The sequence below is a fragment of the Malania oleifera genome, chromosome 1 (genome assembly GCF_029873635.1).
Source record: "Malania oleifera isolate guangnan ecotype guangnan chromosome 1, ASM2987363v1, whole genome shotgun sequence".
NCBI classification, from domain to species: domain Eukaryota; kingdom Viridiplantae; phylum Streptophyta; class Magnoliopsida; order Santalales; family Ximeniaceae; genus Malania; species Malania oleifera.
In genome coordinates this window covers 133,857,314-133,929,402 of record NC_080417.1, presented here as the reverse complement: position 1 = coordinate 133,929,402, position 72,089 = coordinate 133,857,314, and the positions used below count along the sequence as shown (strand labels likewise).

Here is a 72,089-nt window from a genome sequence, read left to right as displayed (position 1 = left end):
CCAGTGGACACGTCCATGTTACATATTTCATCATTTCCCAGAAAATACTCTTTGATATATCACTTTTCATTGTTTCTCCATAAAACAATTCTCTTAACATTATAGTTCAGTATAAAAACATCACTGGGTTTCTCTTATATTCTTTTCTACACAAAAATATTTCAATATATGTATATCTCATATTCTCATAATTCACCATGCAGTTTACACAACCCAGTTTCAAACATGTTCTCAGTATAACTTATATGCCATATAATTTCGTTTGTTATTCATATCATAATATATACAGTTAAAATATCATATCACTAGTTTCACATATTTATTCAACCCATAATTCTAAAATACTGCTATAATTTATTCCCCTTACCTAACTTACTAAGAGGTCCACTAACACCCTAAATCCTATGCTCCATGGAATTCGCAAGCTCAAAAGTTTGAAATTCACATTTCTGCAAATTAATCAACTTAGTTCCCAAAACAATTCTCATTTGGCACTTCCTAGGTTTTTAATACTTCAAATAGTCTATTAAACCCTAAAATACTTCACTTACCCTAATTTTGGGATGGTGCCCCGGAATCCCAAATCAATGATCTGCCTTGACTAAGTTAGAGAGAATCTCCCCATGAACCTCGTGGTGGGTCCTGATCATCAAAACGGGCTTTAACGAAACCGAAATCGAAGAGAGAGAGAGAGAGAGAGAGAAGGAGGACCAAAACCCTCATGAGAGAAAGAGAGAGAGAGAGAGAGAGAGAGAGAGAGAGAGAGAGAGAAAGATAAAATGAGAGAAATTACGCTGAAAATTATCGAAGTCTATTTATAGGCCAGCATTCATCGACGAGTTAAAGTGATTCGTCGACGAACCAATGAAGGCACTTCATCAACGAAGAAGTTGGTTCGTCAACGTACCTAAATTCTCTGAATTTTCCAAACTCTTGGTATCTTCTCATCGATGGGACACGTGTACTTTGTGGATGAGACCTAGAGGGACATTTGTCGACGAAGACCATTGATTCATCAACAAACCCCTGCTGATCCCCCTTTTTTCTTTTCCATCTTTTTCATTTCTTTCTTTTATTACTTTCATTAATTAAATATTTTGGGTCTCTACATTATAAGAGAGAGAGAGAGACACGTGAAGGTTGAGAGCGGAAACCCTAGGAGAGAGAAAGTATGAGTTGAAATGAAATATTATAACAAAAACCTAACTTATAAGCCCCTGCCCCGCAGAAAACCGTCAACGGTTTGGTCACTTACTAAACCAAATTCTCCTATGTACTGTACATATAAGCTGTCGGTAGTTGAAATTGTCAATGGTTTTCCTGAGCTCCCTGAAACTGTCGATGGTTTGGCCTTATGTCAAACCTTCTTCCCTCTTTTCTTTTCCTTTCACTTTTATTTTATTTTCTTTTTATTTTTCTTTTATTTTTATTTTCTTGGTTCGGGTTCCTACAATTAGTCTTTATAAAGGCTGTTTGTGTGATGAATAATATGTGTGGAGTATCTCCTATCAAAAGATTTTCTCTCATGTTATTTCTATCAGGGGTATCAGAGCCATAGGTCCCAAGTAGCATTGAGTGGTTCCAAAGAAAGAGAGAGAATTTGTAAAACAAGAGAGTTCCTAAGATAGAGTGATATAGAAGTAACTCTATTTTCTTTTTGCAGCAACAAAACTATGGCAATCGAAAATTTTGTCCAACCAGCCATTATTCACTTTGATGGTCACTATGACCATTGGAGCATGCTAATGGAAAATTTCATATGCTCTAAAGAGTATTGGCAGATGATTGTTTATGGGGTAGCAGAACTAGTAGCCGATACAATGTTAACGGATGCACTGAGGACATAGTTAGAATCGCTGAAACTGAAAGATTTGAAGGCGAAAAACTACCTTTTTCAGGCAATTGATTGTTCTATCTTAGAGACAATTCTTTACAAAGATACTTGCAAGCAGATTTGAGATTCTATGAAGATGAATTACCAAGGTTACGCAAAAGCAAAGAGGCAGCAACTTCAACCACTTCGTATGGAGTTCGAAACACTTTGAATGAAGTTAGGTGAATCAGTTTCAGATTATTCTCTCAGACAATGGGGATCATGAACAAGATGTGGATCCACGACGATAAGATAGAGGATATGACCATTTTAGAAAAGATTCTTAGATCCATGACACCAAAATTTAATTTTATTGTTTGTTCCATAGAAGAATCTTATGATGTCGATGAACTATTTCAGTAATAAAGCTTTCAAAAAATCTAGTTCTACACGATTGAAGCAAGCATATAGATGTGAAGTATCATTTCTTGAGAGATTTCACTAATGATGGAGTCATTACTCTAATTTACCACATAAGTGAAGACCAGATTGCTGATGTTCTTGCCAAACCCCTAAAATTGCTTGCACTTTAGAAGCTAAGAAAGTTGCTTTGGTGTTTGCACTTTGGATAATCTAATTTGAGGGAGGGCGGTTTGAAACTAATCTTTATTAAATAGAATGTTGAAACATCAGTTTAAGGGAATGATTGTTGAAAAATCAAGGTGTAAGGCCCCATACCGGCCATGTGGGGCCAAAGGTGTTATGAGACCAATCTGGTGTCTCTGATACCATTAACGCAGAAGAACTAATTAAACAACCTCAAACAAAATACCAGAGTTCTATAAACATATATACAAAATCATAAAGTGGCATAACCGAATTCTCCATATGACATGTCCAGGAAAGAAATTAAACATAACACATAACATATATATATTCCTTTAAGCTCTCGATCACCTGAAGGACCTGAAAAGAATAAGAATTTGATGGGGTGAGACACCTCTTAGTAAGGAAGAAAAAGCTATAAACAGTGTGTGGCAGAGAGTTTAATACATACCAAAAGAAATTATCTGATAATCAATAACATAGAAGCTGAGAAGTCACATTACCAACATTCACACTGTCATATGATATTATACACACAACCACATTTATTTTTACTGATAATTCCCAAGAATAAGGAAGATTACCCGCCCATACAAGTAACTTCCTTCTACTCTAGCGATAATATCAGGGCACTCACCTTACTCAGTAAGCCCTCGGGTTATGTATTTAGGTAAAGTCTCCTAGAATAGGGAAGATTACTCGCCCATACAGGAAGCTTCCCTCTGCTCTGGTACCACAGAATATTAACAGGGCACTCGCCTTTCTCAACAAGCCCTCGGGTGGAGAATTCTACTTTACCATAAATACTTATGTAATTATAGATACACGCATCCAATGCCATCATTTCAAAGAGATCTACGTATATACACATACCACAACCATTCCACACATGATACACACATAATTCATGCACACCCACAAAGGGTTCATAACCACATGAATGGTACAGTCCACACAGGACCTACATCCACACAGGATTATTCACACAGTCTTCATTCACACCCACGTAGAGTTCAAATCCACACAAAATACAACGTCCACATAGGACTGGTCCACACAGGACTAACATCACGTAGATTACATGGTCCACACAGGACTATCAACCACACATGTTACTACTTCACACACAGAATCCCGTTCATAGTAAATCGGTAAAACAAACTCCTCATTCCACTATCAATGTTTTACCCCCTAAATATAAATGCCCATATAATGACCTCCCCATACCACTGCCAATACTATATCGCAATTTACGTGAACCGCAATACGTATCAATAACAAAACCAACCACTCAAACACATCCATGCATTTACCACAGTATACACGATCAAACAGTATTCACAACCGATCAGTATTTTCAATCAAGCAGAATTTGCAGCCCAAACATTAACCACAGGCACACAATATGTCATAATCCCGTAGTACTCGTAACCATTTAATTATGAAAGTTATTTTCCATGCCACACGATTTTTCCCAAATACCATATTTTTAATTAAAATCATCCTTGATCCAAAAGTCTAACCATTCAAAAAATTATACCTAAATATATATAATTTTATACTAGAATTTAACCGGTTCAAAAATTAATTAAAAAGCTATAACATTTTCCCCTTACCTGGTTTCCTAAGTCACGCCCACGGAAACCCCGTACGTTGCCTGCGGTACTCACCCAAACCCTAATTTAAAAACCCGAGTTTATCAACCCAAATTTCAATAAAATGCTATTTTATCATTCCTTAGGCCTTATATAGTCCATATTATTAATGAAACTTGAAAATACCCTACTTACCCTGGTTTTGGAGTGGTGCCCAAGTACTCCAAATTGAAAATCTGTTCTGCCTATGTTGCAAAGAATCTTCCCAAGAATCTCATGGAAGTTTTCGATCATCAAATTAGGCTAAATTTGGGTTGAATTCAAAGAAAATAGGTAGGGAAAGCAAAATCCAAAGAGAGAAAATAAGAGAGGAGAGAGAATTTCGCAGAAAGAAGTGCCAAGGCCTATTTATAACCAGGCCCTCGTCGACGAGATAGGTGGATTCGCCGACAAGGCCAAGAAGAACATTCATCGCCGAGGTCAAAAATATTTGTCGACGAGGTGTTTAAAAACCCGAATTTTCCCTGTTCTCGGTAATTCATCGTCGATGAAACCCAGAAGATCACTCGTCGACGAGAAGATCAACGTCGTCGACGAGTCCCTGCTTGATACTTTTAAGAATTCTTTTCCATTTTTCTTTTATTTTTCCCTATTCCATTTATTATCTTCTTTATCATTTTTAATAGTTAAAATTTTTTGGGTTGTTACATTCTCCCTTCCTTAAAAGAATTTCGTCCTCAAAATTCATTAATCACAACATCATACAATTCAATTAATTATAACATATGCAACATCAAATCACTCAAAGTCAAACAAGATCATTACTTATGTAATCGTAAACATATTACCTGCACCTCTGGTATTGGCCCCCTCACCTATACCAAGCATATAAACCCGCAATGGGCCGCCGCCACCACAAGGCACCGAGTTGTTCCTCTGATTCTGATTTAGAGCAGGTGTGTTATTCGGAAGTTCTCAACATTCTTGGGCTATATGGCCATATTTTCCGCATCTATAGCACACAACACCTCTATCCCGACATTCTCTCAAATGCCTTTGATTGCATCTAGAATAGTGGGGGCGTGACGAATCTGTAACGACCTTCTTAAATATTCATATAATAAAACATAATTAATAACAAAGTCAACCTGAACCCGTAGGTATCGGGGACACTTGTCATACACAGCGAAAACCTAAGCAGTAGTAAATTTAAATCACATTTTTGTAACCATAAAATCCAAATACCAGAGTTAACTACATTCCTAAATATATGTGTTTATATGCAATCCCCAAAAATACAAAATATATTCATATCTAGAAACCCACCACACCAATCTATGGCTCCTAGATCAGAAACTTACCCTCCTAGCAGGGTAGAACTACACTATCTCAACGGCGGCCTCAATCCGCCGATCCTCTTGGGTTTCTTGAAAATTATTTAAGTTCGGGGGTGAGACACTTCTTAGTAAGGGAAAATAAACTAAATACAGTTGTGTGGCAACATGAACATTTAATGCAATTATACATATACAATACATTTCATCTATCTGTAAACATTCATCATAACATATTGAATAATCATATATTTTTGTATTTTCTAATAAATCATTCCGTTCATAAAATGTAGGGGTGTAAAAAAATTACCGAAATACCAAAAACTGGACCGAAACCGAACTAAAACCATAAACGGTTCGGTTTCGGTTGTGGTTTCCAAAAATAAAAATGTTCGGTTTCGGTTTAGATTTCGATTTTATGTTGAAACCGAACCGAAAAAAAACCAAAAAATCGATTTATATAAGATATATATTTATATATGACTAGTAAAAATATAGCATGCAATATAGCTTTATAGCCACTATAGAAAATAAAAATGTTCAATAAATTTTTAAGAACTTTATGAAAAATAAAGATTATTTTTGTTAAAAGTGTCCAACAGATTTTATTTTGTTAAAATTATGAGTCCTTATAAAAAATTAGAATGCTAAAAAAAATTTCAATAACTTTATGAAAAATAAAGGTTATTTTTTTGTAAAAAAAATTGGTTTAAAACCAAAAAATCGCAACCGAACCGCCACATTTTCGATTTTCAATTAAAGCATAATTTCAGTTTCGATTCAGAAATCCCAAAACCAAAAATTTCGGTTCAGTTTTCGGTTCTAGCCAAAACCGAACCGCCCCAAACCATGTACAGTCCTAATAAAATGTCTGTTATAGCTGATTATACTGAAAACATACCCAAAATGAATAGTTAGCTGATGTCATGTATTAACCCCCCATGATGGGTTATGCAGCCCGAAGGCGGGACCCGACAATGGCTGGCCGACCACTGCCGAGTCAAAAATGTCTGTAAGTACGATGAGCCCGCCACACCCTGGTCTGGACTATTAGGTGGACGCCTACAACTCTACACAAAAAGCCACATCGACTATCCATCTCCCACCCCCTCGTGGGGTGGTTAGTACAAATCTGAACACAGATATCTGATTTATATAGTTACGGTACCGTGTTCTTGAAACTGAACTAAACTAACATTCAGGTTTTGATAACATATAATACATGATAGTATAGCGTTCAACTTAAATGGATTGATAACATTTTCTATAATTTCATAAATACGGCCTTGCGCCGATCATTTCGTAAATACGACCTCGCACTGAACATTTCATAAAAACAGCCTCGCACCGAACATTTCATAAATACGGCCTTGCGCCGAACATTTCATAAATACCATTCTGAATAAATAAATCAATTATCATGTATTTTCAAAATCATAATGTACTGTATTATTTCATAATTCCTGAAAACATGTTTTACTCATAAAATTACTATAACATAATACTTGTCACGTAAAATAATGTTCATGCCACACAATGTTGAGTAAAATCATACATTTCATTCTAAAATTACATTTCCTGTATAACAACAGTATTTTCCCAAATATGTATTTTCTCAATAATATTCAAATATAACACATGCTTTCCTGAAAATTAATTTGCTGATAAATAATACTAATTTGCGTGGAAAAATAACTGCTTTAGTTTATTCCCTTACCTGACACTAGAAAGAAATCCCCCAAAAATTCTGATCCTGCACTTGCAGGGTTCCCCATTCAACTTCCTAAAAACAATAACTCTCAAAACTAAATTTTAGTATTTTTCCGTGAATATCATTTTCTATAACTACGATAAGACCAAATTTGGCATAAAAACCTTACCTTAACTCAGGGATGAATTTCAACTCGCTTCCACCAAGGATCCGCTCCAGTAGATTTGGAGAGAACTTCCCCAAGAGCGTCGTGGTAGCCTCAGATTGTCAATCAAGCGAACGACGGGGCTGAAATCGAAGAGAGAGCAGAGGGAAACTATAAGGAGAGAGAGAGAGGGAGGGAGTGCTTTTTCTAATTTTTCGGTGTAAAAACTAAGTTTTATGCTATTTATACTATGGGCTTTGTCGACGAGCCATGTCACCTCATCAACGAGGTCAAAAGAAAATTCGTTGACGAGCTCTCCCCTTCGTTGACAAAATTCAGAGTCGCCCAAAGCAACCTCTTGGTATTTTCTTGTTGACGAACGCTGCCTCCTTCTGTTCGATCTCCATTTTCTTCTATTTTCTTTATTATTTAAAATACCATTATTCCTTGGGTCTTTACATTCTCCCCTCCTTATGAAATTTCGTCCTCGAAATTTATTATTCATATAACTCATCATCCCTTAAAGGCAAAACGGTTTACTTATTTTATTACTTACCCTCACTTATGGCGGAGGAATACCGTGGTTAAATTTCAAGTCCTGGGAGATTACATAAATCAAAAGAAAATTTCCCCCAAAACTAAAATACCATTTACTAACTAAAGCATTATGTGTACTTGCAAAAGAAACATTACATATTTATTCACATTTCTTAATCACATATGGACTTCTTGGAATAATTGCGGGTATTTCTATCTAATCTGCTCCTCGAGCTCCCAAGAAACCTTTTCTACTGCATGATTCCTCCATAGAAATTTTACCAGAGGAATCTTCTTATTACGTAGTTCCTGTTCTCTTCTGTCCAAAATCGGCACAGGTCCCTCCTCATAGACTAGCGAATCACTGAGCTTTAGCTCACTATAGCTGATAATATGAAAGGATCTGGGACGTATTTCCTCAACATAGATACATGGAATACGTCGTGCATCCTGGATAATGTAGGTGGCAAAGCTAGCCTATAGGCGACCGGCCCCACTTTCTCTAAAATCTCAAATGGATCGATGAACCTAGGGCTAAGTTTACCCTTCCTTCTAAACCTCATAACTCCTTTTAACAAAGTTATCTTCAAAAATACATGATCACCCACATCGAACTCTAAATTCCTGTGGTGATTATCGGCATAACTCTTCTGTCAGCTCTGAGCTGCCCTGATTCTATCCCTGATGAGCCGAATCTTATCGTACGCCTGCTGCACAAGCTCTAGTCCCATAACTCGCTGCTCACCCATCTCATCCCAATATAATGGAGAACAACATTTTCTACCATATAGAGCCTCAAATGGTGTCATGCCGATGCTAGACTGGTAATTGTTATTATACGCAAACTTTACCGGTGGCACGAACTGAGTCCAACTACCCCCAAAATCTAAAACACATGCTCGGAGCATATCTTCTTGTATATGTATCGTCCTCTCAGTCTGCCCATCCAATTAAGAATGGAATGCCGTGCTAAGCGATAGATGAGACCCTAAAGCTTCTTGCAAGCTTTTCTAGAACCATGAAGTAAAACTTGGGTCTCGATCTGACACAATAGATACGGGCACTCCATGAGAACGAACTATCTCTTGAATGTAAATCTCCGCTAAACGGTTGAGGGAATAGCTAATCTTGATAGGGAGGAAATGGGTCGTCTTAGTCAACCGATTTACTATCACCCAAATCGCATTCTGGCCATGCGATGTCAACGACAGCCCTGAGACAAAATCTATAGATATATGATACCACTTCTACTCTGGGATAAATAGTGGCTGCAACTGACCCACGGACCTCTGGTGCTCAGCTTTTACCTGCTGGCACGTCAAACACTGGGCTACATACTCGACAATTTCCTTCTTTATACCACTCCACCATTAAAACTCTCGCAGATCCCTGTACATTTTCGTACTGCTGGGATGAGGTGTATACAAAGATTTATGAGCCTCCTCCAAAATAGTCTTCCTGATGTCAGCATCAGCAGGAACACATATTCTAGAACGGAACTGTAAAGCCCCGTCATCTGAAATGCAGAATTCCTCTCCCTAACTAGTCTACACTCTATCTATCACCTCTGCTAATTTTAGATCTTCATTATGAGTAGCTTTAATTCTTTCCTACAGAGTAGGCTATACCACTAGGCTGATGATATATACTGGAGGATTATTCTCAATCAATTCAATGCCGAGTCTCTCCAAATCCATCATGATCGGATGTTGGATTCCCATAGCCGTCAATGCTGATTCCATGGACTTTCTACTCACTGCATCAGTTACCACGTTTTATTTCCGTGGGTGATAACTGATGATACAATCAAAATCTTTAATTAACTCTATTCACCTTCTCTGTCTCATATTCAGTTCTTTCTGAGTGAATAAATGCTTTAAACTCTTATAGTCAGAGAAAATCTCACACTGCTCACCGTACAAGTAATGCCTCCAAATTTTCAATGCTTGTACCACTGCAGCCAATTCAAGATCATGAGTAGGGTAGTTCTTTTCATATTATTTCAATTGTCTAGACGCATATGCCACCACCCTGCCATGTTGCATCAATACACAACCAAGTCCTTTCAAGGACGCATCACTGTAGATAGTATAACCCTCACCCCATAACGGGATGATCAGTACTGGTGCTGTGACTAACCTCTGCTTTAATTCCTGAAAACTCTGCTCACAGCTATCGTCCCATTCAAATCTAGCATTTTCCCTAGTTAATCGTGTCAAAGGCCCTGATAAAGCTAAAAATCCCTTAACAAAATGACGGTAATATCCAACTAACCCTAAGAAACTCTTGATCTCCTGGATGTTCCTCGGTCTAGCCTAATTCACTACCGCATCAATCTTACTAGGATCCATAGAAATTCCATCTCCTGAGATAACATGTAGTGACCCTAAGAATAATAACATTTTAAGTATTAAAGAGGGAGAGAAAATAGAAATAGAAATAGAAGGAGGCCTTCACGTTCGTCGACGACATTACATTTTGGAGATAATATTAAATAATTATAAATTTAGGAAATTGCCTAGCTTCATCGACGAACACAGGGTCTCGTTAACGAAGGTCTTTAGAATTTCATCGACGAACACAGGGCTTCGTCAAAAAGAAAATATCGAGAGATGGTTTGGGTTGCTCTGAATTTCTTCAACGAACACAGAGTCTCATTGATAAATTTTGAGAAGGGCTCGTCGACGAACACAGGGAATCGTCGACGAACCTGGCCCTATAAATAGTGGAAACCCAGGATTTTATCACATTTCTCTCACCGCTCTCTTTCTCCTACGACTCTCTCTCCCTTCTCTCTTCATTTTCGGCCCCACCAGTCGCCAGATCGACGATCCGAAGTTACAACGACGCTCCTGGCGTAGTTCTCTGTAAGACTGCCGGAGCGAATCGTCAGGAAATCGAAATTGGATTTCATCCCAAATTCAGGGTAAGGTCTTTTAGCTAGTTTTTGGATTTCTGGCAGTTATAGGAAATGATATAGGCGAAAAAATACTAATGTTATGTTCTGGCATATGTTGGTTTCAGGGTGTTTTGTAGAAAGCCTTGTGGGTGTTAGGCTTGTATTCCTTAGGGGCTTTTCAAAGTTAAGGTAAGGGAAATATGCTATGCTAAGAAATTTCTAAATATTATACAGTTTATTTATTTACGAAAATTATGTATTTTAGTGTGGTGTGGCTTGTGATTATGTATATGGTACGGGGATATGTTTTATGAATTTAGTTTCCTGATTTTATGAATTTCAGTATTATGGTTATACTAACTTTAGTACCATGATTTTACGATATTTCAATACCATGATTTTATGAATCTCAGTACCATGATTATACGAATTCCAGTATTACGAATATGCAGTTCCATCTTATGATTATTTAGATTTCAGTACGTTATGCAGCATCATGGTTATTTCAGTATTTCAGAATCATGGTAAATCAGTTAGTTATGTATAGAAATATAATATATGATATCAGACCCTGTTGGACTTGCAGCTACAGAGCACGGTACCGTTACTACAGATACTATGTTACTTTACGAGTGCAACCACCTATTCAGATATACATGGTAAAGTCGACCACTTAGGCCCTTGAAGAGGTTAGGCTCCCCATCCAGATATGGGTTGAGGTGGGCAAGTCGACTGACGGAGTTTAGTGATTTATTCATGGTTGGTCAGCCAGGGTAAATCCACCCTATGGGCCGCACAATCTCGTCATGAGGGGCATGTCATGACATAGATAGCCACAGGGAACAGTTTCAGTTACTATTATTTACGTATTGATTTACAGAAACGGGGATCCTACTATATACACTAGAAGTATTTTGGATTATAACCATAATACTGATATGTTAAGCAATAGGGAAAAGGGGTGGTGTACTTTATTATTTGTGTTGTACTTTTGTACTTAGTTATTCATGTTTATATGAAACAAATTTCACGATATATATAGTAGCTCATTTGTCACACACTAGTAAGAGCATTTTTCTTCTTACTGAGCGTTGGCTCATCCCAGTGTTGAAATATTTTTCAGGTGATCCAGGTAGGTGAGCAGATCAGGCTCACAAATAGAGGGGCGTCTGTAGTGCCCTGTCAGAGAGTGAGTATCATTTTTAGGAGCATTTTTTGTATAGCCCTCACCATTTGAGGTTATTTTGGGAACAATGATATGTGTATATTTTGGGAAACACAGTAGTACTCTAGTATTGGTTGTGTATTATATATAATGGTTATGTTTGTATGATTTATGCTTCCTGCTGCTTAGATTAATACTATGGTATCAGAGTATGTTATTTGCCATTTAAAAAAAAAAAACCCATTTAATTAAGCAGGTCATTACATAACATGCCCCAAAAACACAACTTTCTCGAGTTAGAAATCACATTTACTGAATTTGGCATACAACTTCTTCTCCCTGCACATCTGCAAAACCTGCCTCAAATGTATCTCGTGCTCCTCATAGCTCCTTGAATAGACTAGTACATCATCAATAAAAATAACCACAAACTGATCTAAATATGGATGAAAATCCTATTCATCAAATCTATAAATATCGCAGGAGCATTCGTCTAACCAAATGGCATAACAAGGAACTCATAATACCCATACCTGGTCTTGAAAGCCGTTTTCGATACATCTTCTGCTCTTACCTTTACTTGATGGTAGCTTGACCTAAGGTTGATCTTAGAATATACCCGCGTACCTTGGAGTTGGTCAAACAAATCATCGATACGAGGTAGAGGATACTTGTTCTTGATGGTCACTTTATTAATCTCCCTGTAGTTTATGCACATCCTCAAAGACCTGTCCTTTTTCTTCACGAACAATATTGAAGCTCCCCACGAAGATACACTAGGTCGTATGAAGCCCTTATCAAGCAAATCCTGCAACTGATCGTTTAGTTCTGTCAACTCTGCTGGCGCCATTCGGTACGGTACTTTAGAGATCGGCGTTGTACCTGGAAGTAGATCAATGGGAAAATCTACCTCACGAATAGGTGGCAAACTTGGTAATTCATCTAGAAACACATCAGTAAACTCCTTTACTACTGGCGTATTGGTGAACTTCACTTCATTCCCTATTGTTTCCTTCACAAAGGCCATGAATCCCTGACAACCACTCAAGATCAGTCTCCTCGCCTGAACAGCTAAAACCTTCTAAGGTAGAGATTGCACTTGTGACTCTGTAAATTTGAATTTTGGTCTTCCTGGTGGTCCAAAAATTACTTCTCTCGCATGGCAGTCTATACTGACAAAATTAGCAGCTAGCCAATCTATGCCGAAAATAATATCAAACCCATGCATGTCCAACACTACCAAATCAGCAGATAGAATCCTCTCTTGAATATCAACTGGATAACCACGGAGTACCCTACTACATCTCACCGCTGACCCGGTCGGTGTAGCTACTAATAATGCAACATCTAATGTCTGTGTTTCAGCCCCACACAATTTAACACATCCCACAGATACAAACGAGTGTTTGGCTCTTGAATCAAATAGTGCAATAACTTTAAATGAAAACATATTAACGTACCTGTCACCACGTCGCCGGCTGTCTCGGCATCACCCGACGTCAGAGCAGAAACCCTGGTTAGAGCCACATTCCTCTACTGGCCTCCACGTGGCACCTAGTAGCCTCCTTGAGCAGGTCTAGGAGCAGGAGCAGCACCAATCTGAGCCTGACAATCCCTCATCATATGTCCTGGCTCCCCACACCTTTAGCAAACACCTTGCCCGGCACGACACTCCCCCAGGTGTCTCTTCTCGCCAGACGGGCAAGCTAGAGATGGTTACGCACCCAAAAAATCGAGATTCTCGGTCTCCTGCCTCCGATCTCTGTGGTAGCCACCTCTCTTCCACGAACCATGACCAACTCCCTGATGGGAACTAGAAGGTGTGGATCTCTTCTTCTGCCTCTGCTCCTCAACCTCCAACTGCTTTCCAATCTCTGCTATAATGGCTCTATCCACCAACTCAGCAAAATCTTGCAACTTCAGAATCAACACTTGCCTATATATTTCTCTCCTCAAACCTCTTCCAAATTGTCGTACCTTCTTTTCTTCATCTGGTATAATGTACGGGGCGAAGCGAGATAGTTCGATGAACCTCATTGCGTACTGTTGTACGGTTTGCTATTCCTACTTCAGATTCAGGAACTCCTCTATCTTAGCTTCCCTGGACGAAGTCGGAAAATACCTGTCGAAGAATATTTCCTTGAACCGCTCCCATGTCATCTCCACAAGTGCTATCCTCTGCTACTCTAAAAGTTTCACCGCCGACCACCATCTCTTGGCCTCTCCAGTCAGTTTATATGTAGCGAATAGTACCTTCTGCTCCTCTGAACACTGCAGCACTGCAAATATTTTCTCTATCTCTTGCACCCAGTTTTCAGCGTCTGCAGGATCAGTTCCCCCTGAGAAAGCCGGAGGATTCATCTTTATGAATTTCTCTATCGAGCTACCATGACCTGCCAAAGAACCACACTATTCCCTCGAACTCCTGGCAATTTCGGCCATAACTTGCTGTGCCATGTTGTGTAAAACTGCATCTGAATCACCGCTAGCAGTGCCTGAGGGTCCAGTACCCTCATTCCCACTAGCGTGGACATTACAACCACCAGGGTCCATCCTGAAAAATAAATAACCTAACTCAGAACCCCTTCACTATACATATCACCCAACCTATATAGTATACTCCTAATTAATTCATCTCTCCTGATCTTAATTCAAGGTTCAATCCTGCAACCTAGATACCCAACCCGACGATAGTTTACCATGAATTTACTGAAATCGTCACCCCAGGAAAATCACAGAAGCCACCACGGAAGTCCTGCATCTAGACTACAAAACCAGACCTCAAATCCCCTTATCCCATATGCTGGTATTATTACTGCTACATTCTAGAGTCTACAGAACCTAGTATTCTAGGCTTTGATACCAAACTGTAATAATCTGCTTAAATATTCATATAATAAAACATACTTAACAACAAAGTCAACCCCAACACATGGGTATTGGGGACACCTGTCATACACAGCAGAAACCTAAGCAGCAGTAAATTTAAATCACATTTTCGTAACCATAAAATCCAAATACCAGAGTTAACTATATTCCTAAATATCTGTGTTTATATACAATCTCCAAAAATACAAAATATATTCATATCTAGGAACCCACCACACTAATCTATGGCTCCTAGATCAGAAACTTACCCTCCTAGCAGGGTAGAACTACACTATCCCAATGGCGGCCTCAATCCGCCAGTCCTCCTGGGTTTCCTGAAAATTATTTAAGTTCGGGGGTGAGACACTTCTCAGTAAGGAAAAATAAACTAAATACAGTTGTGTGACAACATGAACATTTAATGCAATTATACATATACAATACATTTCATATATCTGTAAACATTCATCATAACATACTGAATAATCATATACTTTCGTATTTTCTAATAAATCATTCCATTCAAAAGATGTCTGTTATAGTTGATTATACTGAAAACATACCCAAGATGAATAGTTAGCTGATGTCATGTATTACCCCCCCACGATGGGTTATGCAGCCCGAAGGCGGGACCTGACAATGGCTGGCCGACCACTGCCGAGTCAAAAATATCTGTAAGTACGATGAACCCGCCACACCCTGGTCTGGACTGCTAGGTGGACGCCTACAACTCTACACAAAAAGCCACATCGACTATCCATCTCCCACCCCCTTGTGGGGTGGTTAGTACAAATCTAAACATAGATATCTGATCTATATAACTACGGTACCGTGTTCCTGAAACTGAACTAAACTAACATCCATGTTTTGATAACATATAATATATGATAGTATAGCATTCAACATAAATGGATTGATAGCATTTTCTATAATTTCATAAATACAGCCTCGCACCGATCATTTTGTAAATATGACCTTGTGCCGAACATTTCATAAAAACGGCCTCGCACCGAACATTTCATAAATACGGCCTCGCGCCGAACATTTCATAAATACCATTTGGAATAAATAAATCAATTATCATGTATTTTCAAAATCATAATGTACTATATTATTTCATAATTCTTGAAAACATGTTTTACTCGTAAAATTACTATAACATAATACTTGTCACGTAAAATAATGTTCATGCCACACAATATTGAGTAAAATCATACATTTCATTCTAAAATTACATTTCCTGTATAACAACAGTATTTTCCCAAATATGCATTTTCTCAATAATATTCAAATATAACACATGCTTTCCTGAAAATTAATTTGCTGATAAATAATACTAATTTGCATAGAAAAATAACTGTTTTATTTTATTCTCTTACCTGACACTGGAAAGAAACCCCCTAAAAATTTCGATCCTGCACTCGCAGGGTTCCCTATTCAACTTCCTAAAAACAATAACTTTCAGAACTAAATTTCAGTATTTTTCCGTGAATGTCATTCCCTATAACTACGATAAGACCAAATTTGGCATAAAAAGTCTTACCTCAACTCAGTGATGAATTTCAACTCGCTTCCACCAACGATCTGCTCTGGCAAATTTGGAGAGAACTTCCCCAGGAGCGTCGTGGTGGCCTCAAATTGTCGATTCGATAAACAACGGGGCCGAAATCGAAGAGAGTGGAGAGAGAGAGAGGGAGTGATTTTTCTGATTTTTCGGCATAAAAACTAAGTTTTAGGCTATTTATACTAGGGGCTTCGTTGACGAGCCATGTCACTTCGTCGATGAGGTTAAGATAAAATTCGTCGACGAACTCTCCCCTTCGTCGATGAAATTTAGAGTCACCCAAAACAACCTCTTGGTATTTTCTCGTCGACGAGGCATACTTTTGTCGATGAGCCTATACCGTCACGTCGTCGACGAATGTCGTCGATGAACGCTACGCATTCGTCGACAATGGCTGCTACCTCCTTCTGTTCGATTTCCATTTTCCTCTCTTTTCTTTATTATTTAAAATACCATTATTCCTCGGGTCTTTACAGAATCGCCCTGTCGTCATCGATCATTCCTTTCCAACCCCTGACCTACAACATCTTTGTCTCCCCTCCACAACCCTTGTCCGACATTTGCTTAGGGATGAGGAGACATGAGTCTCCTTCTTCGTTTGGATGCCTCTGCACTTCTATGTAAACTCGACTCTGCAACAGTGACTTTTTCCACTAGTTATGTGAAATCTTGAATATGCAAGCACGCCATATGCTTGTAAATCCTTTGATTTTGGCCCCTTTCAAACCACCTCACCTTTTGGTATTCATCTGAGACCATGGAAGGTGCAAAGCGGGAAAGTTATAAGAACCTAGTAGCATACTACTGAACAGTGAGACGCCTTTTAGTCAAGTTGAAAAATTCTTCCGCCTTCGCATTTCTGGTGGTGGCAGGAAAATATTGGTCGTAGAATACCTGCTTGAAACGACCCTAGGTCATCACAATTGGTACTGTTTGTGCTCTTCGAACAACTTCATTGCATTCCACAACTGTTCAGCTTCTTCGGCTAGTTTGAACGTGGTGAAAAAAACCTTATGCTCCTCATTGCAATTTAGCACTGCCAATATCTTTTCCATCTCTTGCATCCAAGTCTCGACCTTGATTGGATCGGCGCCACCCTAAAAAATAGAGGGTTTCAAGTGGGTGAATTGATCGATTGTACAACCCTCGTGCACTGGTAGGTAGCTTGATCCCCCGAAATCTCATCTCATCTCCTCCCTGACCTGATGAGCTATTCCTCGCAATAGTCGGGAGGTGTCAATCTCATTCCCGCTGGAAGCTCCCAACTCGCTTCCTCCTCCTTCATCCATGCCTTTGCCTATAGGATCCATCCTGAATATATATATATATATATATATATATATATATATATATATATATATATAATAGAGGCAAGTTTAAAATCTCTACATCTTAATATAAATGACATAATCATAAAACAAGAAACCAATTTAATATCCAAATCCTCAACTAAACATCTGACATCCAATTATCCACAATCATCATAACCTTCAAATTCAAATTCCAAGTTTCAGTTTCTCTGCTTGGAAATATCACCGTCGATGGATTTACCGTGGTTTTCTGAAACCGTTGATTGATTCAGAAAATCACAGAAGTCTGTCAAAGGATTTCTACCTCCAGGCTATGAAACAAAACTCAAATTCCTATCAGTACCTTAATCTACTCGTTCCTACTCTTATTCAACTCAAACCTATACTTTGGTATTAATCCTCCTAAAGTTTGCATAATCTATAACCTAAAGCTCTGATACCAACTGTAACGCCCCGTACCCGTCATGTGGGGCCTAGGGTGTTATGAGACCAATTTGATGTCTCGTGTCTATGACACCATTTAAGCAGAAAAACTAATTAAACAACCTCAAACAAAATACCAGAATTTTATAAACATATATACAAACTCATAAAGTAGCATAACCGAATTCTCCATATTGCATGTCCAGGAAAGAAATTAAACATAACACGTAACATATATTTATTCCTTTAAGCACTCACAACTAAACCCCGCCCCAGAGCTTTCTAATCTCGATCACCTGAAGGACCTGAAAAGAATAAGAATTTGACGGGGTGAGACACCTCTTAGTAAGGAAGAAAAAGCTATAAATAGTGTGTGGCCGAGAGTTTAATACATTCCAAAAGTAATTATCCGATAATCAATAACATAGAAACTAAGAAGTCACATTACCAACATTCACACTGTCATATGATATTATACACACAACCATATTTATTTTTACTGATAATTCCCGAGAATAAGGAAGATTACCCGCCCATACAAGAAACTTCCCTCTGCTCTAAAGATAATATTAGGGCACTCACCTTACTCAGTAAGCCTTCGGGTTATGTATCTAGGTAATGTCTCCGAGAATAGGGAAGAATATAGGTAGCTTCCCTCTGCTCTAGTACCACAAAATATTACCAGGGCACTCGCCTTTTTCAGGAAGCCCTCGAGTGGAGAATTCTACTTTACCATAAATACTTATGTAATTATAAATACACGCATCCAATGCCATCATTTCATAGAGATCCACGTATATACACATACCATAACCAATCCACACAGGATACACACATAATTCATGCACACACATAATTCATGCACACCCACAAAGGGTTCATAACCACATGAATGATACAATCCACACAGGATTATTCACAAAGTCTTCATTCACACCCACGCAAGGTTCAAATCCACACAAAATACAACGTCCACACAGGATTGGTCCACACAGGACTAACATCATGCAAATTACATGGTCCACACAGGACTATCAACCACACAGGTTACTACTTCACACACACAGTCCCGTTCATAGTAAATTGGTAAAACAAACTCCTCATTCCACTACCAATGTTTTACCCCTTAATATAAATGTCTATATAACGACTTCCTCATACCACTGCCAACGCTATATGACGATTTATATCAAGTATGATATAACAACCTCCTCATACCACTACCAACGCTATATCGCAATGTACATGAACCACAATACACATCAGTAACAAAACCAACCACTCGAGCACATCCATGCATTTACCATAGAATACACGGTCAAACAATATTCACAACCGATTAGTATTTTCAATCAAGTAGAATTTGCAACCCAAACAGTAACCACAGGCACACAATATATCATAATTCTGCAGTACTCGTAACCATTTAATTATGAAAGTTATTTTCCATGCCACACGATTTTTCCCAAATACCATATATTTAATTAAAATCATCCTTGATCCAAAAGTCTAACCATTTAGAAAATTATACCTAATTATATATAATTTTATATTGGAATTTAACCGGTTCAAAAATTAATTAAAAGGCTGCTATAACATTTTCCCCTTACCTGATTTCTTAAGTCACGCCCACGGAAACCTCGTACGTCGCCTATGGTACTCACCCAAATCTTAATTTAAAACTCCGAGTTTATCAACCCAAATTTCAATAAAATGCTATTTTATCATTCCCTCGGCCTTATATACTCTATTATTAATGAAACTTGAAAATACCCTACTTATCCTGGTTTTGGAGTGGTGTCCAAGTACTCCAAATTGAAAATCTGCTCCGCCTATGTTGCAGAGAATTTTTCTAGGAATCTCGTGGTAGTTTCCTATCGTCGAATCGGGTTAAATCCGGTTCGAATTCAAAGAAAATAGGTAGGGAAACTAAAACCTAGGGAGAGAAAATGAGAAAGGAGAGAGAAATTGGCGGAAAGAAGTGCCAAGGCCTATTTATAACCAGGCCCTTGTCAACGAGACACGTGCATTCGTCGATGAGCCCAAGAAGAGTGTTTGTCGCCAAGGTAAAAAATGTTTGTCAGCGAGGCGTTTAAAAATCCAAATTTTCCCTGCTCTCGGTAATTCCTCGTCGACGAAGCCCAGAAGATCGCTTGTCGACGAGAAGATCAGCGTCGTCGATGAGTCCCTGCTTGATACTTTTAAGATTTCTTTTCCCCTTTCTTTTATTTTTCCCTATTCTATTTATTATCTTCCTTATTATTTTAGTAGTTAAAATTTTCCGAGGCGTTACACAAGGCAATTTTTTTGTTATCCTAGTTTTTAGGATGTTCAACATTTTGTTTTTACACATCAAGTAGTGCTCTATTAGGGTTAGTTTACATGTTTAGTAGTACTTGTGTTTAGTACCTATTTTTATACTATAGTGCCTATTTTTATGTTTTTAACTGTTGTGTATTAACCTAAATAAAAATTCTTTGTGATATGAGTAATATGTGTTGAGTATCTCCTATCAAAAGTTCTTCTCTCCTATTATTTCTATCAGCCAGTATTTTTAAATGATTCAAATGTTAAAAACAATTTACTCGAGTTAAGACGAGGCACTTTCTTAAGTCACTTTTACGAGTGATCCAAACAATCCTTTCGTCAATCGGATACCCGGACGCTCTCGTTGAGGGGGCTTTCCGACTGAATAACTTGAGCAGGGATAAGATCATCTGTGTTCTGCTGCAGCATTCGCTGAGAACCAATCCCCGTCTCCTCCCTCCCCTTCTCTTCTTCTCGCGTGCGCTCGTATTCGCCATGAGCAGAGGAACGGACCGACTTGTGAAGAGCGTGAAGCAGTTCGCGGACATTCAGTACAAGCTTTTCACTCGTCGTTATGGCCAGCAGATAATAGACATCTTAGAGTTCCCCATCAAGCTTGTGTTGTCCCCTTTCACGCTTGCTTATGACATTGCAGGCTCTGCTCCTCGTGGATTCGGCATTCCTGAGTTTATTTCCAAACTATCACTCTCTGCAGTCTTTGTAAGTTCTCACCGCCGATCCTCACACAATAATTTATCATTTGGGATTTATTTTATATTTTTTGCGGGGGAGGTGAGGAGGACTGTTCTTCAACTGCTTGCAATTCAGGGGGAAATTCGGGCTACTTGGTTTTTTTGTTTTTTGTTTTAATTAGGTGGGCCACCATGTGTTTGCATGTTTGTCTGTTCGGGATTAACATTTATGATTTACAGATTTTGAAAATGTTGGTTGAATTTGTACCTGTTTGGCTAAATGATCATACGACTAATACTTTTAACATGGTTAAGTGGGTCGTTGAGTGTTCGTTCAATTGTCCAAGCGAATATTTGCTTGCACTTCCTCTGATATTTCTGGTCGAATTGATATTTACTCAAACGGGTCAGTTGAATGATGATTTTCGTTTGGTTTGGTCGTTTGGGCTGCTGTCTGTTGACCTCATCTGATCTCCGTTTATAATGACATTATCTTGGAATTACTCTGAAAACTCTGTTGAATTCATAGTTATTTCTTAGTGCTTTATTTGAGTAATATTTGTAATTTTGTCATGACCATTAAGTAGGTTGCTGGTTTTGTTATCTTGTCAGTAAGTTTTATATGTTGATTTATGTTTGTGATGATTATATCACATTCACTGTGAAATAATTGGCATTCTGTTATTTAGAAGTGGCTGATATTTGTTTGCTTAACTGTGTGAGTAGATACCTGTTATCTAGCTAAGCAATTGATATTTTCTTGCTAAATATGCAGATTGATCTACCATTGTGGCTGAACAAACTTTCTTATTTACTTTTGGAGTTGCTTTTTGGCTATGCTTCCTCTTGATATAGGTTTTTCTTATTTTGAGTACACTCATTCTTGGAATGCTGTTGTCATCTAAATTAAGGTTTAATGAGTCTATACATGCATGGTTATGAGTAGTATTTAGAGAGAGACATGCAGAAGAGGGTGGGAGAGAGATGTATTGTGGGAGATCTTTTTTCAAGACGCGTGTGAGCTTTTGCATGTAGGGGGTTTTGGATTATTTGAAAAGATTGTTGGAGTGGTTACCAACTGTAGTTAAGTTATTGTTAATTGATGGTGGATAGTTTGGTGGAGTAGGCTAAAACTGAACCATGTAATTGCTTGTTTTTTTGTCCCCTTTGCATTTCATGGTGCCTTGTCATAATATAGCACACATTCTATACCATTCAAGCTTTGGATATTTACCTGCTGTAGTAGCTATTAGCAGCGGGATTAAATGTGAAACTAGCAATTACTGTCTACTAATGTTCTTGCTTCCTTTGTTGGGGTTTACGTGCACTGCTAGATTTAGTTGCTTTTTCTATGATTGCAGGTTGTTGCTACTCTTGGCACATATGACATTGCATTTGATCTGGGAAAGAAGGTCCTATGTCAGAGGTGATTTTCAGTGATTTTGTTCCTTTGAGTTTTCACAGTGGTCATAATTATGAACTATTACAAACTTCTATTTATGTTTTATATAATTTATAATATCATTTGATCTGCTTGATATTGCATGTATTATTACTTTAAGAAATTTGGATGCATTTTGTATTTTTCATTTTCTGCTGTTTGAAATACTCATTTGGATGGCTATATTATTCAAATGAGGTATTTAAAGTTGCAATTAATTGATGATCCTATAACTGGAACATAGTAATGACTAAAAAGTATTGATCTTAAAATTTGAAGAGTTCTTAGTTATTTGGTGCCAGTGTGCCACAGTCTTGTGCAAGACAATTGGTGTTAAAAGCAGCTTGAATTTCTATCTATCATGCTGGGTAAGTTTCTTTATTTTATTTTTTCTTCCACTAATGATAAAAAATTGCAGGTTGAATTATTAGTTTTTGGATCTATATTGACTTTAAAGATTTAAATATAAGCTTCGAAACACATCCAACTTGATTTGCCTTCAAATAATGCTGCAAATGTCATATTGGCATTAGAAAAGATTAATGTAGGTTTATTTGTTGAATAATATTTTTAGTTGTATTAGTGTACTGTTTATATTATTTTCTTTGCTTGGGGTAAAAAATTTTCCATCATCTATCATGATTTGCATAAAGAATTTAGCTTTCATTAAATTTGAACTGTTTTTGAAAAATGATTACAAGTTTTCTCCATTGTTTAATGTTGCATTCTCTCAACTGAATGATTGTTTGAGCCGTTGCACTTAATGTAAAATCATCTTAATATCACATTGTTGGAGTTTATCCTGCTTGCTTTTGAAGGTCACTTTGTTTACTGTCTGGAATTAGGTGTTTCTTGGCCTTTTGAAGTGCAGGAACTGTCGATCTTGCAATGGATGGCAGGCATTGCGGTGTACTATGTGCAGAGGCTCAGGAAAGGTGCAGTACCAAGTGAAAAACTACTCCTTAAAGAGGTAGCTCCATGCCCCCCACCCTTTTTTTTCTAAAAAAAAAAAAAAAATCTGTTGCTGTAAAGTGTATACTACCCCTTCCATATTTTAAATGAAGTCTAAAAGCTAATTAAACTTGAATCAATAGAGAGTCAAAGGAGCCAAAAATTTGTGAATTATTTGGGTCTCACACTTATGTGGAGTCTCAAGCTTGGCGTTAGTTATGTTTTATGTGGGTAGACTTCTTTACGAGTGCTCCATTAATTCTTCAATATTTGACTTGTTAAAGTAATTTTCCTGTTAAAATTGTGCCATTAGTACACCCATTACTAAATGTCAAGTAGTTACCATTTTAGAATTATTGAATTGTTTTAATATATTAAAGTCACATTTTTTGACTGGCTCGGCTAAGTGATTAGTTGGACCCGGACTATTCTGGTTGGCTGTCAGTCCTGAAACCTGGAGTTTACGTGGACTGGGGTCAACCTGGTCTAACTCTGACTGAGCTGGGAGGCTGTCTCAGTTGACCTGCTAGCTCACTTAAAAGCAAAACATAGCTCACTGGAAAGCAAAACAAATTGAAGTGCTGCCTGGAGGTTTGGTCCTTGCCGCATGAACTTAATATTTCACTGACTTACCATTTAGGCAGCATCTGACATGCTGAGAAAGAGAACAAATATTATATTTAAACTTTCTCCGACTAAGTGAAACGTGGGTACAATTTACACTCATTAACCTTTGAAAGCTTTGATGATGATAATCATAATTAAGTAAAGACAAGATTATTATATAATCTCTATTTAAACAGTTATTATATAGATATATCAAACAAATAATGATTGATAAAGTAATAACTCAAACCAATAACATCTGTTTAATTACTGATTGAGAATAAAACCTTTTAGTTTAATCTTTAAAAATACATCTAAAATATTTGATTTCTAGAAGGACAAAAATGTGTGTAAATATAACATAAATTAAACGTGCACAAAATAAATAAGATATATCTAAAATATTAATACACTGGTTTGATCATTGGTTTGGCTACAGGATCATTGATTGGGCTGACCTAGTCCCCTTTTGGGTGAAGGCTGGTAGTCCAGTATGGGTTTAAAAAATTAATTGAGAAGGGCATCCCTAGTGTAGTGCATGTTGTTGCTCTTTTTGCCTCTTTGATGTTTCTTCTATATTAAATTCAGTACATTTATTAAATTGCAGAAATGAAGTGGCTATTGTCTTTATATTTCTTGTATACAACTAAAGCAACAAGGGCAACTAGGAGTTGCTCCCAGCTATTTGTTTTCAGTTTCATGAATTCTTCCAGTTCCTCTTAATTTAAAGCTACCTTTCTGTTAGTGTTCAAATACAATTCATCTAAGCAGTTTGTCAATGTTTTGAGCTATAATTGAATATTTTTTTATCATACTGAGTGTTGATTAGTGGGGAATTAAATTTATTCAACGGTTATTCCCTAACAGCAGAGCTGGGAAATGTGGGGCTGAAATGTTTTTCTTTCAAATCATAGCACTTCATAATCCATGGGCATTTAGTGAGGGACAGTACATTGAAGCCAGCATCTCCACATGTTCTGTCTGTTATATCATGCTTTTGAAGTGATGTCGTGATAATACCAAGGCATGAAATCATGTTATTTTATCTTCTGTTTAAAGTCTCAATTTTCTTCGGTTTGAATTATGCATAACTATGTCATCGTCATTTTTGAGGTTCTACTTATCTCTTAAGCATAGGGGCTTCTACGTAGTACTCTGAATCCCTATTTTCCTACTGGGATATGACTGCTATAGTGCCCTTCAAGCTCACTTCAGGTTATGTGTTTGGGATATATTAGTGGTCCTGCAGATATGAAATGGAAAAGTCCTAATATATTCTCGGAATCTCTCTCTCTCTCTCGCACAGACACACATGCGCACACAGAGATACATACAGAAGATTTTTAAAAAAAAATTGATAATGTCATTGTTGTCATTATCATCTTCATCATTGTTATTATTGTCATTGCTTTCATCCTGTCCTCCCATCCATGGTTATATCATTATATGATATTTTGACAATTTATTTTTCACGAATCCTCCTGCAGTGGAGAAAAGGCAACAGCTGAATGTGTTGCAGATGCCATAGTTGACAATCGGGCTGAGCTGGTGCACATCCCTTCCACATTGGATCTTAACGTGCCACTGCCATCTAAGGACTGTCCAACATGTGATGGATCAGTAAGAGAGCACAATTGATGCAAAGTTTTGCTGACTTCTCATTGTAGGTATTGATCTTTATATGAAATATTCATTGATGTTGCAGGGTGTGATGGGATGTCCTGAATGTAAAAACAAGTTACAAGTCCGAATATCTGCTGATGATGTGAGTGATTATGCTGATTCATCATTACTTGCGCAATTTGTTTTTCAATTCCATCTATTGATGTATTCAACTTGCTTAATGGTCCATGAGATGCACATGGCATGAACTTCAGCGCATACATGATCTGAAATTGGTGTATGGTATTGAATTTGTCACACTGTTTACAATGTTAGAAAAAGTTAACAGATCTCCCCCTCTTGTCATTTGAAATTTTTTGATTTTCTCTTCCAGTTAGGCCAAAAGAAAAGTGTTGTGGAACAAATCATAAGACGAGCAATGGTTTTCTTTGGGAAGAAAAGAAGGAAGGAGAAAAAACAGAGACACTCACAAAAACACCAAGATATTGTTCTTCTTTAAAATAGCTTTAATGCTTTGGAGGACTGATTTTTTGGCAACCAAGAAACGTTTTTTACAAGACACGAGGATATTGAGATGACTGAGAGTGAGAGAATTAGGATATTAGTGGTTTCCTTTGGGAAGAAAATAACAGAATGGTTCAAATTGTCCTCTCTTTTGAGGTCTTTCATTATATAGGTAAGACTGCCAGTTATACAAGGAAACTTAAATCTGTACATGTTAATTACACAGAGTGATCTTAGAAGCTATATATGGTAAGCCAGCTAATTTACATGGAGTGATTTTAGGAAGCTATACATGGTAGCTAAATCTCCTCTCCTTTTTATGAAATTATATACAACCTAGATTAATAGCTATTAACAAGGCATAATTTATGGCCTTCTATTGACATCCCCCCTCAAATTGATGCGGGTTATCCATAAGCATCAATTTGTTTGCAAGAAAATTATGCTGTTGCCGTCTGAGAGCCTTCATCGTAAATGAAGGTTATGGCTTGATCAGAATTGGAGAGAACCAGAAGAAGAACTGTAGAAGAAGATGAAGATCTGTTGAAGAAGACGAAGACGACGGCTGCAAGAGTTCAAAAATGAAGATGAAGACGAAGACGAAGATGACGAAGACGAAGACGAAGACGAAGACGACGAAGACGACAACTGTGATGACTGCAAGAGTCTCGAACAATGGTGAGATTGCGACTCGATCAGAATCAGAGTGGCTCCATAGAACCAAGAATCCAGGACACGATTTGATTATCTTTGGCATCCCAAGCTGCCTTGTCGGCCACAGACCTCTCCGCAGTAGATCTCCCTTTGCTGCTGCCATCTATATGTCCCCACAACTCTTTACCCTTGAGAAAGGTCTCCAATTGAAACTCCCAAGCAGCATAATTTTTGCCAGTGAATCTGACACAGACATTATCTGACTTCTCCATAAGTACTGAGGCTATGACTGAGAAACCTAGGACAGAGATTTCTTGGAGAATAACTCTGGTACCATGACAGAATGGTTCGAATTGTCCTCTCTTTTGAGAAGGTCTTTCATTATATAGGCAAGACTGCCAGTTATACAAAGAAATTTAAATTTGTACATATTAATTACACAGAGTGATCTTAGGAAGCTATATATGGTAAGCCAGCTAATTTACGTAGAGTGATTTTAGGAAGCTATACATGGTAAGCTAAATCTCCTCTCCTATTCATGAAAGTATATACAACCTAGATTAATAGCTATTAACAAGGCATAATTTACAGCCTTCTATTGACAGAAAAGAAGGAAGGAGAAAAAACGCACAAAAACACAAAGATATTGCTCATCTTAAAAATAACTTTAATGCGTTGGAGGGCTGAATTTTTGGCAACCACAAAATGTTTTTTACAAGACACAAGGATATTGAGATGACTGATAGGATTAGAATATTAGAATGAGTGTCTGCTGAACAGTTGGAGCATCCTTAGCATGTGATAAAGTTAAGGACTATGGTGCACTTCAATAGATCTATTGTATGTGCATGGAAAAGTATAATTTGTTGGAATTTTCTCACTTTTCATTACATTTTAGTCATGATGCCAAAGCACTTTTAGGAAGCCTTTAAGAGTGAAACTGTCAAAGGCTTGCTTTTGTCTAGAATCATTGCATTATTGATATGCTGATTTGACAGCGTGCTTCTAGATATTATGTTTTCTTGCGATTTGTCGGAGTTGATTTCTGCACAAGTTTGTTTCTTTGATGGAAAATTTTGCAGAAGTTAAGAAAGTAGTAGGTAAGTTAATTGTTTATGTATTTTGTTTCTGGGGCTATTGATGTTTGCCAGAGTTAGAATTTTTTGTGTGGGGCATGGGAATTTCAAGGTGGTGAGCTTTTTTGATATTCAGCGTGATTGGCGTTATGTGTTGGATTGGTAGTTTGCACTGGTTTTATTTGTTCTTTTTAGTTTTCCAGTTTTTTTTCTTTGTATTTTTTCAGACTTTGTTAAGGAGATGTTTATTCTCCTGGCTGTCATTTTTAATCTACTAATGATATTCTTCTTTTGCTATCATTTTTGTTTTTATGTGATGCTGTTGGATTTGTTTTTTGTTTGAATCCTAAAATAATCCAAATTTTCAACTCAATAAGTGAGGTTTGGTGTCATTATATTATTCTCGCTCTGTGTTTCTGTCTCTTACATAAATACATGCATGCATGCATACATATACACAAATGCGGTGAAATTGACATGACCCTTTTCCTTGCAGATCATGGAGCCTCCATGGACAGCCTATAATATCTTGAAAAAGATGGATTATCCCTATGAGGTTATTTCCACATTTTGTCTTTTCTGATTCCCATAAATTATTTTTAGTGAATTGAAGTTCTTTTTGGACCCCACATGCTGAAGCTTTGTGCACTGGGCTGCCCTTTTTTTGCTCTCTCCTAAACCTCAACTCAGAATACTGTACAGCTGTGTTACTGAAATATTTCTAATAATGATATGAGGTATGATGCTTCTCATGAATTAAATGTTGATATGTGCTTCTGACCATTGCCTCTTAGCTCTGCAGCATGTTACTTTCTGTTATTGTCTCACAGCCTTCCACAAAGTAGGGAAATGAGGATTGTCGTTTTTAAAGATAAAAAAGAAGTATTCTGTTATTATCTCACAGCCTTCCACAAAATAGGGAAATGAGGATTGTCTTTTTTAAAGATAAAAAAGAAGTATTATTGGAAGAAAGAACAATTACAATGGATCAGAGGACATTCAGTTCTCCTAAAGAACATAAAAAATGTAATAATTAAAATGTACAATTAAAGTAACAAAGTCCTCTAATGAGCTGCATCCTAGGAAATAAATGGAAAACAGAATACCATAAAGCAGCCAAAAGAAAACCCTACTTCATACCAAATCTGAAGCCTTCATCGTTCCCTTAAGAATTCTAGAACTACATTCCAACCAAATACGCCACACAACAGAGAAAGTAGCACAGATCCAAAGCATTTTCACTTAGCACCTCCAAACCACTAAATCTTCGAAGAAAAGAAAAACCATTTCGAAGAAGGAACACCCAATTATTCTCTAACCACCAAGAATCTTGCGCCAAATGCCCCAAGGAAAAGGATAGCAATAAATGCACATTAATTTTGCTGCTTTGGAAACAAAGAAATCAGAAGTGCAGCAATAAATGCACACTAATTTTGCTGTTTTAGAAACAAAGAAAACTAACATCTGGAGACAAAGCTCTTGAAGATCTGCTAACATGAAGCCAATCATTTGCCCTAATCTGATAAAAAATAGCAGAACAATTAAAAGCCCATGTCTTGGATGGAGTTTTGGCTGCCTAAACTGTAGAATGTAAAGGAAAAGGAGAACCAATAGAACCAATGAGGGTTTGAGGTGTTTGTTTGGGTCTTGGGAGGAAGGGCTTTGTTAACTTAGTATCGAGAAAGACTTCGATGTGGAATCTCTTAAGGATTTAATGATGAAAAAGAAGGGGCAGACATAAAATATTTTTTAAAAAATGGAGATTTAATATTGTATGTTTAATTGTTTACAGAGACAAGGTTGAGTGGTGAGTGGGTGTTGTGGAAATCTTCAGCAGTGTGGTGGATGAGAATTTAGATCTTCACTGGCGTGTATGGGTTGAATAAGGAGGGAAGCTGAAGGTTCTTGTGGGAACTAGGAAAATTTTTTGGAGGCTATGGGGTCTAGGGAGAGCCCTAAGTCTATGGAGGGACCTTAGGACAACCTTGTATTTGCCTGAAAGAGGTGGGCCTCGAAGGTAGACTGTTGATATGGGGGAATTCAGGGAATTTTGCACCGGTTTAATAGATCTTCCTCTTTCCGCGCTGGGGTGGGGGGGGGGGGGGGAAGGGTGGAGTTTTGCTTGGTCAAATTTTAGGGAGGAATCAGTCATGTTTGGATTGGATTGTTCGTTGGTTTCTGTGGAATGGGAGGAACATTTTCTGAGCACTATACTTGTGCTCCTTTGTAGGCTAATTTCTCCATCATGGTAGATTTGGAGGGTGTCAGGAGAGGGCTGACGCCTTCGTTTCAAGCTAAAAATTTTAGTGATCTTATTAGACAATGGTGCAGGAGAAAGGGTGGAGGGTTAAAATGAAAGGGTTGAGAGAATGATTGAAGAAATGGAAACCACAAGGACTTTTGAGATATAAAGGCCAGGAAGGATGGTTTGGTTTGGTTAGTCAATGAGATGAATGGGAATGAGATCTATTCATGGATATCTTCCATAGAGATTGAGTTATGGTGAAGAAGGATTTGGTTGATGTCATCAAAATGGAGGAGATCATTTGGAGTTAAAAGTACAGAGCTCTTTGGATCAGGGAAGGTGACAAAAGCACCAGATTCTTTCTTAGATTGGCCAGCTACCACTGTAAAAAGCAATTTTATTAGCAAAGGGGGGGTGTATTGGAGGCTGAAGGGGAATAAAGTTGAAGAAAGCCATTTTGAAATTTCTATGAAAACCTTTATTTGTAGGTGGAGGATAAGGAGCTTTTACTGGAGGGTTGCAGATTAACAAAATTGCGGAGGAGAGGACCAGGTGGTCAGTGGTTTCCTTTGATGAAACGGAGGTTGAAGTAACACTTTGGGAGCTTAAGTTGGTCAAGGTGCACGGATCCCATTTCTTTACTGTACCTTCTGCGTGAGAGAGTTTTATTTTATTTTGTTTCATTTTAAATTTTGAGGGAGGGGGGTCTGAGGTGATTTCACTAGTCTTTGAGGAGTTTCATGACTTGGGTAAGTTTGTGAATTGTACTAATAACACTCATCTTTGTGTTGATCCCTAAGAAGGAGGTGCAGTTGATATGAGTGACTTGGAACTATAAGTCTTGTGGGTTGCATCTGCGAACTTGTAACTAAGGTCTTAAGGATTAAAGGTCATTGTGGGTGAACTGATGGGGTTCTATCAGAATTTGTGGATCCATCAAATTCTGATGAGATCTTTATTGCTAATGAAGAGGCTGATGACGAATTAAGTAGAGGGAGCAAAGCGAGAGTTACAAATTTGGACAGGGAAAAGGCATATGATCATGTTTTGTGGGGTTTCCTGTTCTCTGACTTGGAAAGGATGGATTTCAGGTTTGGTGGAGGAATTGGAGTAGAAAACTAGAGTCTACACTAAGGTTTTCCATTCTCATTGATGGGGTTCCTTCTGACTTCCTTTTTTCCTTGAGAGGATTTAGTCAATGGGATCCTCTTGCCTTTTCTTTTCATCTCGGGGATGGATGTGCTTAGTAAAATAATGACAATGGTAGAGGGAAGATGATTAATTTCAGGATTCACGGCCAATGATTGTAGGCAAGATTGGAGAGTCCATGTTCTATATGCTGACAGTGCCATAGCTTTTTGTGGGGCAAACTTGGAGGATATTTTGAACCTTAGATTTATTTATTTGTTTATAATTGTGTTTTGAAGTGTTTTTGAGGTTGAAGGTTAGCTTAGGGAAGAGTGAACTTATGGGTAAGGGGTGGATGGGTACTTTTTTAGCCAAGTCGATGGGTTTGCGTTACCTGGGTCCTCCTACTATAGTGAAGTTTAAGGACAAAAATATTTTAGATCCGATGATGGAGAGATTTGAGAGGAGTTTTATGGGATGGAAGAGTAAGTATTTGTTAGAGTGGGCAGGCTGAATGTTATTATGAGTACCTTCTCTAATCTACCAGCTATTTGTCTCTCCTGCCCATTCCAAGTTTGGTGGCACAAAAATTGTAAATATATTCCTTTGGTGCATTGGTGAGGGAACTGTAAATTTCACTTGGTGAATTGGGGGACAGTGAAAAAACTGATTAATTGAATTGAATTGAGAATTAAGAATTTTTTTCTTTTTTAACTAGGCACTTCTTGGTAAGTGTCTTTGGAGGTTCATTTTAGACAGCATATTTAGAGAATAAATATGGTTTGGAGCATAATGGTTGGATCATGCAATAGCTGGTGGGAGAGCTTGTTGGTGCATCGTTTGTTAATTTGTTGTAGCTGGCCTAGAGTTTTAAGGGATTGTGCTATAGCAATAGTGGAACCAAATGGGTGGCAGCTGGCTCTGTTAAGGAGGATCTGTGGGCTTGTAAAAGAATTCATCTGATCCCTGGTACCAGTTTTTGATCGGTGCGCAGGGAGAGAAACAGAAGAGTTTTTTATGGTAGGCATAGAATTGACGGCTAGTAAAGTTCTATGTAATTGGTTAACTACTTTTTAATTTTTTATTTTTGGGTCTATGGGCATTTGTGAATATTCAAGCTGCCATTGATTTTATTGAGTTGATACAACTGTAATTGTGTTCCTTTGTCAGGCGGAGCTAGGAAAGAATTTTGATAGGCAAGGGAGAATTCCTGAGAGATGACATATGATTAAATGAATAGCCTCTCCGTTTCAAGAAAAAAAGAAAGAAAGAAAGATTAACTGTTCTTTGTATATTCTTTCTATTTAATGAACTCATTTTTTTTTTTTTTGGTTGTGAAAAAATGAATGACTGTTCTGTTTATAAATGGTAGGATGACAAGGGATAGGTTGAGAAGATATGATATATGATTGTATGTGCTATCAAAGGATGAGGTTTTATAACGTATTCATTTTGTGTACGATAGCTAATAGGATATTCAGTATGTTACCTTATCCCCCATGGGATAATGTTCTCCCATGTTGAGTTGAGGGGCGGGCCAGGGAGATATTGCACATAATGCAACTAAACATGGGATGGGGAGGAATAGGACCTGCTGCTCCTCATCCCATTATGCAAACAATGTGATGTAGGACATGAAGTAGGCAATGGATGGACTCTTATTGGAGGCTGATTAAGGAATATTGGATTTCATCCCACTTAGGAGTAATTTAATTAGACCAATATTTATTTGAGGGTTTTTTTTAATATGTATTTATTTTAGGGGCTCATTTATAGAGGTTTATGTGATTATGTAAACTTAGGTTTTCTTGTACATTGGATGTGAAAGCCATCCAAGAGTTAGTTTTTGATGAATTTGAATTGAGAAATGAATGTGAGTTTTCCCCCAATGGTATCCTTTTCCTCTCCTCTTTTCTTCTTTCTTCATCTTCCCCTCTCCTCTCTATTTCTCCCATTATTTCTCCCCTTGGCAGTATTTTACCGCTGTTCTGTTCTTCTCTCTTCTCTCTTGTAGTCTTCTCTAATTTCTCTCATGGCAGCAGATCCATGACGCTGCCCTGCATCATAATGTCAATATTCATATGATTAATACATTTTAATGTACTATATATGAATTGTGAAAAATTCCACCTGTGATGCACTTAATGTCCTAATTTTTTCACATACAGCTAGTCCCAAGGCCAAGTAAAGGAGGAGGGTTGCGTCAGGTAGCTGACAACCAGCGTAAAATTTGTCAGATCACTATAATATGAATCCTTACCGAATATTTGCTGGGGCGTCCCCTATGAGCGACACGTTGCACTTGTACCACCTAGGTGTAGCGAAAAGTGGGAGGGCTAGGTCTTTGCCCCGAAGTGACACGCTGTGTCGGTGCCCAGGTACGGTGTCAAATATGCGAGGGTTCCTGCATCATTCTGGACGTGGGCAGGTAAAGACGTTAGTTTAGGAAACTAGGATTAGATTAGTAACTTGGAATATAGGGACACTTACGGGTAAAAGCATGGAAATTGTGGATACAATGATCAGAAGAAGAATTAATATAATTTACCTTCAAGAAACTAAATGGGTGGGGGAGAAAGCTAGAGAAATTGATAAATCAGGATTTAAACTTTGGTACACTGGAAAAGAAAAGCATCGGAATGGAGTAGGAATTATTATTGACAAAAACTTAAAAGATAGCGTTGTTGATGTAAATAGAGTAGGGGATAGAATTTTAAAAATCAAGATAGTATTTGGACAAGAGATAATAAATATGATTAGTGCTTATGCTCCTCAAGTCGGCTTAGCAAAAAATCTTAAGAGACAATTTTGGGAAGATATGGATAGTATTATACAAGGCATACTAGGGACTGAGAAAATATTTATGAGAGGAGATCTGAATGGACACGTTGGAAGGGATGATAAAAATTGTGAGAGGATACATAGAGGATATGGATATGGAGACAAAAATGAGTCTTGAGGATATGATCTTAGACTTCGCTATGTCATATGATTTTAGTATAATGAATACTTGCTTTAAGAAGAGAGAACAGTTAATAACCTTTAAAAGTGGACAAAATATGAGTCAAACAGATTTTTTTTTTAACTAAGAGGGTAGATCATTTATCATGCAAGGATTGTAAAGTTATTCCAGGTGGAAGCCTAATCACACAACATAGAGTCTTAGTGTTAGATATATGTATTGAAAAAGGATATAATAAACTAGTATAAGAGAACTAGGTGGTGGACCTTAAAAGGAGAAAGTATAATAAAATTTAAAGATAGAATGATCAAAGATGGGGATTGGACTATAGAGGATGGGATAGATACAAATACTCTTTGGAGTAGATTAGCTAGCTCTATTAAAAAGATAGCAAAAGAGGTTTTAGGTGAATCAAGGGGAAAATTCTCAAATAGCAAAGAAAGTTGGTGGTGGGATTAAGGTGTACAAAAAGCCATAAAGACAAAAAGAATTTGGTATAAAACGTGGCAAAAATGTAGAAATAGGGATAACTTTGAAAAGTATAAGGAGGCAAGAAAAGATGCAAAAAAGGCCGTTAGTGAAGCTAAATACAGATGATTTAATAGTTTGTATGATAGAATAGACACAAAAGAAGGGGAAAGAGATGTATTTAAACTTGCTAAATTTAGATAAAGGAAGAGTAAGGACTTAGGAAATGTAAAATGTATAAAAACTGAGGATGATATTATCTTGGTTAAGGATGAAGACATTAAAGAAAGATGGCGAAGTTACTTTAGTAAGTTGTTTAATAAAAACCAAATAGAAGGCTTAAATTTAGAATTGTCAAATGAGGAAAAGACTAAAAATATGAGATTTATTCGCAAAATTAGAGTTCATGAAGTTAAGTTTGTACTAAAAAAGATGAAAAATAGGAAAGCTATGGGACCGGATAACATCCCAATTGTAGTTTGGAAATGCTTAGGTGATATCGAAATTATATGGTTAATTAATTTATTTAATACAATTATAAAAACTAAGAAAATGTTAGATGAATGGAGGAAAAACACTTTAATACCTATATACAAAAATAAAGGAGATATTCAAAATTGTAATAACTATCGTGAAATTAAACTTATGAGTCATATGATGAAACTATGGGAAAGGATAGTTGAACGAAGATTAAGGTTAGAAACGAAGGTCTCAGAAAATCAACTTGGTTTTATGCTTGGCAGATCTACTACTGAAGCTATATATTTTTTAAGAAGATTAATGGAAAAAATTAGGGAAAAGAAGAGGGACTTGCATATTATATTTATCGACCTTTAGAAAGCATATGATAGGATACCTAGGGAAGTTCTATGGTGGGTTTTAGAAAAAAAGGGTGTATGTAATAGGTATACTGATGTCATGAAGGATATGTACGATGGAGTAATGACTAGTGTAAGGACTATAGATGGAGAAACTAGAGAATTTCCAATCACCATAGGTTTACATCAAGGATCTGCTTTGAGTCCTTATCTTTTTGCTTTAGTGATGGACCAGTTGACTAAGAGTATTCAAAAGGAGGTTCCATGGTGTATGTTGTTTGCAGATGATATTGTATTAATTGATGAAACTAGGGATGGAGTAGAGGCTGAGTTAGAATTATGGAGAGAAGATAGAGTTAAAGCAAGTTGGGTAAAATGGAGAAGTGCTTCAAATGTGCTCGGTGATTGTAGAATACCCTTAAAATTGAAAGGGAAGTTTTATAGGACAGCTATAAGTTAGGTGTAGCTCTTGTAGAAGATAAGACAAGGGAGGGACGACTCAAATGGTATGGACACTTGCAATGTAGGCTGCATAGTGCACCTGTGAGGAAGATTGAGTTAGTTACTGTTGGGGATCGTAGAAGGGGTAGGGGTAGACCTAAAATAACTTGAGAGGAGATAGTGAGAAAGAATTTAATATCCTTGAATCTGTCAAAAGAAATGGTCCATGATCGCATAAATTGGTAGAAAAGGATTCATATAGCCGACCCCACCTAGTGGGACTTAAAGCTTGGTTTTGTTGTTGTTTAAATATATGAATTTTGAAAACAGTATGATTATGCACACTTTTTGAGGGTCTGTATTTGCCTGTGTTTCAATGAGGTACTGCTGTCACTGAAACAATGTAAATCCTGTTACATATCTTCAAAACAGCAATACATTTAGAGCCATGGTATGTTTGGCCATTTTCAATTCTTATGCATTGTGCTTGAGAATTTTTCATTTGAGGTCATATGATGTTGATTATACTATAAACCACGACGAATCTACACTATGGACTACAAATCACGCGGACTGTTCGTGAATACTTTGGTCATCCCTGACTGCTGTATTGGTACTGTTCATGAATTCTTTGGTCATCTCTGACTGCTGTATTGGGCTGCTTTGATTAACAAGTTTACATGGCATCGTTAAAGAACTTTTTGAATTTTTGGTTTTGTGGATTAATAAAATATTTCCAATTGGAACCATCACAATTGCTGATGGTTGCAGTTTTCTTGAGAATCCTTTAAAGTTGGAATGAAGGTTATTCATTTATTTATTTTTTGAATGGCTGAGAGTCAATTTGATTGGACAAGTGGTGGAATTAAATGGTTTGTTTCTTAATGGTTCTCGAAGCATTTGCAGCTCCTCTTTAGTTCTTTGTCATGGTGTTCTAAATGCTTGTTCAGTGGTCTTCTGGCAGCCTTAGCCTTGACAGCAAATTTTGCCTCAAAAAATGATCATGGCCCCTGCAGTAGTTTTTTAATGATTAAGGGGAGTGAGAAATGCTAGGATTTTCTTTATTTTGTTTTTTCTTTGTGTACAAAATTTAAGATTAAGAGTATCAATGCTTATACAAATGTGGCCTTCGATAGAACAGAATCCACAAAAATGGATTCATGTAGGTGACCCAATTAGTTTGGATTATAGCTTAGTTGACTTGAGATTGGTAGCATTTACTAATTAATGCGTGTAATGCTCAGGAAATTTATTGCCAATATCATATTGAATATATTGCAGATATTCTAATATGTTTTCTCCTTTAATCTTTTTGTTTAACTGTTTCAGCATATAGTCGATAGCATGAAAGACCCCAGTATTGCTGCATTTTGGTTAATTACCTTGCCTCAGATTGTGGGAGGATTCAATTATGATGATGATGTTAAGCAGAAAATTTGGTGGCAATACAAGGTGTATGGTCCATTCTTTCTCCTCAATTTAGGAACTTATTATTTTTTCAATGAGAATTATGAGATTATACCTTGAACATTGCAATTCCCATGATTTTTGTGTTCTACTCCTCACAATATTTGTTTTTTTTTTTTTTTAATCAAATGTTTTGCACTTGTAATACAAGCAATGCTTTGTTCTTATCCTTTAACTGATTTCTGTTTTCTTAGGAATCTATGCGGTATGATCAACTTCGAGATGTGGTTGCGAAGCGAAAACCTGGCTGGGAACACTTGCAGGAAGTAAGATAATTTTCTTATGACCAATGCTACAGAAAGTATTCACTAAATAGTAACTGAATGGTTTGTGTCCAGTGTTTTTTAATATTTGCAGAAAAAATTACAAGCCATCTGCTAAATTTCAAAATTTCTTGCTTGGTTAGTTACTGTTAGACAACCACGTCACCTAAAAGCTTAAGCTATTAGGTTATGGGTCAACAATGTATATCAAGTTTTAACACTCCCTTGTATGTGCAGCTCGACAGCATGCAGAGAGATAAACACACGATAAATAACACCCATGATAGGGAACACAATAACTTTTTTAAGCACCATACAATAAACGCGGGCAACAAGACTAGAATTGAGAACCTCCTGGTAACCAGCTCTGATATCATGTTAGACAACCATGTCACCTAAAAGCTTAAGCTATTAGGTTGTGGGCCAACAATGTATATAAAGCTTTAACAGTTACAAAGCTACCTATAATAAAGCAACAATGGAATGATGTTGCTCCAATGTATTCTTGACGGGAAGACGGTCAAGTAACAATGTTCAGTTGTTTACCTTAAACCCAGTAAAAGGGGCACATGCAAGGCATGCTCTTGGTTCAATACTTAGTTATGATGCAGTGTGAGAAGTGAAACTGGAAATTCAAATTGAGGCATTGGAACTTTTTGATATTGTTGTAAATTTTTATTTTTGTTTTTCTAATTTTTGCAGTAACTAGCAAGTATATTTTTGTTAGGTCATAAATGACTAGATTCTAGGACTTTATTTGTTAGGAAAGCAATGTCCTAGTAATATTAATTTTTTCCCTATTTTCGTTTTCCTGGTTCCTAAGCATATTAAGCCTTCAACTATTGCTACTATGTAATTGTTTTGGAGGCTCGGTCTTGGGCTTGAACTTGGAATAATAGGGTATTTGTCTTGTTTGTCTTCCGCTCGACCATTTTCTCTCCACTGTCTTGTGTGAATATTGCTATTACGTGAGTGGTGTGGAGATTGGTTTGGGACTTGAACTTGGAATTTTAGGTTACTTTTGTCTTTGTTCTCCTCTCCCTCTTGTTTCGCTTCCACTCTTCCATGCTCTCTCTACTGTCCCGCATCAATCTGGTTCCATCGCTAGCTTCACCGCTATACTACCATCACCTCTGCCTGCTCAGTGCTCACAACAAATCCTGTCTTCCACCTGAAGCTGTTCACTGTCCCAATCCTCACACTTTTATCCTGGAGTTCACCCCCTATTCTTCTCCCAGAGCCCTAATTTTCAAATTTCCTCTATTTAATTCCCACTCAAAACCAATTATAGCCTTTCCCACGATTTCAATTCTGTTCTCTGATTTCTAAGGAACCTGAATTGACTCTACCAAACCCGGATGCAGCCTTGTCACACAGCTCTCTTTCGACTGTTGTTCATGTGCAGTCTTGCTGGAGACTCATCGCTGCTGATGCTGCAACAACCACGATGGTTTTGCATCTTCTATGAAATAAAAAAGATATCAAACTTGACGTATATTCTATGCTTTAACGTGGATAGTTCATTTAACCCACAACCTGATTAACCTTCAATCCTTTGCCAGATCAAACTAAATGACTAGCCCGGCCTTTCCCAACCTACGAGAAGTAAAACTTAAAGATGCTTCCAAAAAAAAAATCAGCACAGAAAGAAAAACTAGCTGAGGTAAAAAGATCAGTGTTGCCGAAAAAAAGGGACTTGCGAACAAAGAAACAGGCAAGGAAAGTGTTTTCTTTCTACTTGGTCATGGATTTTAGTGATATAAGATGTTTTCCAAAGAGCAATCACCATAACATCATGTATTGCATTTATTCTCATAAAATTGGGTGTGAAGCTTGGGAGCAAGTCACTAGCTTCCGTACCCATCCTGTGCAGGTAAGTTTGTATATAGTTGTGATTGTCTGATTGATCACTGGTGTTCCTTATACTTGTTCATAGAAGCTGCTGTTAAACAACTACAGTTGTTTTTGAGCAGTGTTGTATGTGGTGAGGGAGGATTTAATGAAGTTGCTTTATGAGATTCATGGGAATGGTAAATTGGGGGATTGTTTAACTCTACTTCCATTACCTTAGTGCGAGTGCCCAAGAAGAGTAGGTCAATAAAGGTTTCAGAGTTTTGGTTATGACTTATTAACAGGCATTATTTATAAGATTGCTGCTAAGGTTCTTGATAATAGGTTGAGTTCTGTCCTTAAGTGTCGCGATTCTTCTTGATCAAGGTGCTTTTGTCGGAGGGAGACGGATTGTGGATGCTATTTTCACTGTTAGTGAGGTGGTGGGGGATGCTTGCTATAGAAGAAGAAGGCATTGGATCTGAGGTTGTTTGGCCAATGCTTATTTCTCAGTGATTATAATGGGCATGCTAGAGATTGGTTTAGTCCAGCGTGGGGGGGGGGGGGGGGGTTAGGAAAGAGGATCCTTTATCACCAATTTTTATTGTCCTTGTGGCTGATGTGTTGAGTAGGTAAAGCTGTAGATAGGGGTGTTATGAGGGGTATTAAGGTGGGTAGGGAGGAGATGGTGGTGTCTCATTTGCAATTCACTGATGAAACCATTATTTCTTAGATGACTATGTTTCTTCTTTTGTTAATGCACTCACTCTTCTGCAGATTTTTTAGAGGGTCTCTGGTCTTGGATTTTATTTGGGGAAGAAGGAGATTGTGCCGATTAATCTTATTTCTGAGAGGATTGTGGAGCTACCTCCCTAGCTGAGTGTGGTGTTTTTAGAATGTACTTAGTTGGCCTTTTGGGGTGAAGCCCTGTTCTCTAGCTTTTTGGGATCTGGTGGTGGCTAAGGTGGTTAAGTGGTTGGAAAGGAGTTTTATTCTCTTTAGGATCTAGAATTACTGCCATCCTTTCTACCATTCCTCCATATTTTTTTCTCTCCTTTTAGGAATCTAGGAAGGACTGCTTGAAACCTTGATTTTCTCTGGTCAGGTGTAGGAGAGGAGAGATCATTTGGTTAAGTGGGAGATGGGGTGTTGGTTGAAGGAAGGAGGGTTGGGTATTGGTAATGTGGTGCCTAAAAACGATGTTAGTCTGGCTAATTAATTGATGCGGTTTCCTTGTAGGTGGATTCCATTTGGTACAAAGTAAAAAGAAGTAATATCACATTCAACATATGGGTGGGATGCTAATTCAGGCTTAAGAAATTCTTCAGAGTCCTTGGAGGTTCATTTTTGCAGCGTTACCCCTCTTTTCTTCCTTTAACAAATTTTCATTTGGTCAGATATAATTGCATTAGGTTTTGAAACAATGTTGGGGGGGGGGGGGGGGGGGGACTTTCTTATGTTACTTTGCTTCTTTGTGTCATCTTTCTTCTTGCCACAATGAAGTAATTTCCTCATTCTTATACTGTAGAGGTATTCTTTTTCTTGTGACTTTCATTTTAGAAGGGATTAAAATGATAGAGAGGTGGTGGAGTTGTCTTCTTTGCTTATCGTTCTTACTAAAGTTGATGTGGTTTTCCTCTCTATTGGGAAATTTTGGGAGGCCAAAGTTCCTTCAAAGATAAAAGCAATTGTTTGGCTGGTGGTATTTAATATGGTTAACACCAACTATCTGCTGCAGAGTAGGAAGCCTTCAAAATTGTTGTCTCCTGAGACGAGTCTTATATGTTGTTGAATAATTGGGTATAATGGAAGCCCTAATCATAATAGTAGGGCCCTCATAACAAACCTAGGTGGTTGCTCCACATGGACCTCCTCCTGAAGAATGAAGATCACCATGTAGGAAAACATTCTTTAGATCTAACTAATGTAGAGGCCAGTGATAGGTGGTGGCTAAAGAGATGAACAAACGTATTGAGGCAAGTTTAATGATAGTCGATAGGAGAAAATGTGTCTGAATAGTCCAAACCAGACACCAAAGTATATTCCTTGTCAGCAAGGTGGGCCTTCAATCGAACTGCAGAACCATCTAGATTGAATTTCATGGTGTACACCCAACAACAACCAATCATAGACTTAACAGGAGGAAGAGGTACCAACTCCCAAGTCCCAAGCATCATTATCTTGTAGTGCATGCATCTCTTCTATCATTGCATTCCTCCACCCAGAATGGGATAGGCCTTCAGAAATAGACTTTGGAAGAGCAACGTAAGACAAAGTACTAAAAAAACAGTAGTATGAAGGTGACGAGAAATTGCCAACAAACAAAATTAGATTGGATGTTGTGTATGAATGCATTTACCTTTTTGAGCAACAATAGGAGAATCAACCACTTGAGAAATAGGATCACTAGACAAGGAACTAGAGGCATAGAGTTGAAGCTAGAGGAGGCTCTCTACCTTAAAAATTTCATGATTAAACAAGGAGATCAGTCCCTTTTTACTTATTTCTTCTTTTGATGTATCACATTGTAATTGTTTAAGTTTGGACTGTTGAAACTTTGTTCTTTGAAATTAATTATAAATTATGGAATATTTTAGAATTTTATTTGAAGTTTGTTGCAAAATTTGCTGCGTACTATGAACACTAGTATAAATTTTGAGGTGTCTTCAACACCTTAATGAGTAACAAATGAATATGAGAATTTTATTTAATAGTTTTACTGCTGGTGCTCTCCTTCTCTCTCTCTCTCTCTCTCTCTCTCTCTCTCTATTGGCGAGCTTGATGTGATGGTATGTCAGGGCTTAACCCATTCTTCCGTTGTTCAAATTATATTTATTTATCTTGTTTGCTATTTATATGTTTTATTGTAACCATATCTTTTTGTTATCTGATGGCCTTGATCTCTATAGGTCCTGTAAAATTCCTTAAGCTAATATGTCAATATTTACGAAATTCCTTAAGTTAAAATATATGCCATTCACAGGGCTTATTCTTCATAGATCCTGTCCGAGCTAGGGATGATCCTGTTATAGTGAAAAACATCCCCTATTACAAGGCCAAGAAGGCTCTGGAGGCAGAAGTCATGAAGCTTAATCCTCCGCCACGACCACAAAATTGGGGTGTGCGTATCTTCATTGTCATTCTGCATCTTCTAGTTCTTATTTTTTGACATATGTGTACATTTCTACCAAGAAATGGGTTTTAGAAAAAAGAGGCAGGGGTGAGAATGATTGGTGAAAATAAAAGAGAGATTTACACCATGTTTGGGAGCTTGTGATTTGGTTTTGTATGGATTTGGACAAATTTTTATACAAAATTGTACTGAGTTTTGTCCAAATCCAAGGCTTAAAGTCCATGCTCCCAAACACAGCCTTAATATACTTTGAAATCTGTTGCTCTTGTTTAGTTTTAAAAACTCACACCAATCAAATGGACTGATGGACCCTCGCCCCTAAAAAGAGCATGTGGGTGAGAGATGCTTATGCACTACACATGAAGAACATGGAGGTTACATCTTCATGGTAAACCAACTAATTGTTAAGTTTTCGCAGGAGCTGAACCTTCCACTGAATGCATCTTCTTGGAGTGCAGAGGATCTTAAAGATCCAAAAAAATTATATGAGATGACAGTTCTTCTTAATGCCCAAAGAGAAATTGCTGATAAGATCTTGGATGCACAATGGGAAACAAAATGGCGTCAAGAGAAGGTTAGTATTGTTTGAAGATTGCATGGGTTTAGAGTGAAAGAGCTTCACAAAATAAAAAACTAAAAAAAAAACAGTGAAGTAAATGCAACATGTTATCATAGTCACAATTTCTTCTTGACATCAAATAATATTGTTTATTTTGTATAACACATACCATGTTTGTTTATTTAATATTGATGTTGTCTAAAATACCATGGAAACTTAGGTCTCATCTACTTTATATTTTCACAACCTGATGTAAGGATATATATATTTGCCTCTTTTACATTTCAATGGCTTCTAGAATATGGTTGGCATCCTCATGGTATATTTTTAGAAATTTGGTATGAGACTTTACAATCATTAAGAAAGGAAAATTTCGTTGATCAAATTTCATTTCTTTAATGCCTAGATTTCTCTCTCTCTCTCTCGTGCACATGAACTCCTACATACGCACGTGAGTGCACGCTCTCGCACAGAAACGTGTGGACTGTTATGCCCTGCAGTACAGATATGCTCTTTAATGGTGTCACTACCACCACTGTTGCATGAATTACTGGCACCACCACAACCATCTTGACCATAGTTAACAAACTCAGGCCTGGACTGGACGGTCGGACCAGGTTCGATCGAAACTGGTGGTGGAGGTCCAGGCAATATCTTAGAACAGGATTTGGTCAAAGTCAAACCAAAATCAAACCGGCTGACTTGGTGCGACTTGGCCTGAACTAATCAAACTCGGTGGGTCAGGTGAGTTGACCCGGTTAGAACATTGTGTTAATTAATGAGTATGTAATGCAAAAAAATTGAAGGTGTGGGGATTCTATTCCTCTGGTCTAAAGAGGAATGAAGGAGAGATCCTAACCAAGGAGCCAACCTTCAGCTTGTGTTATATAGGTGAAATATATTGTTTCTAACCACCTCTTCAGATTTTTCATGTGTTAAATCTTTAAACAAAATGGAAAACTATTGAATTTATATTTTTAAAAATTATTTTTACACAAATACGTATGTATACAATTTAAAAATTATTTCTTATCTTATAATGACATAACTGGTTAGATAACTAGGTTAACCTGCCAGTTTGATCGGTACGACCAACCTAGTGATCTTACTGGGTTTTAAAACTATGATCACAAATGCCATCACAAATAAGATTCCATCTTTGCAGCTTGCTCAAACATGGAAAGAAAATTCGCCCCCCTTTTGTAACTGTTAATGGTTATTTTAGTCTTTTAGTATTCTTAAATGTGTTAGTGTTGTGTTAATTAGTGACAGTGAGGGTATTATGGTCATTAGAATGTATTTGATATGTATTATAAGTAGAGGGAGAGACCTATATTTGTGTCAGGTCATTCATTTAATAAAAAATCTCAACATGGTATTAGAACAAGATCCAACCTAAACCCTATTGCTAAACCAAACACAGCTGCCGATTGGAAAAACATTCTCCTGTTATTGCCCTTCTCAGAACCACTATAATCCTTCAATATTCCATAAAACCAACCATATAGCCAGAAACAGAACCCACTGAACAATAACCCTACAAAATCCCATCACTGGACACCTACCCATGTGCCACCACGTGCCAGCCAACTGCTGTTAATCCCGACCCCATGTTCTGGCGCGTGAGAGTGCCTCAGGCCACCTTTTTCTGCTTTTTTCCTCCAGCATGTTTTGATTTCTTCCCTAGAGCATATTATCTAGGGACTGGGCTTGCGTTTTGCTCAAAGATCCAACCTTTTTCGACTATACACTCATGGTAATCCGTTCGTTGTTGTTCAGCATTCGTAGAGGCTATTTATGAGTTTCTTGGAGCAGTGGCAGTGTTCCATAAGTTGATTTATATCAGCTTGTTGGTGGTTTTCTGGTGATTCACCTTGTTTGTGGCTGTCTTGGTTAGTTTTTATTGTTCCTATTGTTTGATAGTGGTCTAGTTTGTGAATGTTGGGATGGAGTCTCTGAATCCCAAAAATATGTTTCCTTCATCGCTGCCGCAGATAACAACTGAAAAGTTCGATGGAAAGAATTACGTTCAGCAATCTAAGGCTGTTAGGATTTATTTAGCGGGATTAGGAAAATGTGATCACTTGCTCTAGTATGATCCTTCTGATGAGAAGAGAAAAGAAGTAGATTCAAGAGGATGCTTTGATTGTTTCTCTCTTGTGGAACTTGATGGAGCCCTAGATTGCATAGATGTGCATGCATCTAGATACATGCAAGGAGATTTGGGATTATGCCAAGCTTTTGTACGCTAGTAACATTACATGTATGTATGATTTATCTTAGGTGTACTTTTAGTTACAATAGGGAGATAGGAGCATTATAGAGTATTTTAGAGATGAAATGTATTCATGAGGAGCTTAACAGCTTGCAACCTATAACTACCGATGTTCGTGAGATGCAGAAGCAGAGGGAGCAGATGACAGTTCTTTGAGTTCTAGGGTGTTTGAAACCTGAGTTTGAGGCAGTCTGGTCCTAGATACTTAGCAGTGCAGAGTTACCGTCATTTACCGATGTTTATTCATGCGTCCTTCGTGCTTCCTTCAGCCCACATTCTCCTTTTCCTGCATCTGGCTTTGGGAGGTTAGCCTTTGCCATGCATGGTTATTCTAGTTTTCAATTTTCATTTACCGATGTCTATTATCTAATTTGCGTTTTGTGTCTAGTCTTGATTGTGAGTCTTGTTAGTTGGGAAAGCATCATCGTGTCGCTTTTGCTTCTCTAAGTCAATAAACTGGCTGCAAGCCCTTTCATGTTGGTCTATTATGATGTTGAGGTCCTAGACTCCTAGTAGAGTTGTGTTTTTGGTACACTTTGTAACCTTTGTGGATGATTATTCAAGGATAACTTGGCTATATTTAATAAATATCGTTTTGAGTTATTTTATATTTTTTTTGCCTTTTGTTATAAAATAAAGACTCAATTTGGTTTGCCAGTTCAAATAGTATTTTAGTACTCAATTCGCTAATATGACTTAGTTTGGTATTGTTTATCAATCATCCTATGCCCACACTCCTCAACAAAATGGGGTTGCAAAGAGGAAAAATAGACATATCCTTGAAATCACTCACACCTTTATCAAATGCATGTATCTAAAGTGTTTGGGAATGATGCTGTATTTACTACTTGCTATCTTATCAACGTGTCGTCGTCCTCAATTCTTAGTAGTAAAATTCCCTACTATATTCTCTTTCCTGATTCACCTCTATTCTCTTTACCTTCTCATATATTTGAATGTGTCCTTTGTTCATTAGTTAACTTCTGAGTGGATAAGTTGGGTCCTCGTGCTATGAAGTTTGTCTTTTTTGGGCTACTCATATACTCAATATGGATATCTTTGTTATAGTCTTACTCTGAATCGCTTCTATGTTTTTGCAAATGTTACCTTCTTTGAGTATACACCTTACTACACTCAGTCCCTAAGTGTTTCTAATCTCAATGAGCCTCTTCTTTTGCCAAATCTTCCAGATTTTAGTTTGCTATCTTTACCCAATCATCCACTTGTGTCTCCATGTAGTTTGAGTCCTTCTCATTGTCTCGATCATTCTAATTTATAGGTGTATTCACGACAATGGCCCCAAGGAAGAGAGCCCCCTCTAGCTTCTACTACCATGCCTTTGGTTTCCTTGTTTGATGATCATATTCCCCACGATGTTGATACACGCACATGTATATAACATCTCGTGTCCAACTATGTTTTCTATGACTTCTTATCACCCTCGTTTTATTGTTTTGTTACCACTCTACTGTTTGCTGCCATTCCTAAGTCTGTTTTGGAAGCGTTAGCCCATTTTGGGTGGAGGAATGCCATGATTGAAGAGATGAATGCTTTACAAGACAATGATACATGGGAATTGCTATCTCTTCCTCCTGACACATCTGTGGTTGTTTGTCGCTGGGTATACAATGTAAAAGTCAACCTTAATGGTTCTGTGGCTTGTTTGAAGGCACGTTTTGTTGCTAAGGAGTATACATGGGTGTATGGTTTGTATTATTCTAACATTTTTTTTCTTGTTGCCAAAATTATACTAGTACGTCTATTCATCTCCTTGGCCACCACTTGTCATTGGGCTCTGAATCAGTTAGATTTGAAAAATGTCTTCTTGCATGTTGATCTTGAGGAGGTGGTTTATATGGAGCAACCACCTATGTTTGTTGCTTAGGGGGAGTTAGGCTTAGTGTGTTGGCTCAAGAAGAAATTATATGGTTTAAAATAGTCTCTCAAAGCATGGTTTGGTAGATTCGGTGCTGTAGTACTTGAATTTGGCCTTCAATAGTGTGCAGTGGATCACCTTGTGTTTTATTGTCGTACTTCATCAGGTAGGAACCTTCTTAGTGTGCATATGGATGATATTGTAATTATAGGTGATGATGATCAAGGTATTTAGAACCTTAAACATTTTCTACAAAATAAGATTCAAACCAAAGGTGTGGGACCGTTCTTATTGGATATAGAAGTATTCATACCTTGTATGGGAATTGTTTTGTAACAGAGGATGTATGTTGTTGATCTGTTGGATAAGACTGGGTTGTTGGGATCCAAAATGGTTGATACACCCATGGATCCCAGCATCAAGTTAGTGTCGGATACAGGTGATTTGTTTCTTAATCCTAGATGATACTAGAGACTTGTTGGAAAGTTGAATTATCACACAGTCACTCGGTTACACATATCTTTCACAACAAGTGTTGTGCATCAATTCCTAGATTCTACGAGGACAAATCATTGGGATGCAGTAATTCATGAGATATCTCAAAGGTGCACCTGGGAAAGGTCTCTTATAACGAGATCATGATCACACTTATATTTAGGGATATATTGATGCAGATTAGGCTAGATCACCTTCAGATAGAAGATCTGCAATCGGGTACTATATTTTCATTGGTGGTAATTTGATTTCCTAGAAAAGTAAGAAACAAACTGTTGTGATTTGGTTGAGTGTTGAGTTAGAGTGTAAGGTCATGGTTCACGCTATATGTGAGTTTGTTTGGTTGAAAAACATGTTCAAAGAATTGGGTTTTCCCCATTTTTTAGTCTATAGAGTTGGTGTGTGATAATCAAGCTACTCTTCATGTTGCTTACAACCTGATCTTTTACGGGTGAATGAAACACATTGAAGTTGATTGCCATTTTGTTTGGGAGAAACTTATGCAGAAGCTCATTACTACCACTTATGTGAAGTCTGACATGCTGGTCACTGATTTGTTTACCAAAGCCTTTTTTTTTTTTTTGGGGGGGGGGGGGGGTGTTGCTCATGTTAAATTTATTTGTAATAAGCTAGGTGCATATGATATCTATGCTCCAGCTTGAGGGGGAGTGTTAAAGGTTATTTTAGTCTTATTTATTAAATGTGTTAGTGCTGTATTAATTAGCGAGAGTTGGTAAAGGTATTATGGTCATTATAATGTATTTGAAATGTATCAAAAATAGAGGGAGAGACCTATCTTTGTGTTAGGTCATTTGTTCAATAAAAAATCTCAATAGTAACTGCAAAAGAATTTTATACAAACACCACATATCAAACATCTCTGACCCCACAAACCATTCTATTAGCTAGATCTTACATTGGGTAACACAACAACAACAATAACAACGACAACAACAAACCAAGCCTTGCATTGGGTAACACTAGGGTGCCATTTTATGAACAGGAACAGGTCCAGGACCTGGAGAATTTTTTTCTTCTTATTCTTCTTTTTAATTTTAATTTTTTAAAGTCTTAAGAAATGATGACCCACCCAACTAACACAGAAAAACTAAGAGGCTGTTTGATAGCACTACCAAAAATTAAGGAAAATAATACCAGAAAATGTAAACTAAAATCCAAAACTAAGAAGCTGTTTGTCCTTGTGGACAAGTAACAATTGATAATATGATTAGAAAAATGAAAATGCAAAATAATACAAATTAGAAATATTATAATAAAATTGGAAATCAATTATAATGATTTTACTTAATTGTCATATTTTAAAACTAACTTTAGTGCTCTAAAGATGATCTACTATATATTAAGGTTGGAAATTGTGAAGATATTTTATGGATAAATTTTATTATTTTTTAAAAATTTTAAGGAATTTTATTGCTATTTTACTTTTTTTTTTTAATTCACATGGAAAATATATTTTGATTTTTATTAAAAATGTGTACAGAATGATTTAGTCCACACAAGTAAATTCTGGATATTAAACCACTGTAGATAAAAACTATATATGCTGGAACACAGAAAAATTGAGAACTAACAACGTAAACTAACTCGTTATATCCACTTATTTCTTAACTAATCTACAACAAACAAATGACCCCAACTACTCATCCTGGAAAAAGAAACACCTTCCTCGCTCTTGAAGAGAATAGGCCCGGACTGCTTAAGGATTCGACGCAAATTCATTGTGCATAATCTGCAATTGTTAGATAGTCATTATTAATGGAGAACCTAATTCATGGTTTAGGGCTTTGAAAGGTGTCAGGTAGGGGGATCTGCTATCTCCTTTCTTATTTGTTCTTGTTGTTGATGTCTTGAGTAGATTGGTAGATAGGGCTGTGGATAGAAGGATTGGTGAGAGGAATTGGCGTGGGGAGTGAGAGGGGTTGTGATGTTTTATCTTTAGTTTCCAAATGACACTATTTCTTTTCTTAGGTGATCATAGAGAGTCTTCTCTGATGTGTTTACTGCTTTACAACTTTTTGAGCAGGTTTTTGGTTTAAAAATAAATTTGGGAAGAGTGGGATTGCAGGTTTTAATCTTAGTTCCGCTAGATCTTTGGGGTTGGTTTCTTCGGTGTGTTGTATTTTAGAGTGGCTTTTTGTTTTTTGTTTTAATTTTAAATCTATTTTTAGAATTGCTGCAGGGGTAGCTAGAGATATTGAGAGAATTATGAGAGATTTCCTGTGATCTGGTGTGTGTTTGTGTGTCTATATACATATGTACATCTTTACTAATTTTTAACACCTATTTTCAGAATTGCCGCAGGGGTAGCTAGAGGTATTGAGAGAATTATGAGAGATTTCCTTGATCTGTGTTCTGGGAGAGGATGGATTATTTGGTTAGTTGGGAGATTTATTGTTGGTATAAGAAGGTCTTGGTAAGTGAGTGTTTAAAAGCATTTTTTATTTGCTTTAACGGGTAAATGGCTTTGGTGATTTCCCTTAGAGGAGAACTTCCTTTGGAACAAGATTATAAAAGTAAAGTTGGCATGCAGCATGCAGGTAAAAGGGTGGAATTCAAATTTGGAAATTAGATGATGTTTTGGGAGTCCTTGGATCTATATTCTCTTTATGTCTTAGGCCAAGTTTGTTGTAGTTATGGTTGTCATATTCAGTTATTCCCTTTTGGGGAAGACATTTTGTCAGTTGATTCTGTGCTTTTTTCATTTCTTTTCCTCGTATGTATTGTCTTTCCTTGGTGGGGTCATTTCTTCCTTATCTCTTGAGATTTCCATTTTCGCAGGGATCTTAAAGATAGGGAGGTGGAGTAGCTGTCTTCTTTGTTGTTGTTGTCGGAGGGCTGTTGTCTTTTTAATAGGAGGTACATTTGTTCATCGGTTTTAGATTCTATGGGGGGTCTATTCTTGTACATATTTTTCTGAGCATTTGATTCATGGTAACATGTCCTTTCTGCTTCATCGTAGTATTTGGAAGGCCAAAGCCCCTCTATTATTAAGGATTTATTTGGTTGGCTGTTCTTTGTAGAGTTAAATACCAAATTACCAATAATCTGTTGCAGAATAGGAGGCCTTCAAAGGCTGCATCTCTGTGTACTTTATGTTTTGACAGTTCACAATATGCTTCTCATCTCTTTTTGCATTGTTCTTTCTCCTCGATGGGCTGGAGTAAGTTTTTATTTTTTGTTTTTTATTTTTTTTGTTTTTTTTTTGTTTTTTTCAGTTGGATGGAACTGAGTTTTCCTGGAATCTGTGGTGGATTGGTTCTCAATTTCCTGTGCACATTTTGGTGATAGTAGTAGAGATGGCACAGCTCTGTGGATGTGGGATTTGCAGTTTTGTGGGGAATTTGGTTTGAACAAAATGCATCTTTATGGGCAAGCAGATGACATGTTCTTTGTTCTGGAATAGGATTCATTTTATGGATTCACTTTGCTCTTTTGCATCTGGTGCTTTAATGGGGCTGTGTTTTTTGGAACTATTGTGAGACTGACGAGCTTTGTGTTTTGATTGTTATTATTTCTGTTTTTGTTCCATTTCCTTTTCTAATGAGAATTTCTTGGTTTCCTTTTTAACATTCTTTCTTCTTTAGTGAAATCTCTTCTTTATTTATTAATAGAACTAACCTATCCATTCTATTTTGCAGTTGAATGAGATGTTGGAAGAGAAGGTGCGGCCATACATTCAAAATATTGACAGTGCTGTCCTTTCTCAACCTATCATAATTCAATCAGAAAGTCAGGATCAAAGGGTCTGTCTCTTTTCTTTTCTTTGCTCTTTCTTTGTATGTTTTTTGTTGGGTTGTGATTTTAAATCGAGTATAAATTGCAAATATATTAATCGAACGATCATCTATTACATGGACTAATTATTTATTGCGAGGCTCTTCTGAGTGTTATGAGGTATTAGCCTTGTTCATATATTACTTTGCAAGGTAAGATTGTGTGTTCTCTACCCGTTCCCCAGACCCCTCATATGTGGGAGCATGCTCCAGGCTGTCTTTATCCTTAATGTTATAGCTTACTAGGGTTAACATCTCAAAGATATGTCCAAGCATCAACTGAATTTTTTTCGTGGATTTTTTAAGGGAAAATTTGGATCTGATTGTTTGGTTAATGTTGTGTAGTAATGACAGAACATACATCTTTGCAACAATGATGTTTGATTGAGTCAAAAACCTAGATTTTTCTACGAGAATGGGATCATACTTTAAATTTTAATTTTTAATGTTAATATTTGACTTAATTTGTAATGACTGTCTCACTGCAGAAACGCGCTGTGAATAAGCCAGAGCCTTGTACTTGTGCTCATCAACTGAGCTAGAAGTTTAAGCTTAAGGTTACTTGTGCTTATTCAACTTAAAAAGTTATAACCATCTCATTCTTCTCAGGTTTTTAACATAGGATGAAGCTTTCCAGCTGTTTGCAGTGTTCATTTGAGGTGCTTCTTCCGTGAACGTTTGTTAGCTGACCACCATTCTGTTGGCAGTCGACTACCTTTGCAGTCCTTTCTGCATCCATATTGTAACTTCGGGTGCATGGTCACCAGCTTCCATGCTCCTTGTTTAACTGTGTCCAGGGCTAGGCCTGTTCCCTCACAAGCTAGAGGTCTGCCAAAGGCCGCCCCAGCCTCGCTCATTGCTCAACGAGCCTTCCTCTCTTTCACTTCCAGTGAGCACACTGCCTGCACACTTGCTGATTCTCTGTCCCTGGGTCTCACATTATTATAACTTGTTTGTTCCAGACCTTAAATAGGAAGGATGGTAAGGGATGGGAATTAGGATGCTCTGATGAGGTATTATATGACTCATCTTTCTCAGTCGTCAATTAGAATTGGCCTTTTGTGAGAAGCAGGCAAGATTGGGAGTCAGAGCCCTTCTCATCTTTAACTTGTACGGTCATAGGTTGGCTAGGGGGTGGATGGTGCTATTTGGGGACTAACTAATGCAGGCACTTTGATGTTAAATCTTATTTGGGAGAAATTGTTGAAGCCAACTTGGAAGGTAGCTGGAAAACTTTTCCTTCAAAGGTGATTTGAAAGTCTTAAAAGTAAGTGGTTTCTCTGCTCAGAAAGCATCATGGGAAAGGATTGATGATCATCAAAAGAGGTAAATTATGTTGAAGAAAATACAACTTCAACCTTTGCAAGCAGGAGACTGAGTCAGATATCTCCAGTTGCACAGATTGGACTGACCAGCTCCCCACCTTGTTGCTCGACTTTGGGATATGTTCTTAGTTGTGGCTGGGCTGGTTGTGAACCCTTAGAAAGGTGTTAATAGCTGTACATAGAGAAGGGTTAGGGGAGTGCTACTTTATCCGTCTCACTGCCTTCCCCAACCCCAACCCCCCCCCCCCCCCCCCCTTTCTTACTGGAATGATGGTAGATGGCTCAAGACTCCTGCTATAGTGGACAGGAAGTGATGAATGTGCACTGTTTTGGACATTTTTGGGAGTAATTTGTTATTCCTTCAAGTGAGTACTATTCGTATTGCTTGTGCTGGCATTCTCTTGGCTCCCTTTATTTAATCACGGTCTCTTCTAAAAAATTGCAGGGTTCGCCTTTATATAGTTCAGCCAACCACATGTCAATTGGTGGCCTTTGAATTATTCAGTCAGTTCCAGATTTTGACCCAGGGGGTTTTGCTATTCTAATTTTGTCAGAATGTCCAGTTTGAGGGATGCAAATTGGATTTTGAGAGTTATATTCGAAACTACATTTGGCTATCGGGCAGTGAATACCTTGTAGGTAGATCAGACCTGCAATCTCTGTGAATGGAGTACTGTGTTTTTGCTGTCAATCATGAATGGCATCTACATTTAAATGAGCTTCTATACACTTTCTAGGTATGGTAGCTAGAGGACTGAGTATTGGAGAAGCTTTTGTTTCTGAGATAGTATGCCCAGGACCATGCATCGCGCTCTTCATGTCTTGTACTTGGGCTCCAAGTTTTTAGAACTCCTGCTGTGAATGCGAATGTGCAGATGCTACCACTTCTTAATGTGTGTTTCCCTTCACATCTGATTCATTTTTTTTTTTTTTCGAAAAAATAAACTCATTTGTTTAGATTCCACCTTGGTAGGCAGAGGACACCTTTAGAATGCATCATCCATTTACTAGGCCCTGCCAACTACATGAGTAAATGTGTTCACATTAGAATGTGACAGTTACATGCACCTTTTGAAGCCTATGATCTGAAAAGAATGATGCCCCAATCTCTTGTTTAACAATATGGAAATGTCTTTGCGCAATCAAACATGTATTTGGAAATTCTGCTGTTCTCAAATTTATTGGCTGCATCTTTTATTCTTACTCTATTTTTGCTGCAGAGGACTCGGCGAAGGAGATGGTGGTTCTTTTGACAAACTGAGGTTTTTGGCGGTGTTTGCTGGCTGCAGAAATTATAATTCTTGACAGCATTATGCCAATGCTTTTTCATTTTCATGTGTATTTTTTTCCTCCTACAAAGAGCTCTTGTATATGCGAGTTAGCATGGAAAAATCCTTGCCCATGAATCTTTTGGATTAAATTGCTCGGAGATAAATCACTAAACTATTCTGAATCCACCATATTTTTTCGAGGCTAAGTTCTCCATATTTAATCATTTAAGAGCATTGTATTGTAAGCAAATCTGATAGATTATGTTCAGTGTCCGAAAATCTTAAATGTTTTAAAAATCTTTAGCTGAAAATTTAGCTACTTCTATCAAGTTTCTTAGGGACCTTCTAAAGGTTAGAACGAGGACTTGTGTTGTAGGTTTTTGTTCTAATCCTGGGAAGAGTGGGAGAGGATTTCGGATGGAGATGGGCTATTTTGTCGTGCAGTTTAAGCCCAATTGGGCTTTTCCCATAAACTAAAAATAATTAGGGTTCGTTTGGATGGAGGAAAGGAAAAGATAGAAAAATAAGTAGGAAATTTATTTTTCATTATATTCAGTCTATACCAAATAATACCAAAAACAAAAAATTATTCTAATATAATTCAACAATTAGAAAATTTCAATGTTAATTAAGCTTAAAATTAAAATTTTATTCATTGATTTGGTATATTTTTTGTTTTTTTTTCTTTTCTCAAACATAAAAAAGTGTTTTCTTTCACATTTTCCTTTCCTTTCCTTCACTCACATTTTTCAAATTTTGAAGAGGGTCTTTGAAAAATTAAAAAGAATAAAGAGACAAAGAACAACTACAATAGATGATTTAGGAACTAATAGTAAAGGCTCAATCACTTGTTAGGATAGATGGTGTAAAAATGTATTGTAATGCTCGAATAAAATCAAACTGTGTGTAATCTGGAGGACTAGGAAAGTGAAAAGATATTCCTCTTAAAGGTGGCTTTGGTTTGATGTCTCCATACTCTAAGGATATGTGTGACTAGTAGACCTATAATTATCAATATAGATTGTGCAGGAGTTGAGTTGATTAATCAAGTGGTGAATATCACTTCATTTATATATATAGACACACACACATTGAAGGTGTGCAATTGTACCCTATTAATTACCAAAGTTTCTTGTGAACCAAGATGGATTAAAAAAGGTTGGTTATTCAAAATTTTACGATAAATTTTGACAAAAGTTGAACTAATTATGGGTTTAGGTTAGGTAAATGGAAGATAAATCATCTCCGATTGTGTAATCTATATCAATATGAACTTCAGTTTGAGAAAAAAAAAAAAAAAAACATTGAAGATCGTGAGATGTGGTTTAACTCAATTTGAACAATGGTGCATTGCCATGTTGACATTCACTAGTTGCCCGTCTTGCACTCATCATGCTCTCTTGAACCTAAATAAGAAATAGGTAACACCACCTACTAATTTCCATGTAAAAATCTCTGGTCTAGCTACAATTTATAGCTTTTTATTTTGTATCATATATCATCTAAGTAAGGAATAAAATCGTACCTTGTAATGTTATTTATTTTGTTTGTTCTTATGAATCTTTAATTGTTCCAAAGAAACATTCTATTAGTTAAAATTTGTGACTTTAATGCTATAAGTATTTTGAAAGATGAAAAAGGATATAAGATTACCCCTCCTCCTGCCCTAGAAAAGAGAATAAATAAAAGAAAAGAAAAAGAAAAGAAAAGGAAGGAACCTTCAACAGAAACACAAAATTAAATCCCCATCAACCCCCACAGGCATGGCGCGGTGGAAAGATATCAGCAAGTAAGAAGGAGTATCGAGGGTTCAATTCCAGGTAGATACACTCACGGAGCTAGCGGTACCTGTGGATGGTGAGAGTTTATTTTATGAGCCAGCGGAGACCGTGGATGGTGAGAGTTCGCTTTGTAAGTCAGCGTGGACCGTGGATGGTGAGAGTTCTCTTTGAGCCAGTAGGGACTGTGGATGGTAATGGAGATGTGTCCCAGTGGTCGGGTTAGCTGAACATCCAACTGATGCATAGAAGCCGTATCTGCATTCCGGACTTTACCCCGATCAGCGAGACCTAGGGGTGGAGGACGTTGATCTATAGGTTTGGTGCCACACCAGGGGGTCCGAAGGGCTCGTTGGTGGCTGAAGTTCCTATGTAATAATAATAATAATAATAATAATAATAATAATAATAATAATAATAAGCCCATCTACAAAAATCAAACTTCAATAATTAATTATCCCTCTCCAGTATTTCATTTGCAACACAAACCTTAAGAAAGAAGAAGAAGAAGAAGAACAGAAAAAGAAGACATACCCTCCAAAGCCATCCAAGCTAATTAATTAATCAATCAATGAACTCTTCTTATTTCGTCCACATCAAATTAGTAACACAAATGTCTAGTACAACAATCATGATCAGATTTAAAAAGAGGAAGCTTTCATATATACCAATTAAACTCAAAAAATAATCACCTCATCGCTAGAACACTATAATATATATATATATATATATATATATATATGTATGTATGTATTCTTATTATGTATTAATTCTCCTCTTCAATTATCATTGATTGTCACCAAACACATAAAATATTAAATAAATTTTGAACTCTCCTTTCTATCTTCTCCTTTTTTGATCTTTTCATTTTAATTGTTGGTTCTGGTGCAACGCGTGATGGAGCTGCAACCATGCTTGTAAGGGTTGGCCTTCCCGCTGCCATTGCAATTATAGTAAGACTGTCCCTAGCAGTTGCACGACACGTTGTTCTTCTTGAGCGTGCCATAGCTAATATACCTCCGGGCTTGGGTGAGGCCTCGATAGGAGGCCTCAGAGCTCATCATCATCTCCTTTTTCGTGCCGCTACAGTCCTCAACAAGGCCGTTATAGCCACCATTTCCGGAGATGTGAGGGAAGCTCCATTTGGTGTCACCGAGGGAAGCGGTGGACTCCGCGACCAAGGCAAAGGCAAGGCCAAGAGGAGGAGAACTGGCCAAAATTGAAGAGCCATGTCTATTGGGCCGACGAGGGTTAATTGGGAGGGGAGGGAGGAGGGAGGTTGGGGGAGAGAGTTTTATATGAAGTAAGAATAATGGGTTTTAATTAATTTAGGGCCCTAACTTAAAGGAGAGGAAAGAATTGAAGGGGTGGGGGAGGGAGGAGGGTGGTGGTGTTTAATTAATTTGTGTTATTCAACGTGTTTTACGTGGTGGGGTGGTGAGGGGCTGCATGCATGGGAATTAGAAGGGAATGAGGTAGCTGTAGGTGATGCCCCTTTCTTTCTCCTTGTTTTTCTACGGGATGTATTAATTTGTTATGTAACAAGACATGCATGAATGCATGCAAGGCTTTTAGTTAGGGCATTCTTTGTGTAATATACTTGTCTCATTGCAATTTTCAACTGTCAAACTCCAAAAATTCCAATTGCCAACAAACCCTAAATCTCTCTCTCTCTCTCTCTCTCTCTCTCTCTCAACCGACTCCATTACTTAAATTTAAGGGTAGGGACATAGTGCTTGAACAAATTCAAATTTGTGGATTCAGAGAGTAAGTTTAGATTTCAAGCAAGCTTTCATAGATTCATTGATTTTAGGTTTGAAAAAAACTTAGGTTTCACTGGGGAAATTATGAGAGGAACTAGCCCCTCCATGTTGTAGCTGTGCCTAGCCTTTCAATTTTTGACATGTGGTATATGGGGCCCACGTCTCTTGTTGGAAACGTTAATATTGTTGGTACCTTAATGCTGGTTCTTTGCTGCTCGTACTTTATTCTTCGCCTAAGATCGAGAACATGTGCTGCGATGTCCTGCCGTGTGATGCCCCGAGCCCGCTAGGTGGGGCCTGAGTGCCATGCTGTTCAATCCCCATCTCTTATACCATAATTAACATACATGCACCAGAATATAAATAAATAAGCTCAAATAAATACCAGAGTTCTATATCACATCCCAAAATTTAACACTACAACATCCAGATATTTGTATCTACAACCAGCATTTAAAACATAATTTCGTACAAATATATTTGTATATTTACCAGTATCTCACAATACCCCAAAAAAAGACTACCAAAAACAGTCCCAGCCCAGGCCTTCAAGCCCGATCTCTAGAAAAACTTGAAAAGTTGATAATCTACTAGGGTGAGACACTTCTCAGTAAGGGTGGAATAAATTATAATAGTATGTGATAGATAAGTTTTAATATATATATCAAAATAAATTGTTTCTCATATAATATCTATAATAGTTGAGAAAACGCATCATTAATAATATCACTCCCATCTGATATCATACACACATCTAATATGTACAAGTACATAATTTTTATGCAGACGAAAGTCCTCGAGGATAGGAAAGATTACCTACCCATACAAGTTGCTTCCCTCTGTTCTGATACACAAAAGATACCTACTAGAGCACTCACCTTACTCAGTAAGTCATCAGGCGAAGAGTTACCTCGCTGCTGATATACACATCTTTATTTTTATTTTTAAAGGCAAAGGTTTTCGAGGATCGGGATGATTACCCGCCCATACAAGTAGCATCCCTTTGCACCGATACCAAGAAACTACCTATCAAAGCACTCGCCTTTCTCAGCAAGCCCCTGACAGTATGTTTACCTCACCGCATGCACACACATGCATTCACAATATGATCTACCATTATTATTATGTTTTAATTAAATTCACATGTGCACAACACATCCACACAGGAATCATGTAACTTATACTTCTTCTTCCAATGTCCTCAGTACGTGACCCATACAGAGCGACTACGTACATATCAGTACGTGGCCCACACATGCACCTATGTACTTCTTATCTACACGTGGCCCACACAAGCACCACAATCCACACAAGGTACATAACATGGCCCACACAGACGCCACAATCCACATAGGATACATAACATGGCCCATACAGGCACCATCATCCACATAGGATATAACGTGGCCTACACAGGCACCACTCTAGCTTCCGCGACACGTTGCCCAACCAGGCACCACTATTCACTAGTATCCAATCCCCATGACTTACACATAGTACATCAGTAGAACAAGCTCCTCAGACTTGCCAATGTCCTACCCCATATAAAAGACAATATGACAAACTCCTCGGCCTGCCAACGTCATATCATGATTTATATCTAGGCAATATAACAACCTCCTCATGCCAACGTTATATCGTGATGCATACGAATAACCACACTAGGTAATTCACACAGATGCATCAATTCATTTCCACACAGGAATCCAACATCACAACGCATTTCCACACCGGAATTTAAACATAACAATTCATTCATCATGCCATAATTATTACAAACATCCCCATATGCAAGCCCAAATACCACAGTTTTTTATATTCAATTTATTAGGAAAAATTATTCTCATGCCACACGATTTTAATATCATATGCAATTATCTCAAATATGACCTTTAAAAAAATCATCATTTTCCAAGACTCAGGTTGTTCTAAAAATCACATAGGTAAATACTAGGTTTCATATGCTCGTAAATAATCGATTCACCTTAATAAAATACTGATATAATTTTATTTCCCCTTACCTGATTTCCTGAATTACACCTGCAAGGTTCCCAAAATTATACCCGTGGCGCTTACCCGAGTCTTGATTCAATCAAATCAACCTCAATAAAATACTATTTTAATATTTCTTAATCTAAAATAATTAAATAAAAAATAATTTCTAAATAAACTCTTTATCCTACTTTTGGGGCTATGCCTACAACGACCCCACGAGAAATCCGCTCTACTAGACTTGTAGAGAATCATCCCTAGATTCTCGTGGTGGTGTCCGATCATCAATTTGACTTAAAATTTAAGAAAAAATGAGGTAAGAGTGAGAATTTGCCTTACCCTAGGAGATATGCCTACGTCGCTCCTACAACAAATCTACTCCGATAGAAATGTCGATGGCGGAGAATGGAACCCAGTGGTATTCTTCAATTTTCGAATGGCCGAATATTTGACGAGAAATTTTAGAGAAAGAAAGTGGAGAGCGTGAGGAGGGAGAGAGTGAGCATGAGAGCCGGCGAGTTTTTTCTTTCCTTTCTGTTCTGTTATTGTCCCAAAAGCTTAAACATTAAGCTTCCAATTTTTTTTTCTCTTTACTTTATCAATTATTATATACTTATATATATATATATATATAATAACTTATCCCTATATATATTTAAACATATATATACACATAACCCTCAAATTTCCTAATTTAATTAATTTCCTTAATAATGTTTAAATAGTTAATTCATGATTAATTAATATTTATTTATTTATTTATTTATTTTATTATTATTTTTTTACTGGGTTACTACACGCCACTCGTCCCGCTACCAACCACCACGGCCGAGAAGCACGGGACGATCTCCTTCCTCATGTCGTCGTGTGAAATCATTGCTTCACCTACCGCTAGTGCAAGCAAGGACCACGATGCTAGCGAATCTGTGAAAAATGAAAATGGTAACTTTTCATTTGAAAAATGAAAATGGAAATGAAAAAGAATTTAAGAAGATGGAGGGGTTGCAATCCTAGGTCTCAAAGCACAAGATCACCAGCATTGGTGAGTACGTAGTCTTGCATTTCAATTAATTACTTCTATTTAACATGGAAGTTGTCTGAAATTTTTGTTGGGAATTATTGATTATTACTTCATTTTGCTTCGATTGAATTTTGTCTTGAAGTTATCTAATCACCAATGCATTCAACAAAGTAAACATGAACCAACATTAAACTGATCCATTCAACAAAGTAAAAATGGACCAACGTTAAACTGATGCATTCAACAAAGTAAACATGGATCAACGTTAACTCCTTTTACTAGTGAGATCGACTTAAAACACTAATAATGAAGAACGGTTGCTACAACTTCGATTGATTGATATTGGAAATGGAGGCGATATGACGATTAGACAGTGGAGATGTAATAACCCAAGAAATTAATTCATGATCTCGTCGGCGAACACAGGGGATTCGTCGACGAGGGAACAAGAGGGTCTCGTCGACGAGGATATGTTTCGTCGATGGGAAGATACCGAGAGGCTGTTTTCTAAGCTTTGAATTTCGTCGACGAGAAGATGGTGTTCATTGACGAACCTCCTTCATGGCCTCATTGACGAGATGACGTGACTCATTGAAGAAACCCGCATTATAAATAGTGCTAAACTCAGTTTTTATGCAAGAAAATCGACTGAAACCCTTTCTCTTCTCTCTCTACGGTCTTACCCTTCTCTCTCTTCGATTTTGGCCTTGTTAGCCAGATTGATGATCTGAGGCCACCACGATGTTCCTGGGGAAGTTCTTTCCAAGTCTGCTGGAGCGAATCGTTGGTGGGACGAAGTTGGATTTCATCCTAGATTCAGGGTAAGGCCTTTTTGTCAATATTTGGTTTCACAATAGTTGTAAGAAATGTAGTAGACATAGAAATGATGATATTTTGTTTTGGAAAATGTTGCTTTCAGGGTGTTGAGTGGGGAACCCTTCGAGTGTAGGACCCGTCACAGTAGGAGATTTTAGCAGGAATTAGGTAAGGAAAATATGCTATGCTAGACAATTTTAGTATGTTTTCAGTATAAATTATACGTTTTATCGGATTATTATTCACAGCAGGAATTTATATGGTTTATCAAATATGTTTAATATGTTTTAAATTACTGTGTGACTTGGGAATATATATATAGTACAAAGACATGTTTTACAGTAATTCTTAGGATTATGTTTTATAGAATATACAGACAGGAAACATGTTTACAGTAATTTTCATAATACCATGATTATACAGTTTTACAGTACCATGACATACAGATTTACAGTTTATTTCAGAAATGCAGTTAATATAGTTACAGTTTAATACAGCGTCATGGTTAACATAGTTATTACAAAATCGTGGTAAAACAGGTAGTTGTATGTAGAGATGTACTATATAGTATCAAACCCTGATGGACCATTACAGATACAGTTTACAGAGCACGGTACATTAGCTATATACAGTTCAGAGTGCAACCATATATTCAGATAATACGTGGTAGATAAGTCGATCGTGCCTATGTTGTGGACAGGTTCCCCATCAGATATGGGTTGAGAAGGACCAATCTAACTGACAGAGTCTAGTGGTTTATCCTGGTAGGCCAGCATGTGATGAAATCCCGCCTATGGGTCGCACAACCCTATCATGAGGGGTTAAATCATGGCATACAATTATCCATAGGGAAGTTTTTCAGTATTTGTATGTATATACAGTTTACAGAAACGGAGGATGTACTTACGTATATTAGAAGTATTATGAATAGAAAACTTATAAAGACAGTTATGTTAAGCAACGTGAACAAGGTGGTATTATATATTATTTGTACCTGTATTCCCAGATTCAGTTATACATGATTTTATAGAATCAGATTTTTATAGAAATGTAATTCACTTGCCACACACTAGTAATAGCATATTTCGTCTTACTGAGCGTCGTCTCATCCCGTTATATAAAAATTTTTTAGGTGATCCAGCTAGGCGAGCTGATCAGGCTCGCATATAGAAGGGGGCTACAGTGTTACCCTGCCAGTAAGGTGAGTGTTTTTGGGAAAGAGGGTATTTTTGTGTAGCCCTAATTCAGTTATGTATGTATACATTTGGGAGCATTTAGCACTTTGGTATTGTATTGTATATTTATGATTATGGTTATATAAATTAAGCTTCTCGCTGCATAAGTTGATGGTATCGGAGTGGTGGAATTTCATAGTATTTATTATTGGAAAACTATAAAATATTTATAGAATTAAATAGGTCGTTATAGTTTGGTATCAAAGCCTAGGTTGTTAGGTTCTGTAGGCTTTAGAGTGCAGCGGAAGCAATACCAGAGTATAGGAAATGATTTGAGGTTTGTTCTGTAGTCTGGGTATAGGATTTTCTGTAGTGGTTTCTATGTTTCTTAAACTATCGTCTGTTTGTGTGTGTAGGTTGCAGAACTTGATTCTGAATTAAGATCAGGGAAGGTAGTTAGTTATGAATATGTGATTTGAGTGGAATAAAATAGATTAGGTCTATGTAGGAAATAAGATTCTTAAAGTGTGTCCTTTGTCTTCAGGATGAACCCAGGAAGCAGTGACACGAATGCTGGGGGAGATAGGCCAGAACCTTCCAGCATGTGTGGTGGTGATACGGATGCAGTACTACGTAGCGACACCCAGTAGATGATGACTGAGATGGCCAGGAGCTCAGGGGAGCGTAGCTACACAATTGAGCAGTATGCGGATGAAGCCCCCATCCTTTGCTGGAGGAGATGACTCGTTTGTAGCTAAGAATTGGGTCCAGGACATCAAAGAGACGTTGGCTATGCTTCCTTGTATGGATGAGCAAAAGGTGGTATTTGCAGCATTTAAACTGACAGAAGATGCAAAGCGCTAGTGGAGATTAGCGCGACTGATAGAGGAGTAGAGGTCGATTTCGGTGCCAGTGACTTGGGATCAATTCAAGGAGCTGTTCTTCGAGCGATATTTCCCCTCAGTTGTTCAGAGCGCAAAGGCAATAAAGTTTATGCACCTGGTACAGGGGCAGATGACCGTATCTCAGTACGCGACTTGGTTTATCGAGTTGTCATGTTTTGCTCCACATATAGCACCTGATGAAGAGAAAAATGTAAGGAAGTTTGAAGAGGGATTGAGGCAGAACTTGTTTGAGTAGGTGATTGGTTTCAGGGTTTAGACATTCACGGAGGTTGTAGACAGGGCTGCGATCATTGAGAGTGGTATACAGAGGGGTATAGCGGCACAGAGTCAGAGGAAGAGCCCTACACCTCAGGGTTTTCAGACTGGCTCCAATAGGGGTCCATGAAGAGGAGGTTGTGATAGGGGAGATCAGAGGCAAACGACAGCACCTCACGAGAATCAGGGTACGCCGACTTTCCCGACATGTCAGACTTATGGGAGATGGCATTTGGGGGAGTGCCTTCCCTTCTAGGCATGTTAGAGTCAAACATTGCAGAAGGACCAATCTATTTTGAATGTTATCCAAACATTAGGGCAAATCTTCAAGATGAATCATTATACAAACTTTTAACTCTTGATATTCAAACCAAAGGATACAACAAGGATTCAAGGTGTTCAAATCTTGAAATGATTTATAGAATTTATTACAAAGCAACAACTTCAACTGTTTTACCTTATTCACTTCAAACAAGTGAAAAAGGAGAAACAATCATGTTACAAGCTAACTACAATAGAAAATCCTTTGTCTCTCATCCCAAGAAACTTCTATGGCATGAGATTCAAGTTGGGGGAGATTGGGAATTTAACAACTTAAATGAAACCGATCATGAAATAATTCCAAAAGTTCAAAAAACAGTCGCTACAAAAGTTATTCAAGATGATAGTGGTAATGTTAGGATCAATTTTCAACCACTATTAACAAGAAGTCAGAGTGTTGGTCAATCTTCAAAACAATCAATTGATTTAGGAAGAAAAAGCATCTCAAGCCTTTATACATATGTTGAACCAAATCAAAATCTCAAACTTAAAGGAGTTGATTTTGGTCCAGTAATACCTCAAGGCTACTATCAAGAAATCCCTAAAACAAACTCTCCAACAGAATCTCAAATGTTAACAGAAGATCAAAGAGAAATTCTTTGAGAAGAGAATCAAAGAAAAAACATCATGGTATTAAACAAATTTGAACCAAACATGGAAATGATAAAAAGAGATTATTATCATGAACTTAATGAGAAGAATAGAAAATTATTTTTTTTAAAGTTTAATCAAGAAGAAAGAGAGCAAATTAAATCAAAATGGTTTGAAGAAATGGAAAGATTGCAAGAAAATATTCCTTTTTTCAAATTTGTCAAAGAAAGAAAATCAATTAATGTTGTTCAAAATCAAAGGAAGAATTGGAAAACTTTTGAAAACTTTTATGTCAAATCAATTCATCCTCCAGAAAATTCAATTAGATTTAATTACAAAGGAACTGAAATCATTGCCTCACCATTCAAAGAATCAAAAGGAAAATCTGACATTGATCAATTAATTAGTCAAAACAACTATGCAAATCAACTTTGAATGGTGAGGCAATGATTTCAGTTCCTTTGTAATTAAATCCAATCGAATTTTCTAGAGGATGAATTGATTTGACATAAAAGTTTTCAGAAGTCTTCCAATTCTTCCTTCAATTTTGAACAACATTAATTGATTGTCTTTCTTTGACAAATTTGAAAAAAGGAATATTTTCTTGCAATCTTTCCATTTCTTCAAAACATTTTGATTTAATCTGCTCTCTTTCTTCTTGATTAAATTTTTTTAAAAATAATTTTCTATTCTTCTCATTAAGTTCATGATAATAATCTTTTTTTATCATTTCCATGTTTGTTTCAAATTTGTTTAATACCATGATGTTTTTTCTTTGATTCTCTTCTCAAAGAATTTCTCTTTGATCTTCTGTTAACATTTGAGATTCTGTTGGAGAGTTTGTAATTTCTTGATAGTAGCCTTGAGGTATTTCTGGACCAAAATCAACTCCTTTAAGTTTGAGATTTTGATTTGGTTCAACATATGTATAAAGGCTTGAGATGTTTTTTCTTCCTAAATCAATTGATTGTTTTGAAGATTGACCAACACTCTGACTTCTTGTTAATAGTGGTTGAAAATTGATCCTAACATTTCCACTATCATCTTGAATAACTTTTGTAGCGACTGTTTTTTTGAATTTCTGGAATTATTTCATGATCGGTTTCGTTTAAGTTGTTAAATTCCCAATCTCCCCCGGCTTGAATCTCATGCCATAGAAGTTTCTTGGGATGAGAGACAAATGATTTTCTATTGTAGTTAGCTTGTAACATGATTGTTTCTCCTTTTTCACTTGTTTGAAGTGAATAAGGTAAAACAGTTGAAGTTGTTGCTTTGTAATAAATTCTGTAAATCATTTTAAGATTTGAACTCCTTGAATCCATATTGTATCCTTTGGTTTGAATATCAAGAGTTAAAAGTTTGTATAATGATTCATCTTGAATATTTGCCCTAATATTTGGATAACATTCAAAATAGATTGGTCCTTCTGCAATGTTTGACTCTAATAATAATAATAATAATAATAATAATAATAATAATAATAATAATAATAATAATAATAATAATTGCATTTATAAAAAAGGAAAAATAATAATTAAAATTTATTTTTTATTCTTATTAATAAAATATATTGATATTATTATTATTATTATTATTATTATTATTATTATTATTATTATTATATAACATCAATACTCCTCAAGAAGCTTCAAGAGGATTTCACAACAGAAGAGATGTAGAGAGGCATCTCTGCGCAGGAGAAAGCCCCCCCTAGTTTCTTTCTCTCCTCTTGTTCTCTCTCCTTCTCTCCTTAGTTTTGTGACGGATTCTCGTCTGATCGAAAATCGAAAGATACCGCTGAACTCCATTCTCCGCTGCCGTCATTTCTATTGGAGCGGATTGGTGGTAGGAGTGGCGTAGGCATATCTCTTGGGGTAAGCTAATTTTCCATTTTTCTTTAATTTCTTGCAAATTATAAGCCCAATCGATGATCAGACACCACCACGAGAATCTAGGGATATTTCTCTACAAGTCTAGTTGAGTGAAATTCTCATGGGGTTTTCATAAGCATAACCCCAAATTTAGGATAAGGGGGTTATTAAGGGGCTTATTATCATTTAATTAGTATTAATTTAGAAATTCTAAAATATTGAGCATCTGAAATTGAAGTAAGATTTTTGAAATTTAGGGACCGGGTGAGCACTGCGGGTGTAATTTCGGGACCCACCAACATAGTTCAGAAAATTAAGTGAGGGTGTTAAATAATAGTTTCAATGTTAATTTGGGGTATATGAAGCCTAGGAAAAGTTATATGGGTATTATTTTAGGAAAATGAGTTATTAATTTGGGGAAAATGTAAATTACAAGATTTGAGTTTCGGGAGCCAATGGCATAGGATCTGGGTGTTAACAAGACTCTTAATAAGCCAAGTAAGGGGAATAAATTATAACAGTATTTTTAGAATTATTGTTTGAATTAATATGTGAATATGAGCATATGGTATTTTGTCTAAAAATTATTATAATATAAATATTAGATAAATTGTGTGGCATTTGAGTAATTTTAAATTGTGATATTTTGGAGTGTGAAATCAATATTTTATGAATAATAGATGAAAACTGTGTGGCATACGATGTATGTTGAAAAATGTAAAATATAACGATGAGTACTTTCTAAGAAAATATTGAAAAGAGAATTATTGATGTGATTAGTGAAAATAATGAAATATGGTATTTATATGTGAGTAGAAATGTTTTGTCTGAAAAATGAGATTTTGTGAGTTACTGATACAAGTATTTTGAGAAATGTTGAAATACATGAAACACGATATATATTATTATGAGATGATGAAATGTGCACAAGAAATGATGAGAACATTTATGTTGAAATGAATTGAGATATACTGATATGAGATTAATAATGTATATGGATATGGAAATATTGAAATGTGAAAATGAGAATGTGAATTTTGAAATGTATATGCTAATATATGATTGATGATATGCCAATATCGTATAAAAATTGCGGGTAGGTGGTATTCCTTTCCTACTGATGCCGTTGGGGAGGTATGCTCAGTATGGAGATTGTGTGTGTGTGAAGTTCCTACTGATGCCGTTGGGGAGGTATGCTCAGTAGGGAGATTGTGTGTGTGAAGTTCCTCCTGATGCCATTGGGGAGGTATGCTCAGTATGGAAATTATGTGGTGAAGTTCCTACTGATGCCGTTGGGGAGGTATGCTCAGTATGGAAATTGTGTTGTGAGGTTCCTACTGATGTCGTTGGGGAGGTATGCTCAGTATGGAAATTGTGTTGTGAGGTTCCTACTGATGCCGTTGGGGAGGTATGCTCAGTATGGAAATCGTGAATGTGTTGAGAATTGGAATTATGTGATCTATTGTATTATGTAAAGTACATAAATGTGAATTTATGTATACATAGATATGTAATGAGTTAGAACGGGAAATGATTATGAGAAACGAAAGAGTGTGTGTTTTATAAAATAAATAATTGAGGCGAAGTGAAACTCTCTGCCTGAGGGCTTACTGAATAAGGTGAGTACCTTAATAGGTATCAGATGTGGCTATACATGGCTGCATAACATGTTAGGGCAGAGGGAAGTTACTTGTATGGGCGGGTAATCTTCCCTATTCTCAGGAACTTCGCGGGTAAATATGTGCTGGAAATCATTGAATTTGAGAAATGGTTTAAAGCTTATAAAAGTTTGTGTTGTATATCTATATGAATATGAGAATATGTTTATCAGTGTATTTTTCTCAGATGAAATGTTGATTTGAAAAGTAAACTGTGTTATAACTGAATTCATATGATCACACACTGTAAATAATTTATTCCTTCTTACTGAGATGTGTCTCATCCAAATGATCTAAATTTTTCAGGGAATAGGGATAGGCCAGGTGATAGAGCTCCGTGATCATAGGGAGCTGGGACCCTGATACACAGGGTGAGTTTTTGGACTAGGGGAGGGGTACCCCTAGAGTTGAGTTGTTTTTGAGTATAGGGTGGTGATGTTTATACATATGTATGTTAATACTCCGGGTATTATATTTTGACTGTTATGTATATACCGTCTTCCACTATTGGGTTGTATGAATGAAATAACTTTTTACCCGGTACCCAATGCAGGTCGGGTCATATGAATGGTAATAGGGTTGTTGACGTGGCTGATCTATGATTGTTATTGAGGACAAGTGAATATTTATTTATTATTGTTAAAAAAAAATTTGTATGAAAATCGGGGCGTCACATACTCAAAGGCTATCCTATAGAAATTCAAGGGAGGGTGCTACCAGCTGACTTGATTGTGTTATAGATGTGCGGGTTTGATGTAATTCTGGGTATAAATTGACTGACAATTAATTATGCCAGTATTGATTGCCATAAAAAAGAAATAGTTTTCAGACCCCCTGGTGAAAAAGAATTTAGGTTTATGGGTTCATGTGTTCGTGCGCCGTCGTAGTTGGTATCCGCTATGTAGGCGAGCAGATTGCTCCTGGATGGAAGTCAAGGGTTTGTAGCTTTTGGGAAAAAAGTGACAGAAAATGAATTGAAGTTTGGCAGTACACTAGTCGTGCAAGAATTTTCTAATGTATTTCCAGAGGAGCTACCAAGGTTGCCTTTTGAGCGTGAGGTGGATTTTTCTATAGATTTGCCTCCAGGGATAGCGCCGATCTCTAAGGTTCCCTACCATATGGCTCCAATTGAATTGGGAGAATTAAAGGATTAGTTGCAAGACTTGCTGGATAAGGGATTTATACGACCCAATGTATCACCGTGGGGAGCTCCAGTGTTGTTCATAAAGAAGAAGGATGAGACTATGAGAATGTGTATTGATTACAGGGAGATAAATAAGGTTACTATTAAGAACAATTATCCTCTACTCCGTATAGACGATCTGTTTGATCAGCTCCAAGTTACTCAGGTGTATTCCAACGACCTTAGATCAGGATATCATCAAGTGAGAGTAAAAGCAGATGATGTCGTGAACATAGCCTTTAGGACTAGGTATGAGCACTATGAATTTCTCTTTATGCCTTTTGGTCTGACAAATGCCCCAGCTGTGTTCATGGACTTGATGAATAGAGTCTTTCACCAGTATCTAGACCAGTTTGTAGTGGTTTTTATTGATGATATATTGGTCTACTCTAGGAGTTTTGAGAATCATGAGGTGCATTTAAGACAGGTTCTACAGAAACTCAAGGAAAAGAAACTCTATGCCAAGTTTAGTAAGTGTGAGTTCTGGTTTGAGAAGGTTGCATTTTTGGGCCATGTAATTTTAGGAGACGGTATTTCAATGGATCCCAGTAAGATTGATGCAATGGTGAATTGGATCAGGCCGAGGAACGTGCAAGAAGTCAGAAGTTTCTTGGGAGTGGCAGGCTATTTGTAAAGACCCGAAAAATTAAAATGATAAAAAATAATAATAATAAATAAATAAAATAACAAATAAATAAATAAAAGGAATGACGTGGAAAAAAGAAAAAAAATTAAAATAAATAAATTAAATTAAATTAAGATAAATTAAATAATTAAATAACTAGTTGTTAAATTAAATATTATTGTATTGGATTTATAACCCCCCCAATTACAATACGATATCTATCTATCTCTCTATCTCTATATATATCTATCTAAGTTAAAGTAATATATAATATATATATATATAAAGTTACTGACAGAATGAGATAAGAAGAGAAGAAGAAAGAAGAAGAAGAAAGAAAGAAGGAAGAAGAAGAAGCTGTCAGGCGCAGACACCCCCCCTCTGTTCTGTTCTGTGTGCAGCGCATCCACTCCTCCGTCTCCGTCTCTCTCCTTCTCTCAATTATTCGGCGAGTTTGCGATGGATCAGGAAACAGAAGGCGCCATTGCAATCCTGGTTTCGCTGCCGACATTTCTACTGGAGTAGATTTTTCATGGGAAAGGTTTAGACACTGCTCCTGGGGAAAGGTAATTTTTCTCCATTTCCTTAATTTTTGCCGTTAATATGTGATTAAATCGACGAACGGACACCACCACGGGGTCCTATTCGTCGTCACCGTCATTTTGACGTAGGTAATTTGTCAATTGGGATTTTCTAGGCCTTACTCCAAAGTGAGAGTGAGATTTGGGAAATTTGGTAATTTGGCTAAATTTAAGGGTATATTTATTTATTTAGGAATTATGACCCTAGGAAATATTTAAATAATATTTTATTCAAGAATAATTTATTGGAATTAGGAATTTAATTTCAGGATCCGGGTGAGCGCCGCAGGTATTTTTCGGAGTCCCTGTTGGCGTAGTTCAATAAACCAGGTAAGGGGAAAAATATATATTAAATCAAAATTTTTATGAATTTAATGGAAAAATAAATTGTGTTATATGTACGTGTATATGTTTCGATATGGGTAAAATGCCAACTGTTTAAATTATATTTTTTTCCAAGTTTAGGGTTGTTAATTAGATATGTATATGCGAAAATGAACTGATGAAAGTGAGAAATATTTTCAGGATAATTAAGTAAGAAATGAAAGGTATTTTTAGTATATAAACATTAAATGTTGGTTGGCTTATTTTACAAGCAATGTATGAATTTTACTGTTAAATTGTGTGGTATGAGATTCTGTGCAAATATATGTTAAATGTATGAGATGCAGGCTAAGTAAGTAAAACAATGAAAATAAAATATGATATAGACAATGTTTCCTGTATATGTTAAATGCAACCATGTAAATGTAAGACAGCTGAAAGAGAGTCATGTTAGCAGATCTAGCACACTTCTGTGTAGACTAACTGATGACAGCTAAAAGGAGCTGTGTTAGCAGATTTAGCACGTTTCTACGTAGACTAACTGATGATGGCTAAAGACCAGCTGTAGTACGAAGTAATGAAATGAAATGTTATGCAATGAAATGACTGATGAAATGGCAATGAAATGAAATGACAAAGGCAAATGATGTAAATGGGAAAAAGTCACTTAAAGTGAAACAAAATGCAAAGTTAAGTTATGAACATGAATGAATGTGCATGAATGTATAATGACAGAACAGAATGATGTATTATGATATTAGAAGTACGTATGTACGTAGAACAAGTTACGATTGGGCGAGGCGTACCTTTCGCCTGAGGGCTTGTTGAGTAAGGCGAGTGCACTAGTAGCTACAGATGTGGCAGTAGCCACATAACGTACTAGGGTAGAGGGAACCTACTTGTATGGGCGGGTAGAATTCCCTATCCTTAGGGCCTTTGCCGATAAACTATTGTTGAATGCGTGAGTACGAGATTAATTTATCACTTGAGGGCTTATTGAGTAAGGTGAGTGCCCTGGTATGCTTAAATTGTGACCTTCGGGTTACCAAATGTATC

General features: G+C 37.0%; 1 protein-coding gene across 2 annotated transcripts; it reads left to right on the top strand.

Moving 5' to 3' along the window:
* Positions 1-20,555: 20,555 nt before the first annotated feature.
* Positions 20,556-54,360, top strand: LOC131158068 (uncharacterized). Of its 2 annotated transcripts, XM_058112638.1 has the most exons (12): positions 20,556-20,997; positions 22,331-22,395; positions 23,282-23,380; positions 25,455-25,587; positions 25,673-25,732; positions 28,321-28,380; positions 37,216-37,338; positions 37,548-37,619; positions 42,430-42,567; positions 42,998-43,153; positions 51,444-51,548; positions 54,124-54,360. In XM_058112638.1, the coding sequence occupies exons 1-12, from the start codon at positions 20,773-20,775 to the stop codon at positions 54,154-54,156; spliced, it is 1,269 nt and encodes a 422-aa protein (XP_057968621.1). In that variant the 5' UTR covers positions 20,556-20,772; the 3' UTR covers positions 54,157-54,360. The 2 variants fall into 2 exon arrangements, with proteins under 2 accessions (XP_057968621.1, XP_057968614.1); XM_058112631.1 differs by lacking the exon at positions 54,124-54,360 and having other exon boundaries at positions 20,559-20,997; positions 51,444-51,715.
* Positions 54,361-72,089: the final 17,729 nt, after the last annotated feature.

Excerpts from the sequence above, each read along its gene's own strand:
- LOC131158068 (XM_058112631.1), top strand. The coding sequence starts at position 20,773 with ATGAGCAGAGGAACGGACCGACTTGTGAAGAGCGTGAAGCAGTTCGCG. Across the intron at positions 42,568-42,997 it reads CACGACCACAAAATTGGGGT|GAGCTGAACCTTCCACTGAA; the intron begins GTGCGTATCTTC and ends AAGTTTTCGCAG. Across the intron at positions 43,154-51,443 it reads CAAAATGGCGTCAAGAGAAG|TTGAATGAGATGTTGGAAGA; the intron begins GTTAGTATTGTT and ends TCTATTTTGCAG.